Source organism: Acipenser ruthenus, chromosome 5 (genome assembly GCF_902713425.1).
Source record: "Acipenser ruthenus chromosome 5, fAciRut3.2 maternal haplotype, whole genome shotgun sequence".
NCBI lineage: Eukaryota > Metazoa > Chordata > Actinopteri > Acipenseriformes > Acipenseridae > Acipenser > Acipenser ruthenus.
The window spans coordinates 56,731,321-56,803,409 of NC_081193.1; the positions used below are offsets into that span (position 1 = coordinate 56,731,321).

Sequence of the window (72,089 nt, forward strand, 5' to 3'; positions counted from 1 at the left end):
GGACAGTATTGAAAGTGTAAACATTGTACTCTTATAGTTGCATCAGTGATGAAAACTATGTCTATTTTGGTAGGTATTGATATATTGATATTTATGTAGGTATAAAACTACAATATTATGAATGGTTAAAAAAGGTACATATGCATGTCAGTGCTAAAGGGTAGTATACTAACACATTTGAATGCAGGAAAAAAACATTATTCTCCTTGATATAGTGGTATTATGAACTTAGGCTGATTTTAGGCATTTGTAAAGCATTAGATGTCTTCATAAAAGGCCATATACATGTCCTTTGCATTTCTTGGCCATGGTTTGACTTCAATAAGTGCATCATTTGCATGCACTCATTTTCCAGTAGCACCCACAGCAAGACCAGATACTTAGTGTCCTGAAGTAACACCCTGTCCTTGGTGTATGAAATGGAAGCTAATTGGTAATTCCTGTTGTCCACAGTAATTGTGCTCTTCTGCACAGCAGTAAACTTAGCATCGTGTCACTTTGTAACAGTCCCATCTGGTTTGGTTTCCCAAAGCATAAGTTGGACTGCAATCATTCTTCCTGCTGATTGAATAAGTTCACCTTTCACGATTGGAGAAGTTTTGCATTGCCTACATTTGCTACCAGGAATCATTGCCCATTTGTCATTTCTACAAATTAGTTCTTCCAAACACATGGACTCTGTACCAGCAGGTACATGTAGAGCAGCGGTTTTCAAACTGAGGTACGCGTACCCCTGGGGGTACTCGAGTGCTCATCGGGGGGTACGCGAGAAAAATCCTGTAATGGCGGATAACGGATTATTTATTTTTTTACCACATTGTAGTACTTTGCGACTTGCCAATCGAATTAACAATGTTGAATCTCCTTTCAAATAAAACCACGGCCGTACTGGTGTACGTTTCCTTTCTGTTGGGCGAGGTTAACTGTAAATACCCAACCGGCTGCTGACAGTGAGTGAGCATTGAGCGCACATGGCTAAATTACATATTTAATAGCAGGGCGGTGGTTCTGCAGTCTGTAGGCTAAAAAGAAAAATAAATAATTGTATGATGCTGCTTCTTTTAAAAATGTGTAGTATTTACTAGGTATGTTTACTTTCTTGAGTTCAAATGTTCAGTGTTTGTAGTTTAATCTGTTCAGTGTGTTTTATCTAAGTGTATGTTTTTAAATAACAGTATTATTGAGTTGAGCAGGCAGCTGTGCCGCCCTACTTAGACAGTGAAATCACTGCGCTGGAGCGTACATGACTGTGTTATCTTTACTTGCAATGCTTTATGTGTTTTTTCACTATGGCTAATTCGTTGAACTCCTTTGTAGGGTGATAGCATCAGCCTGCACATGTACGCCGCTAATTATTAGGCTAATAAAAGAAAAAGCACTGTATTATTATTAATACAAAAATGGAATCCCAGGATTTAAAAAAAATAAAAAATCACTCCCCAACTCCTGGGATTGGGAAGTGTCTGGAATTGGGTTCCCTACTCCAGACCTATTGAGTGTGTTCATATCATATAGCGAGTGCCCATCAACAAGCTGTCTGGCAGCTGATTAACATGAACAGATGACTGCACTAAACACTAACATGTAAGCATTTTGCTAAAAGTCATTTTTGACTGCATGATATAAATGTCACCTTTCTACTTTCATCAAATTTAGCTTTTGGAAATATTCACTTCAAAACAATGTACTTATTCTGGCTGGATTCGATACTGCACAAGACACACATAGCATTTTAAATGTCCAGCTCAAGTGTTAAACGATAACATTCGAGTTACATAAATTAAAAAAAAAACACACACACATATTCAAATGTGTTATTCAATATTCACACAGTTCTGCATGCTACCTGATTTTTTTTTTTTAAATGCCTGTATTTGTAAATTTTAAATTGTCTTTATGCAAAATGCCCCACCTGTTTTCTCTCTATACTTACGCATTTGTTGGAATAAATGCGCGACTTTTGTTGAATTGCTTTCTGATTTTATTTTAAATTAGAGCCCTAGGTTTTGTTTTTCAAAAGCATAACCTGTTTTTGGACTCGTTTTGCCATACTTATTGGTCTGGATTTTGAAATCATTTTACATAGCATTTTTAGTTTTCATTTTATTTTATTAGTTTAACAGCTGTTTTCCATTAACAGTAATTGGCTGAACTCTAGCCCCTCCTCCTTCCCTGTGTGCCTTATGAGCCAGCAAATTGAGGCTTGTTTATTTATTTTTTTAATGACCCGCTTAAATTTTTTTGTAACTTTGGAAGTCTTATTCATTTATTTTAAAAATACAGAATAACATACCCTTGTGTATGGGCTGCATTGTTTACTAATCAGGGTGTAGTTTTACTGAAATATGTGAGAAAAAGCAGGCACATCCATCACATTGGTAGGTAAGCATTTTTTTTTTTAATATTCAGTTAACATCAGCAAATACTTAAGCCTGGTAATTTAGAAAATACAATTTTTTCTGTTTTCATAGGTATATTATGACCCTATCTCAGATGGGGGTATGCGTTAGACTAGATTTTTTGGAAAGGGGTATGGAGCATTAAAAAGTCTGAAAACCACTGATGAGCAATAGTTACAGCTAGGACATAGAATGTCATGACTTATTGTGACTGAAACCATGCGAGATACTTCAGGACACATTTCAGACAATTTGGTGAGAAACTCTGCAACATCTTGCTGCTCACCTCTATTGAAAGGTTCTCCTAGAAGTGACAAATATCCACAGTAGTTGGAGATGCAGTGGATGGCAAGTGATCATATTTGTGAACAAAGCTCCTGATAGCCTCTTGTTTACTGTGTTTTAATGAATCCCTCAGGTTGCAAGTGAAGAAGGCACTGCAATGTTGCATTGGCATAGCATGAGGTGAAATTGGGGTTGCTCAAGTCTGAATGGATGTGTAACTGCAAGTGTTCTCTTAGAAGATTGAGGCTTTTGCTGTTCCTGAACATTGATGATGGCTTGGTGAATGAAATGCACACAATCTTTTACCTTGTGTCCCTTGTGCGTGTTAGTCTCCTTCAAGCTTATCAACTTAAGACAATAAATCCCTCTGAGCCGATGGTACTCTTCAACTGCAGTTTGACATGTGTAAAGTTGATAAGGTGGATACCGCTTAAGGAGTAACTCTGGAAAGTGCAACAAAACTTTGTCCATAGGAGAAAATTGAGTTACCAAGATCCATCATAACTGTTTTTAGAGTCATACCCTGGCATTTGTGAATGGTGATTGCATGAGCACAATGACTGGGAACTGCTCTCGAACAATGTAGACTCTATCCATGATTTCAAACTTTGAGCGTAAACGTTGAAAGGTAAGGGTGACTCCATTGTTAAATTTGATGGTTATGGTTTTGACCATGCTTGTGTTCTCCAGATAGTAGGAAACAGCTTGAAGCTATTGCCCCATTGATGAGACCAGTGGCAATGCCAATGTTCTTGCGAATTTGCTTAATACAAATGCAAAGGTGATACATTTACTACCAAACTAAATGCAAATATGTGACAAATACTAAATGGACTTCAAATACTTTCCCATATAACAAATGTTAATTTATTAACATGAATTTGGCAGAGGCCTTTATCCTATGTGACATACAAGGAAAACAGTTTATATAATAACAACATAAACACAGCAATCACGTAGTTCATAATAATTAACAGGAAGCAAGTTACATAAAACAGTGTTTCCCAATTTTGAACCTGAGGACCTAGTGTTTGCTCCAACTGAGCTTTAAATTACTGAATTGAAAATTGAATGAACAATTTGTCTAATCAGAGCATTTGAATTATTTGTAGCTCTAAATGGCTGACTGCACAGGCCTCAATTAGCACTAATCTAGGACTACCTAATGTTAACTCAGGTAAGGTAGTTCAAGATTAGTGCTGATCAGGGTTTGTGAAAGCAGCCAAAAGAGTTGGATATTTCAAGTTATTTCTAACATTGCATTAAGTCACTAATTGTTAGTTCAATTGGGGGATCAATTTAATAATTGAACTCATTTGGAACTCAAACAGCAGACACAGTGGGCCTGTAGGACCAGGTTTGTGAAAAACTGACAAATGATGAGATATATGTATATATTTATATATGTGTGCATTGCACAATTATTCTTTTTACTTGTTTTGATTGTTACTGTATGTTTAATAAACATGAAGTTCTCAAAAGTGTCCTTTAGTTTGCATCTTTCACGTTGATCAACTTTACTAGCAATACTGAAAAGTCTCTCTACTTTATTATGAGCATTATAATTGAAAAGTATTTAACCCTTTTCGGTCCTAAGTCGGACCCTGTCCGACATCATCAAAAAGACGCAAAAAACAGGTCTCTAGTCGTTTTTTCTCCGGAAAACCATTCAATGGCCGAGTGAGACCGATAGGAGCCGAGAGAAGCCGGAAAAAAGGGCGTATCTCATTAATACTGATAGACCCGACACCACATAGATAACACGGACATAAACAAACAAGATAGCTGCTTCCGCATCCAGCGCTCAAAAAACATCACAGACATTTGTAGAGCTTTTTTTAGATGTTATGTAATAAAATAACGACTTTGATCGCGTGTCACAAAGACGGCCGGAGTGGGTGGCGTCAGACCAGAAACAGGAACACAACAAACAGAGATTTGGGTTTAAGCTGGGCGCGTGATTGCGCTCAGCATTTAATACAGAAAATAAAAAGGTTATAACAAAAACACGGGACACGGCACTATACGCCAAAATAAAGAGACAAACAAAACAGACTAAACAGTGAACAGACAAACGGACAAACACGGTGAGTGAAAACACTAATTACTTTGCTTTGCTTTGCTTTCTTTTCTCCTCTCTCTCCCGTTCTCCACTCACCGAACACCAACCACCAGTGAGTGAAAACATGCAGCTTTTATGCAGTTGTACCGAGATTCGATTGCTAGTCAATCATTCAATTGGAATCTCGGTACAACTGCGACGTGAATTAATTAAAAGTGCAATTCCCCGTGCTCACATACTATTACCTTTTTACTTGCACGTGATGTGATGTGCCATCCCCGTGCCTAACTACAAATATACAATTTACCACACACGTGAAACACAGACCGCTTATATCCCGTGTACCAATGCCTATACACCCAACATTTACACACAACACGTAACATATAACATACACAGGGGGGGGGGCACTTTGCCACATATACCCCCCCTTGTGCAACGCACACATGGCCTCAATGGCCACCTCCCCCCCTCAGTCCCAAAGTCCCGGCAGAGGGGGAAGCAAGTTGTTTCTGGGGTGTGGCCATGGTGGAATGTCTGGCACCCCCCAATTCTTCGTGGCTGGCAGCTCCCTCTTCCGGGGCTTCAGCACACACTATCTGCTGCCAGCGAAAGTGCAGCTGGGGGAGCTGGTCTCCTGACCTCCCCCCCCTTCCTTGTCGGCCGCCAGCTCCCCTCCGTGGGGCTCCGGCCACCGTGTTTCCTGCCACGGAAATGCGGCTGGGGAAGCTGGTCTCCTGACCTACCCCTCTTTCTTTATGGCCGGCAGCTCCCCTTCATGGAGCTCCGGCCACAGTGTAGCGACCCGAGGCAAAGCAGAGGCCCCGGCGACCCCAGGCGAAGCAGGACCCTCGACGACCTCAGGCGAGAAGCAGGATCCCTGGCGACCCCAGGCGAAGCAGGATCCCTGGCGACCCCAGGCGACGGCTAGCAGCAGCGGACCCTCGGATCGGTGGAGGCAGAGGCAGCTCCTGCTCCTCTCCCTCGGTGGTGGTGGAGGCAGAGGCAGCTCCTGCTCCTCTCCCTCGAGGTGGTGGAGGCAGAGGCAGCTCCTGCTCCTCTCCCTCAGAGTGGTGGAGGCAGAGGCAGCTCCTGCTCCTCTCCCTCAGGGTGGTGCGAGGCAGAGGCAGCTCCTGCTCCTCTCCCTCAGGTGGTGGAGGCAGAGGCAGCTCCTGCTCCTCTCCCTCAGGTGTGTGGAGGCAGAGGCAGCTCCTGCTCCTCTCCCTCAGGTGGTGGAGGCAGAGGCAGCTCCTGCTCCTCTCCCTCAGGTGGTGGAGGCAGATGCAGCTCCTGCTCCTCTCCCTCAGTGTGGTGGAGGCAGAGGCAGCTCCTGCTCCTCTCCCTCAGGTGGTGAGAGGCAGAGGCAGCTCCTGCTCCTCTCCCTCAGGTTGGTGGAGGCAGAGGCAGCTCCTGCTCCTCTCCCTCAGGTGGTGGAGGCAGAGGCAGCTCCTGCTCCTTTCCCTCAGGTGGTGGAGGCAGAGGCAGCTCCTGCTCCTCTCCCTCGGGTGGTGCTGGTGGCGCTGCCGGCTCCTCCGACAGCGGGGGTAGGGCTGGTGGTGCTGCCGGCTCCTCCGACAGCGGGGGTAGGGCTGGTGGCGGGCGTCTCCGCTGGGCTCCCTTCAGCAGCAAAAACAGCGGCTGCTGTGGAGCCTGAGCTTCACCGCCCTCGTCCTCTCCCAAAAAAAAAATAGGGGTTTGGGCCTTCAGCTCCTCCCCTCCGGACCCAGGACGCCCCGACTACCTCCCTCTCGGGCCGTGGACGCCCCGACTACCTCCCTCTCGGGCCGTGGACGCCCCGACTCCTCCCTCTCGGGCCGTGGACGCACCGACTCCTCCCTCTCGGAGCCGTGGACGCACCGACTCCTCCCTCTCGAGCCGTGGACGCACCGACTCCTCCCTCTCGGGCCGTGGACGCACCGACTCCTCCCTCTCGGGCCGTAGGACGCACCGACTCCTCCCTCTCGGGCCGTGGACGCACCGACTCCTCCCACTCGGGCTGTGGACGCACCGACTCCTCCCACTCGGGCTGTGGACGTTCGGGGCTCCTCCCACTACGGGCTGTGGACACGTTCGGTAGCTCCTCCACACTCGGGCTGTGGACGTTCGGGCTCCCTCCCACTCGGGCTGTGATGTTCGGGCTCCTCCCACTCGGGCTGTGGACGTTCAGGCTCCTCCCGCTCAGGCATAGGACGTGGCAGCAAGGGCTCCTCTTCTTCATCCTGCATGGGGCATAGGGCCAACGTGTGCCCATATGCCCCACAGCCAGGGCACCACTCCCCCCATCCCAGTCTTTGGGCCATTGCCTGTAGGGTCCTGTGGACGGAGCAGGGTATGGTGGTGTGGCTAGTTTGGCCACAGTCAAAACACCACAGCCCTGCTTCCGCCTTTCTCCCTTTGCCCTCCTGTGCTCTTCTCCAGCCTCTTCTCCCCATTTCTTCTCCTTTGGTTTTTTTTTTTTTTTTCCCCAAAAAAACTGCGGTTCCCGCTCTGGCCTGAGCCCTGGAGGCGCTGTTATCCCACTTCTGACACCACGTGTCACAAAGACGGCCGGAGTGGGTGGCGTCAGACCAGAAACAGGAACACAACAAACAGAGATTTGGGTTTAAGCTGGGCGCGTGATTGCGCTCAGCATTTAATACAGAAAATAAAAAGGTTGTAACAAAAACACGGGACACGGCACTATACGCCAAAATAAAGAGACAAACAAAACAGACTAAACAGTGAACAGACAAACGGACAAACACGGTGAGTGAAAACACTAATTACTTTGCTTTGCTTTGCTTTCTTTTCTCCTCTCTCTCCCGTTCTCCACTCACCGAACACCAACCACCAGTGAGTGAAAACATGCAGCTTTTATGCAGTTGTACCGAGATTCGATTGCTAGTCAATCATTCAATTGGAATCTCGGTACAACTGCACGTGAATTAATTAAAGTGCAATTCCCCGTGCTCACATACTATTACCTTTTTACTTGCACGTGATGTGATGTGCCATCCCCGTGCCTAACTACAAATATACAATTTACACACACGTGAAACACAGACCGCTTATATCCCGTGTACCAATGCCTATACACCAACATTTACACACAACACGTAACATATAACATACACAGGGGGGGGGGGCACTTTGCCACATCGCATTATTGGAGTTTGGTGATAAAACGAGTGATGAAGAGATGATTTATCGGTATGTACTATTATTAAGAGGCATTTGAAAAATATAGTGAACAAGGGGTGGGGGTGAAAATAAATTGGAATAAATTGGACATGACAATCTTTTTGAAGCTTTCCCATGATTTTAAATTCAAATGCATATTCTTATATTTCAGAATATACAACTACCAAGTCAAATGCAGATTGCATTTAAATTATTACACCCTTATCCAGGGCAACTTATAATTGTCAGAATTACATCACATTATGTTTACATACAATTACCCATTTATCCAGTTGTTTATACTGAATCTAGGTAAAATACCTTGCTTAACGGTAGTTCCTCGTACAAGTTAGAAAAACGTGTTTGAAACTACCGAGAGTCTCTATACAGTCAAAGAGTTTTGCTGTTTTCACCATGTTGCAGCAGCAAAACTAAATCACTTAGAATTATCATCTGTACCAGTACCAAAGTCTAAAACTTTCTTGCATCAAATGTGAAAAAAACGTAAATACCTCTTATACACAATGAGATATAAGTCATCAAACTAATCTAACATTGTTATTCTCCTCCTTCTTCTTCTCCTTCTTCTTCTTCTTCTTCTTCTTCTTCTTCTTCTTCTTCTTCTTCTTCTTCTTCTTCTTCCATCTACTTTTTAAGGGTGTGTAGCGACTTTTCAAACAGAAAAGCTAAATAACTGGACATCTACCAATCATGTGATTCCATATGTTGGTCAACGTCAATATAAACCAGGGAACGCAAGCAGTTTGATATCCACACCATTTATATTAAACAATGTATTTATGTTTTAAAATGGCACATATCACACAAAAAAAAATTATAATTTGACCGTTGTTTGAACTTGCAACATGCCATCCTTGAAAAGCACTCTGCCATAGCCCGCTGCGCCACTGGGCTGTTGTTGAAATGCGTTTATTTTTTAAGCTTACATCCCATGCCTAACCAGCTTTCACTGAAAACCTGAAGGTTCTGCTCAATTCTAGAAATGTTCTATTTCCTGTTTGAAAATATCCAGTTTCCTGTTTGTTTTAAGGCAGATACTGTAATATGGCACGGGGTAGGATAATTGATGGCCGCTATGTATCTTCACCTTTCCTGTCATTTGGTATTCAGCACTAACAAGCTCAACAAGAGACAGGTGCCACGGATCAACGCACCTGTATAAAATACACTCTGACCGGCAAACTGTGTCTGCGTATAGTGGAGGAGAAAAGGACCTGGAGGACGGCAGACGTACAGTGAGTGAGTGAGTGAGTGAGTGAGTGAGTGAGTGAGTGAGTGAGTGAGTGAGTGAGTGAGTGAGTGAGTGAGCGAGAGAAAGAAGGACAAAGAAACCAACAAACCAAAAAAGGATTACTTGGCTACAACTTTAGAACGGAATTGGACCTCGAGTAATGGATTGGACTATTGGACTGAATGAGTACCCGAACCTGGTAAAGACGACCCTTTTCTGTACCTGAACCACAAGACTGCCAATGATTGTTTGTTTTTGGTTACTTAAACGAGTTAAAGATTATTTTCGTTTTGTTTTATATTCTTTTCATTTAAAAAGAAATATAATCTGCTGCCTTATTGGAAGGCTATATACTGTGGAAAATAATTAAATATACAGACACCATGCTGTTGAAATCGTATTACAATCTCTCTGTGTCTGGTGTTTTGCATCTTACCACCTGTCTATCACAATCTATAATTACCCCAACCCTGCACAATATTACAATACCATAGAATGGAATTGTACACAAGAGTGGCATGTAGCTTCCTTGTCTAAATCTCTGATCTCTGATAAATTGTAGTTCCTTGTTTAATTAAAAATAAAGGAATAATTTATTTGGTAGAAATAAATAAATGATTTAAACAAATGCATAGATGAATAAATACATTTAGAAATAAATAATTTTAAATAAATAAATGTAGAAATGAATACTTGTTTATATTATAAATGTATAAATAAATTAATAAATAGCAAGCTAGAAAACTACATGTCATATTAATTGAATTGGCTGATGCGTTTAACCACAGAAATTGACATTTATATACCTTATAAAAAATACAAGTTTCATGTAAATAAATAATATCCGTGTCTGGTTGGTACTTGCATGGGAGACTGCCTGGCAATACCAGGTACTTCAAACTTTTATTTGAAGTTTTACTTGTTTGCAATAACAAATAGTAGATTAAACAGCAAAAATGAGCTGATTTTACTTTTAATTTATTGATGCCAGCTCGCTGCACTCGTCTTAAATAATTCCCACCTCACTTTGCTCACCTTAAAAAAAAAAAAAAAAAAAGATACCCGGGTCGCTGGGCTCGCCAGCTCCTCACTACTATTCTCTCCTAACAGAACTTTTCATCCCTGATTCCATTACAGCACACCATGCCGGTGCGGCGTGCTGCTCTTTCACTTTTCTATAAGGCATGAGATGCACCGTTATGACTTATTTTATTAATCGCTACTGAAATAACTGCATAAGAGAAGTTATAAATATATTTATTTCATGCCTCCCACCTGCTGTTTTAATTGCATTTGGATCATTCCAGACACCACCTGATACGTGAGCGCAACAAACTCAGCAATGCATTGATCATTAATACATTTTAAAAACAAAACATCAAAGTCACAGCATGCATTATATTCGGGCCGGGACATTTCAATTTGATGAGAATAAGCAGAGTGTGACATTAACAGAAGTGACATTAAATTTGACTGCATTATGGCTACATCTGTCTTCTTTTCATACATTTACTGTAAAACCACAGACGTGTGAAACGTTTGTATGTAAATGGCATGTGTGTATAGTAAAAAAAAATATGTCATTAGGTGTAACACTCGTGATTAGACGTTTGGAACTCTAAATAATTGTTAAATGTTATGTGTTTAATCTGTGCCATTTTTGCTGTTTAATGTTTAGATTTTAAAAACCAGCCCTGTTATAAATGCGAATGAATGTTTAAAAAGTGTTACAAATCATAAACACGTCCAAGAGTTTATAACATAAGAACGTTTACAAACAAGAGGAGGCCATTTGGCCCATCTTGCTCGTTTGGTTGTTAGTAGCTTATTGATCCCAGAATCTCATCAAGCAGCTTCTTGAAGGATCCCAGGGTGTCAGCTTCAACAACATTACTGGGGAGTTGGTTCCCAACCCTCACAATTCTCTGTGTAAAAAAGTGCCTCCTATTTTCTGTTCTGAATGCCCCTTTATCTAATCTCCATTTGTGACCCCTGGTCCTTGTTTCTTTTTCAGGTCAAGAAAGTCCCCTGGGTCGACATTGTCTATACCTTTTAGGATTTTGAATGTTTGAATCAGATCACTGCGTAGTCTTCTTTGTTCAAGACTGAATAGATTCAATTCTATTAGCCTGTCTGCATACGACATGCCTTTTAAACCCGGGATAATTCTGGTTGCTCTTCTTTGAACTCTTTCTAGAGCAGCAATATCCTTTTTGTAATGAGGTGACCAGAACTGAACACAATATTCTAACATTACTTCCCTTGATTTAAATTCAACACTTCTCACAATATATCCGAGCATCTTGTTTTTTATAGCCTCCCCACATTGTCTAGATGAAGACATTTCTGAGTCAACATAAACTCCTAGGTCTTTTTCATAGTTCCCTTCTTCAATTTCAGTATCTCCCATATTTATAATGCACATATTTTTATTGCCTGCATGCAATACTTTACACTTTTCTCTATTAAATGTCATTTGCCATGTGTCTGCCCAGTTCTGAATGCTGTCTAGATCATTTTGAATGACCTTTGCTGCTGCAACAGTGTTTGCCACTCCTCCTATTTTTGTGTTGTCTGCAAATTTAACAAGTTTGCTTACTTTGCCAGAATCTAAATCATTAATGTAGATTAGGAATAGCAGAGGACCTAATACTGATCCCTGTGGTACACCACTGGTTACCTTGCTCCATTTTGAGGTTTCTCCTCTAATCAGTACTTTCTGTTTTCTAGATGTTAACCACTCCCTAATCCATGTGAATGCATTTCCTTGAATCCCTACTGCGTTCAGTTTGAGAATTAATCTTTGTATCCTTTTTTTGTATCCTCAAAAAAGTCAAACAGGTTAGTTAGACACGATCTCCCTTTCCTAAAACCATGCGGACTGTCTCCCAGGATATTGTTACCATATAGGTAATTTTCCATTTTGGATCTTATTATAGTTTCCATAAGTTTACATATAATAGAAGTCAGGCTTATTGGTCTGTAGTTACCTGGTTCGGTTTTGTCTCCCTTTTTGTGGATCGGTATTATGTTTGCAATTTTCCAGTCTATCGGTACAACCCCTGTGTCAAGAGACTGTTGCATGATCTTGGTTAGCGGTTTGTAAATAACTTCTTTCATTTCTTTGAGTACTATTGGGAGGATCTCATCCGGCCCAGGGGATTTGTTTATTTTAAGAGCTCCTAGTCCCTTTAACACTTCTGCCTCTGTTATGCTAAAGTTATTTAAAATTGGATAGGAACAGGTCGACACGTGGGGCATGTTGTCCGTGTCCTCCTTTGTAAAAACCTGTGAAAAGTAATCATTTAATATATTTGTTATTTTTTTTCTTCATCTATGATTTTGCCATTTGTGTCTCTTAGACATTTAACCTCCTCTTTGAATGTTCTCTTGCTGTTATAATATTGGAAAAACATTTTGGAATTGGTTTTAGCCCCCTTAGTAGAGATACGGGAGATATTTGAAAAGACTAAATCAAGGCATACCTCCCCTCTAGTCGGTGCCTTGACAAATTGCGTTTGGAAGCAGTCATTTGTCATTATTTCCACCATTTCAATTTCATCCGTCGTGCTCCCCACCGGGTTTTCCCATTTTATATGGGGGAAGTTGAAATACCCCATTAGTATGGCTGCTTCTTTGCTACACGCATTTCTAATGTCATTGTATAACAGATTATTTTGCTCGGTGTCTGTATTTGGCGGTCTATAGTATGCTCCTGTTATTATGCCCTTTGAATTTTTGTCCATTATTCTGACCCATATTGATTCTGCATTGTTTTCTTTGTCCTGATTTAACACCTGGGCTTGAAGACTATTTCTTATGTATAGCGCTACCCCTCCGCCTCTTCTGTCCTGCCTGTCTTTCCTATACAGTGTGTACCCACTAACATTATATTCGTCTCCATCACTCTCAGACAACCAAGTTTCTGTAACACCTATCACATCGTAGTTACTTGTTAGTGCAGTAGCTTCAAGTTCTAACATTTTGTTTCTGAGACTTCTAGCATTAAGATAAATACATTTAATAGTTGTTTTACCTGAGTTGTTGCTCATGTTTTGATGTGGTCTGCCTTTTTTTTTTTGTTTGTTTTCTCCCCCCTTCCTTTCTAGTTTAAATGCTTCTGGACCTCCTCAAGGATCCTTTGTCCGAGTAGATTGGTTCCCTTTCTGTTTAAGTGCAGTCCGTCCATTACACACTAAAGACCACATTGCTTCGCCCAGGAGAGCAACCGCCAAGAAAAGGTGTTAAAACCAAGCCTCGCCCAGGACAACTGGACGCTGCTAAAGATTGGAAAATGCTGGCAGATGTTGGTCAACGGCTTATTTTTCCACCTGAGATTGCCACCACTAACCTTTGACCAGATATTGTCTTGTGGTCTGGATCAGCACACCTTGTTCACCTGGTAGATTTAACGGTGCCATGGGAGGATGCTGTAGATGCGGCGTACGAGAGGAAGAAACTTTGGTACGCTCAACTAGCCATTGAAGCGGAACAGCGAGGATGGAGAGTCCGGGTTTACCCAGTGGAGGTGGGTTGTCGAGGATTTGTGGCACACTCTACAACCAAGTTTCTCAGAGACGTCGGATTCAGTGGCTAAGAGTTGCATCACACATTGAAGAACTTATCTGAAGCAGCAGAGAGGAGCAGAAACTGGCTGTGGTTGAGACTGAAAAATTCTGGTTGGGGATCTCAAGCACAATAGAAAGAAAGAAATGCTGATGTACGGGTAAGTAAGCTGGGTTGAGTTGAGTGGGGAATGGAGGGGGGTGATGCCGGGATGCCAGAATATGGGCTAGTCAACAAAAGAGAGGATGAAATGTGCCCACTTGAAGACCCCAGAGATGTACCCTACTTCACTCATTTCAGACGGTTGTCATTATTATTTATTTCTTAGCAGGCGCCCTTATCCAGGGCGACTTACAATTGTTACAAGATATCACATTATTTTTACATACAATTACCCATTTATACAGTTGGGCTTTTACTGGAGCAATTTAGGTAAAGTACCTTGCTCAAGGGTACAGCAGCAGTGTCCCCTACCAGGGATTGAACCCACAACCCACAACCCACAACCCTCCGGTCAAGAGTCCAGAGCCCTAACCACTACTCCACACATGCTGATGTGCTGAGGAGATCGCACTGTGGTTCATCTCATCATTAAAATATCTTCAAAAAACATTATTATAAACATTATTTATAACTAACTATTTTAACATATCTTAAAATAAAATGTGTGATATCGCTAAATGATAATCTGGCTTGCTATATCAGAGAGCTGAATACTGTTCACTGTCAACATTGCTAAATTATTTGTTTTCTTTTTTTCTTGTTATGTTTTTAATTAATCTATGTCCTCTTGTTGCCATCTGTGTAGGCTTTTGTCAAGACATTCCTCATTACCAATGTAATGATGCACAAAAACGGGTAATGATTTAAAATATATATATTGTAGCAGCCGTGCATGTGGGTTCCCAGCGGGTGTAGAATGAAAGACACTGTAGGCATATTTCAAGTTGAAGGTGGTTAGAACCACTGTTTATTTTCAGCTAGGATCTCTAACTCTTGGGAAAATGAATACTAGTTCTCACATTCACACTCTCATTCACACAGTGCGGGATTGGTGTGCTGCGCTCTCTCTCTCTCTCTCTCGGGTCAGAAGGTCGCTCTTTCTCTGGATAGGTGTGTAGACAGCCGTCTATATGCAGTCAGCGGCAGTTGTGGTGGGTGGCAGCTCACTGTCTCTGGAGGCAGTGTAGGGCTCTGTGCTCTCTCTCTCTCTCTCTCTCTCTGGGACTTGTTCTTTGCTCGTGATACCAGCCGCTCTCTGTCTCTCTGTGATGCTGCAGCTCGTACAGCACAACTCTCTCTGATAGCAGGGTTGCCCTTCCTTTTATAGGAGGGTTGTCCGCCAGATCATAGGGGACCAATCAGCACACAGGTTCAAATTCTCATATCTATTTGCTGGCTTCTGTCAGGGGCGGCGTCCCGCTCTGACATCAGCCCGTCACACATTCACAGCAGAACAGGTTACAAGCTGCACGTAACACATAAAACAACACAATACAATGCAAGAATCAACTATTTACAAGTCTCTCAATAGTCCCAGTCCCCTTGATAGTCCCGAAATCAGTCCCGATAGTTCCAAGGCTCGCGCCCGTTTGCCCCAGCATTACAAAATATATATATATTTGCACTGCTTACACAATGTACTGTACTTGTTCCTGCTCTCACTACATTAGATCAGTGTGCTAGGGCACATTTGTGCATAGTATAATGTATAGCCCTTTCTGTTCTCTAAGTAATATCTGTATTGGATCACACAGATACTCTGTAGGTTCCATCATATTCCACTGCACTGTCAAAGGGTGTGTTCTTATAGAGCATCCTCTCAGCAGATCTATGCAGTTCTTAAAATAGAATATCTGCTTTGAATGAACAAGAAGGCACCCAAAGCTTGCTCCAAATAAAAGCAGGCCAAACCCACTAACTCTCCGATTGGCAGCAGCAGGACTCCTTTTAATGTGACCATCTGGAAGACATTTGAAAGAAAGTTCTAGCAATGTCATTCAATGCACTAGTGGCTTCATAAAAACAGGGCTGTGTTTAAAATGTAATGCACAAAGGCCCTGTTGTTACTGCTTTATCATGTTATGGGTGTAAAAAATTCTAAAGTGACAGGCTGTAATTCAATAAAGAGCTGTGACAGATTCAGCATCTGTTCACTGGGATTGGTAATCAGGAAGTTCCTCTAGTGCTCAAGGGCTGTACTTATTCATTTCCATCTCGTTTGCAGTGTAATTTACTACTGAAGTGATGTGCCTGTTTATTTTAAGCGTTATGGCAGTTTGAAGAAATTGTGAACTAACTGCAGATTTATTGAAAGGAATAGTATTTGAGTCGGTCTCTTCTTCAGGGAATTGCTCTTCGGGAAGTTTTGTTGTAATAAAGACCTACATTGTTTTGGTTCAAACTCTAGATTGATGCAACCCCTATGTATGTTGCTAGACTGGCAGAAACTATTGTGACTCATAGCACATGCGAGTACAGGCGTCAGGTTTATACTTGGGGTTTGGAGAAAACATTGAAAGTAATCTCTTTAAAAGACTTGCTTTTACACAACAAAATGTTGTGTATTTTCTGTATTCAATGTGGATTCGTCATTTATTCTAATTAGCATTTAATAATAAAAACAATAAGATACAGAGTAGATTTAATTATGTTCTATTTTCATACAGTTTAGAATATTAAAACAAATACATATGCTCTGCTTCTTATGCGAGGCTCCAAACGGTTTCCAGGTAAACTATGAAAGTTCTCTATGTGGCTGCTGGCTGTGAACACATAAACAAGGTGGGTCAATTGCAGCACACCAGTGATTTAGTCCACATGAAGTGGACTAGAAAATCTTGCAAATCTGTACTGTTAATCCTGATTGATCCCGGTAATTGGTTTAACTGATCGGAACAAGTGGAACAAGTTAGACTGATAATGAGGACTAACCTACAGCTATGGCCAAAAGTTTTGCATCACCCTGTATAATTAACACATTTTGCTTCATAAAGCCACATGAAACCTGCTGAATAATGTTACATTAATATGTTAAAGAACTTAATAACATAAGAAAGTTTACAAACGAGAGGAGGCCATTCAGCCCATCTTGCTCGTTTGGTTGTTAGTAGCTTATTGATCCCAGAATCTCATCAAGCAGTTTCTTGAAGGATCCCGGGTGTCAGGTTCAACAACATTACTGGGGAGTTGGTTCCAGACCCTCACAATTCTCTGTGTAAAAGTGTCTCCTGATTTCTGTTCTGAATGCGCCTTTATCTGATCTCCATTTGTGACCCCTGGTCCTTGTTTCTTTTTTTAGGTGAAAAAAGTCCCCTGGGTCGACATTGTCTATACCATGATTCGGGGGTCCAAAATCAACCACATTTTGGTGTTTGGTGTTTGGTGTAAATCGGAGATGGTAGGGTGTTAAATACATTGTTTTTTGGATGATTTGTCATGGAATGACCCCATACTGAACAAATGGCTTTATAATCTATAATGGCTAGCTTCACCTTTGAAACCTTGTCAGTTTACTATCTTCCCTTACCAGTAGAAGGATCGTAGAAGTGGACGTCGTTCACCAAGACCTTATCGAAAAGGATTGTTCCAGCATCCACCTGTGGGTATGTCAGAGCTGCTGAAAATGAAACCTTTGGTAGCGATGCATCTAAACCAGGAAGACCTGGGGACAATCAAATAAATGAAGAAAAAGAACCATGAAAAATACAGGTACAGTAATATTGTTGTAGGAGAACATCCGTCTTAACATTGAATTCAGACCACCCAATATATGGTAGGAGACTACTTTAATTCAGAACCAATGGTTTGACTGTGACAGATTTAGCATAGTTTGGGAATCACATACAAGCACTGTTTTGGCAAGATGGCAATGGAATACAGGTATGACCTATACAAATCTGTCATGCGCAGACTAAATTCGAGAGTAACTGAAATGTGTGCTGCATGTTTCTTTTGTTTTAAGACCTTACACATTATTAAGAACATAAGAAGAACATAAAGTACAAACGAGAGGAGGCTATTCAGACCATCTTGCTCGTTTGGTTGTTAGTAGCTTATTGATCCCAGAATCTCATCAAGCAGCTTCTTGAAGGATTCCAGGGTATCAGCTTCAACAACATTACTGGGAAGTTGGTTCCAGACCCTCACAATTCTCTGTGTAAAAAAGTGCCTCTATTTTCTGTTCTGAATGTCACTTTATCTAATCTCCATTTGTGACCCCTGGTCCTTGTTTCTTTTTTCAGGTCAAAAAAGTCCCCTGGGTCGACATTGTCTATACCTTTTAGGATTTTGAATACTTGAATCAGATCACCGCGTAGTCTCCTTTGTTCAAGACTGAATAGATTCAATTCTTTTAGCCTGTCTGCATACGACATGCCTTTCAAACCCGGATAACTCTGGTTGCTCTTCTTTGCACTCTTTCTAGAGCAGCAATATCCTTTTTGTAACAGGGTGACTAGAACTGAACACAATATTCTAGGTGAGGTCTTACTAATGCATTGTAAAGTTTTAACATTTCTTCCCTTGATTTAAATTCAACACTTCTCACAATATATCCGAGCATTTTATTGGCCTTTTTTATAGATTCCCCACATTGTCTAGATGAAGACATTTCTGAGTCAACATAAACTCCAAGGTCTTTTTCATAGATTCCTTCTTCAATTTCAGAATCCCCCATATGATATTTATAATGCACATTTTTATTGCCTGCGTGCAATACTTTACACTTTTCTCTATTAAATGTCATTTGCCATGTGTCTGCCCAGTTCTGAATGCTGTCTAGATCATTTTGAATGACCTTTGCTGCTTCAACAGTGTTTGCCACTCCTCCTATTTTTGTGTCGTCTGCAAATTTAACAAGTTTGCTTACTATACCAGAATCTAAGTCATGAATGTAGATTAGGAATAGCAGAGGACCTAATACTGTTCCCTGTGGTACACCACTGGTTACCTCGCTCCATTTTGAGGTTTCTCCTCTAATTAGTACTTTCTGTTTTCTACATGTTAACCACTTCCTAATCCATGTGCATGCATTTCCTTGAATCCCTACTGCGTTCAGTTTGAGAATTAATCTTTTATGTGGGACTTTGTCAAAAGCTTTCTGGAAATCTAAATAAACCATGTTGTATGCTTTGCAATTATCCATTGTCAATGTTGCATCCTCAAAGTGAAAAATAAAATCTCCAAATTGTTCTAAATTTATTACAAATACAAAACAGAAAATAATTGATTGCATAAGTATTCACCCCCTTGAGTCAATATTTGGTAGAGGCAGCTTTGGCAGCAATTACAGCCATGAGTCTATTTGGATAAGTCTCTACCAGCTTTGCACATCTGGACACTGCAATTTTTGCCCATTCTTTGCAAAATTGCTCAAGCTCCGTGAAGTTGGATGGAGACCTTTGGTGAACAGCAATTTTCAACTCTTTCCACATATTCTCAATTGGATTGAGGTCCGGGCTTTGACTGGGCCACTCCATGACATTGACCTTTTTGTTATTAAGCCACCCCAGTGTGGCTTTGGCTGTATGTTTGGGGTCATTGTCCTGCTGGAAGATGAATCTTCTCCCAAACCCAGGTCTCTTGCAGACTTCAGCAGGTTTTCCTCCAGGGTTTCTCTGTACTTTGCTGCATCCATTTTGCCCTCTATCTTCATGAGCTTTCCAGGCCCTGACGCAGAGAAGCATCCCCATAGCATGATGCTGCCACCACCATGCTTCATGGTAGGGATGGTGTTCTCAGGATGATGTGCGGTGTTAGGCTTGCGCCAAACATAGCGCTTAGCGTTGAGGCCAAAAAGCTCTATTTTGGTCTCATCAGACCATAGAATCTTCTTCCACTTGGTCTCAGAGTCTCCCACATGCCTTCTGGCAAACTCTAGCCGAGATTTGATGTGAGTTTTTTTCAACAATGGCTTTCTTTTTGCCACTCTCCCATAAAGGCCAGTTTTGTGAAGCACCCGGGCTATTGTTGCCGTATGCACAGTGTCTCCCAGCTCAGCCGTGGAAGACTGTAACTCATTTAGGGTTGCCATAGGCCTCTTGGTGGCCTCCCTGACTAGTGCCCTCGCCCGGATACTTTTTTGAGGACGGTCTGTTCTAGACAGATTCACAGTTGTGCCATATTCTCTCCATTTCTTAATAATGGACTTTACTGTGCTCCGGGGGCTATTCAATGCCTTGGAAATGTTCTTATATCCTACCCCTGATTGGTGCTTTTGAAGAACCTTATTCCGGATTTGCTTTGAATGTTCCTTCGTCTTCATGATGTTGTTTTTGTTAGGAAATGTACTAACCAACTGTGGGACCTCCCAGAGACAGGTGTATTTAACCTGAAATCATGTGAAATGCCTTAATTGAACACAGGTGGACTCCATTCAACTAATTATGTGACTTCTAAAGACCACTGGTTGCACCAGAGCTTAGGTGTGTCATAGCAAAGGGGGGTGAATACTTATGCATTCAATTATTTTCTGTTTTATATTTGTAATTAATTTGGAACAATTTGTAGATTTTATTTTTCACTTTGACATTATGGACTTTTTTTGTGTTGATCAGTGGCAGAAACTCCTAATTAAATCCATTTTGATTTCATGTTGTAACACAATAAAATGTGGAAAAGTCCAAGGGGGGTGAATACTTTTGAGAGCCACTGTAATAGAAGTCAGGCTTATTGGTCTGTAGTTTCCTGTTTCGGTTTTGTCTCCCTTTTTGTGGATCGGTATTACATTTGCAATTTTCCAGTCTGTCGGTACAACCCCTGTGTCAAGAGACTGTTGCATGATCTTGGTTAGCGGTTTGTAAATAACTTCTTTCATTTCTTTGAGTACTATTGGGAGGATCTCATCCGGCCCAGGATGAGATCCTGTATTCCACTGCCAGCAATATTACAATTGCCCCATTCAACTAAAGTTTATAGACTCATATCTTGTACATTGATGGAAAAATATAGTAGGACCTTTATCTGAATAAATGCTTCGGAAAGACTAGGCAATAATAACGATCGTTGGACAAAACATACCTTGTTCGCCTCTGATACCTGAAAGAATACAACAATTAAGTTATTTTAATACACAACATAGCTATCCATCCATGTAATATTTCATAATCAATACTTGAAAATATAGTAGCCATCTGGTATGTCTTTAATATACCATTTACCAATATACATTACCAATCTGTAGTACCAAAGATATCACACAGTGCTTTCTCATTATTAATTCACAAAATCAGGTAAATCATTGTTAGGCCATGTTGACTGTGTAATTATACATGTACTATACAGTAAATGGGTTATTTAAAAAAAAAATAAAGCTTTGAAAATATGGCACAGTACAGTGCTCCCTCGAAGGGCAGTTAATTGGTAAACTGTCCTTACAAAGTAAAGGTATAGTACTGTACATACAAATGAAAGCTTTGTACATAGGCCCACAGCTTAGTGAACATAGGACAATCACTCAGCATTGGTGACGGTACATTGAATATTGGGGAAAGCGTAAGATTATTATTATTATTTTTTTTTAAATCATGATGTATACATTTTAGATCTGATCAGTTGTAAATGTAATGCTGAAGACATACATACTGATTCAAATAAACTTAACCCTAATAATCTTGTGTATCTTTATGTCCCTTTGTGAGGCAATTTGAAGTATTATGTGCACTCTCATTTGATTTTAAATCTACTTAAACTGCCATTGAGAAATGTAAACACATTATTTATACAGTGTCCATTTTAGGACATCCTCAGACATCACTCCTTCCTGTGTCAGGAATCAGCCCTGCTCGAGTCAGGTATCAGGCATCAGGTCTCCTTGAGTCAGTTGTCAGGCATTGACTCGAGGAGGGGCGATTCCTGACATGGGAAGGAGTAATGGCTGAGGATGTCCTAAAATGGACCGTATATTTAGATTACCTGGGGGTCCCATTGGTCCTTGTTCTCCTGGTCTGCCTGTGGCTCCATCCCTGCCTGGGGGCCCTTGTGGTCCAGGGGGTCCTTGGAAACCTCTCTCTCCCTGGGGGCCTAATGGACCTGGAAGTCCTACACCATGACACAACAATGTCAATAAAAAATAGAATGCTCTGTAGCTGTATGCACAGATAACCAGGTCAGAGCAAATGTGTTCAGAGATCACCTGTCTAGCCGTACCACCTGATGTTTGCAGAGAACGACTTGGACTGTTACCTGTCTAGATTGCATCTAGCCATGATAGCAATCTAGTTTCCATCTTCTCAATTATGAACTATTTAATTGTTAATCATAAACTGCTCTTGTTCAGCAGACTCAACACAGACAAATACATAATTAACTTAGAACATTTTAAACAAAATAAATGTTTCAAAATAGCTGCATGCTTCCTTTAAAAGAGACCATTACTTATATTGATCAATTCAATTTTACAGTTTTGCTGTTATAAATGAACCCATGTAAAAGACTCTCATTAATCCAGAACCTGGTCATCTGAATTGATCTTTAATCCAAACAATGATACTATAATGAAATTCATGTTGATACAAAAAAACATATGCTTGTATTTTCCAAAGGTGTATTAAAAACATAACTACAAAGCATTTTTTCAATGATTTTAAGATTTTGATCTGTAATCAACAAACCAGTAATTTGAATAACAAATGGGCCAGATTACTAAGTCTCTACTCTAGTATATTTAGCTCTTGTATAAAAAATGCTTTTCTGTAAAATTCACTGAAGTTGGTTAGTGATGCTTGAGTCATATTAAATTAAATATGATTTTCTTAGGGTACTGTGATAGGGGAGACCTGTGTTGGCGCATTCATGATTCTGCAGGGGGTGGTCGGGAGTCCTGTGGGATCCGCCTGCCAATTATGGCAATGACACAGAGATTGGGTGAGAGTGTGTCAGGTCTCTCTCTCTCTCTCTCTCTCGCTCTCTCTCGCTCTCTCTCTCTCTCTGTGGTTGGGAGGTTGATCTTGGGGGGTCGATTGACCAATAGAAATGACGCTTTGCTATTCCTTCACTTTTGCCCTTTAAGAGACATGACATTGGGAACTGGGTTCATAAACCTGGAGTAAACAAAACAAGAACACCAGTGTCTGGAACGAGAAAAGGGCAAGCAATCCCGGCTGAGGAAGGCAGCCGCTATAAAGAATTTAAGAATTTATTATGTACCCGAGTGGGGCGTTGGCAGTATAGTTGGGGAAGTCTGGGCAACCCTGTGAGTGACAGTGAGGGAATAACAAAGTGTCATGGAAACTCAAACTGCACCGGATAGCGGAGGCTGTAGGATTCAGCACCTTTTATTTGTAGTTTTGTATTGTGTTTTATTTTCCTTTTTTCTTTTGCCTTCTGTTTTGAACCTTATTTTCAGCACCCGTGTGTGTGTGTGTGTGTGTGTGTGTATGATAATCTGTCTTGGAAAAGAAACTTACCATTGTTGGTATTTTTCCTCTACGGTACAAGGGTAAACAAAAATTGAATATCGGTGAAGTGGTATCAAAGAAACTTTCTAACTCCCGTGTGTTCAGTGAACCCCCACACCTAACTGAAATGCTCTGAATATCAAGCCTAATAATAGATATGATGCAGATTAAACTTTATTGGGAAATAAAAATAAAAATCTCTACCTCACCAAATTGATCAAACCTAACCTAACCTAAAAAGTGCCCACCCAGTATAAGATTATATATGTATATACTCTTGTATTCAAATGGTGTCTCCATATTCCTGAAACTGCAAATCAGTACTAATTCTATGCTAAAATTGTAAGTGCAAACATTTTACTGAATGTCAGGAACTATGCAGTCTTTCCTTTGGGGGCAAAGTGCTGTATAGATAATGGACTGGGGCAAAGTCATTAGGATATAATGGATGGACTGGATTGATACGACTATACATACCCATAACGTCCTGAAGGGTAAAGTCCTGGAACTCCTTGAATAAGGTGAGCATAGAGGAGTTCAAGAAGTTTAGTCGTTGATTAATTCCATCCAGCTGTGTGTTCTGAATGGTGTCCAAGTAGCCACTGTGGGTAATCACTGTGCTATTCAACCTATGCACACAGTTCCAGAGGCTGGACACATGCTTGTTCAGGCCATCCTTAATTCTTTCCAAGCTGCCTGATACTGTGTCAAACTTTCCGCAAAGGTTCTCCATCTTGGAAATCCTCTTTTCCAGTCCATCAGATGAGTGTTTACACTCACCCATTTCTACCATGAAGTTGTTACCAAACCGATGGATCTCCCTACTGACATGGTCGAACCTGCCTTTGCTGTCCTCAATGTGCTCATTCACCTCCTGCTGGATTTTGTTGATTTCAGAGATGATTTTGTCCTTAGTGGTGCCCAGGTCATGGATAACACTAATGTGCTTCTGCACTGTATGTTCAAGGCCCTTGAGTGTGTCATTAATGGAGTTGAATGTCAGAATGACCTCTGAAAGCTCTCCTTGAATAGACTTCAAGTTGACGCTGGATGTCCCGCCGATAACACTGTGTCCATCTAAAGGTTTCTGCTGGTTTAGATCATCCCCTCCTACCTGGCCTCCCTCTGGCCTCTTCAAGACTACCTTACATTGTCCGCTGCATTTTTCTACTTCTTCCTTTAGTTTCCCGACTTCTTCCTGTAGGTTTGAGCATATTTGGGCACAAGTTGTGTCCCCAGAATCCACTCTGGTACGTATGTTATTCAGATCCATAGCCAGCTTATCTAAGTAGTCTTCTGTCTCATTCCGCAGAGAAACTAGTTGGTTTTTCACAGAGCTGTAAATGGTAAGACTTGTTAAGGTATTGTAATCTAGTTCTTTCTCAAGGTTCTCTATGTTAGTAACAATCCTATTGAAATGTTCACCATTGTGTCCTATCAAGGTCTTCAGTTTCTGTACATCATGGCCAATATCTACCACTGTGTTCTTCAGTAAATCGCCAGAGATTGAGAGGTTCTTTATCTTGTTTCCAAAGTTTTTAATCTCTTCTTCATTTACAATGACCTTCCACTCCAATTTATTCACTACATCTGACATTTTAGAGTCATCAACTTCTGGATGTGGAGGACCACTGCTGACACAGATTTTAGCACAACTGTTAACTGCTGAAGTCAATTGATTCTCCATGTCAGATGTAAGGATGAAGACTTTGTCAAGGCCTTTGCCATGGTCAACAATTCTGTCCTTTAAGCTGTTCACATTTTGAACTATGTTAGATATTTTGGCTCCATTTTCATCAAACCTATCATTAAACTCATTTCTCAAGTCATTTATCTCCTTATGGAAATAACCCTTTAGCTCGGTTTGGACAAAGAGACAATGCTCTTCTGTATTCCTCTCTGTGATGTTTAGACGACTTTCCAAGTCTTCCAGAAGGGCACTTGTTTTCTCTTCTCTATTCAAAATGTCCTCCTTCTCAATCTCGGCCAACTCATTGTCTAGCCGCCCATTCAAAACATTGTAAGCCTCAGAGACAGAATATAGCTTCCTCTCAATGTCACTGACTTTATGTTCAATTTGGTCCACTTGGGCACAGCAGTCCCTTGAAGGCTGGTTGGATGAACTTGACACATGTTTCTGCACAATCTCCATCACCTGCTTGTTCCGCTGGTCCACAGAGTTAATGAGTTTCTCTAGCCCCCGGATCCTGTCTCTGTCTTCCTCCTGCTGCTTCCTCAAGTCCTCCACTTGCAATTGGCAGCCAGAGCAATACTGCTGGAGCCTTTTTTCCAAGTCTCTCACAATTTCTTCCTTCAGGTCGGTGAGTTTTTGGTTCATTTTAGTGTCTGAATGTTCAATGAAGTTTTCACCCCCTTCACCATGAGATTTGTTGTTCAGGTAGTTCAGCTCTTTATCATGGACCTGGATACGGTTGTCAAGATGCTGTATCATTTTCTGAATGTCACTGAGGGTTTCCTTCATCTCTGGGTGTGCAGCGTCAGCTGGCTGCTTGCCATTGAGGGCTGTCACTAGGGTCTTGCGGATCTCCTCATGAAACTTTTCATTCATCCCTCGCAGGGTGGACTGGAGATCATGAAGTTCTTTGGTCAGACTCTGGACATTGCCTTCTAAGTGTTTCACCTTGTCGGAGTCATGCCTTCCTGTAAAGAAGTACAGTTTTTTTATTTAAAGCACTAAGAGTTTTTTGCCAATGTTTTTTGTTTATGTTCATCATTAACTGTCTTTGAGAAAGTACACTGTAACAAACTCAACTCAAAATAATTTAATTACCTGATCACAATTATATTCCCACCTGCAATAAGCCATATATTAAAAGGTAAGATAGTAATCCTTACAATAAATATGCAATGAGCCAAAGTAATAGAAATACTGGATAACAATAAAACTGGTAGAGCAATAAGATAGATAAGTGAAAAAATATAAATCACATCCCACAATTTCAGAAAGTTGGCCCAAAAAGTAACAATCCAGTTTGAGTCCTTGATTGCCAAATGGACCAATTGATCAGTACCAAAAAAAAAAAGAAACCAAACTGTCCAAAAATGTCCCCTGGCTTAAACTGTTCATTCACAGGGCATAATAAAAAAAATAAACCAATAAACTGGGGCTTCTGTCTAGTTGAACCCTAATGAAATAAAAAAAAAGCTATTTGACCAGATCACAAAGGTATATAACCAATCCGGGTGATTAAGGAAAAAAACACAAAAAGAAAATATATAAAGTTGTTTTTCAAAAAAAGTAATCCAGCTGCAGAAAGAGAGTAAATTGGTTAGATCTCACCCAGTGTTCAGGAAATGATACAGCAGCAAAATCACCCTGGTTTGGAAATGTCCATCCAACAAACAATTTCCCAATGGAGATGTAGCTTGGACGAATAATCCTTGTAAATCCCAGGGTAAAATAGGAACGGCTTGATGAGACAATTAACCCATAACCCCACATCTCATAGATAACCCACTCTCATGCCTCCAATTCTATATAAATGTTCATTTAAAGTTCAATGTCCTATAAACAGCCTTATTAGGTTAACTTCCTCCTGTTTATCCCCTCCATACCATCCTTCCCACAAACTGACTTTACTTTGTGATTTATATAATTTACGCCCTTTTTTCCCTACTCTACATATTCTGCCATTCATCCACTATGTTTTCTATTATTTATAATACTCCCTTAACCCATAATGAACATCCATACCCACATTGACTTTCTTCACTGCCATTTTTGCTAACCCATCTGCCCTCTCATTCCCCTCTATTCCTATATGCACTGGAATCCACACAAAAACCACATACAATCCTAAATACACACATTCTGACACTAGATACATTACTTCCTGTACTAAATCCCTTCTATCCCCCTTTCCTTCATTCTTAATTGCCTGTAGCCCTGATAACGAATCTGAAAAAGTTACTGCTCTCTCTACCTTAACCTCTATAATCCATTGTAATGCCAAAATAATCTGTATTACTTCAGCCATCATAATAGACACATTATCTGTAATACGTACACATTTTCCTACCTCAAACTCTGGAATGTAATAAGCTGCTCCAACCCTACCATTATCTGTATTTTTAGACCCATGTGTAAAAATCTTACAGTAATTTTCCCATACATGGTTTACCCATTTCCCTGCCAGTTTACAGAAAACCCATCTCTCCTCCTTTTCTTTAACATTTAATAAATACAGATCACTCACTGGATTTTTAAAACATTGACTGATGACAGAGTTTATATTTTTTAGTCTCACCCTTCAACATCTTTCAACGTTACCTGCTCCTCAATATCTTAATTCTTACTCCTAAACTTTTATCACACTCATTCCTTTTCCTCATCAATACCTCATACTCCCAACAGGACTGAAAAATCCTTTGAACATGATTTCCATCTCCTCCATTCATTATCTTAGCCCAATACCTAATTCTTCCTTCTTAAAAAGAGAGGCATTTCCCTAGCAACTACTTGCAATGCCGCAACTGGTGATGAACATAGCGCTCCACTGCATACTCTCAGAGCCCTAGCTTGTACCACATCCACTTTTCCCAGCTCCTTACTAGCTGCTTCCTCATATACCATACATCCATAATCCAGTATAGGCCTGATCAGCGCTCTGTAGATCATTGACAGAGTGTTCATACTTGCTCCCCATGAGTTCCCCTCAATTATTTTGTCTATCTGCTGAGTCCATTTCAACTTCTCATCCAACAACACCCCCAGAAATTTAAACACTGGTACTACCTTTAACATCATCCCATCAAACTAAATTCTAATGTCTTCTGTTTTCTCCTTACAAGCGAAAATTACCCCTTCTGTTTTTGATTTTGAAAACTTTCCCCCCCATTTTTTGCCCATAAATGTATTTTCTTCAATTTCCCATTGAGCACTTTAATCCCACTTTTTAAATTCCTGTGTCTACTCCAAACCACACAGTCATCTGCATACATTAAAATGTCCTTATCTTCAACAGATTTTCGCAAGTCATTTATCATAATATTAAAAATAAGCGGACTCAACACTTCCTTGAGGAACTCCATTCTCAATCTCTACTACTTCTGATAGACAATTTCCTATTTTAACCCGCATTTTCCTATTTTTCCCCAAAACGTTTTTTAAACCACCTAAACATTTTCCCTACTATCACTAAATTATAGCTGACACCCTGGGATCCTTCAAGAAGCTGCATGATGAGATTCTGGGATCAATAAGCTACTAACAACCAAACGAGCAAGATGGGCTGAATGGCCTCCTCTCATTTGTAAACGTTGTTATGTTCTTATGTTCTTAAAAATGTGCATTATAAATATCATATACTGAAATTGAAGAAGGAATCTATGAAAATGACCTAGGAGTTTATGTTGACTCAGCAATGTCTTAATCTAGACAATGTGGGGAAGCTATAAAAAAGACCAACAAGATGCTCGGGTATATTGTGAGGTGTTGAATTTAAATCAAGGGAAGTAATGTTAAAACTTTACAATGCATTAGTAAGACCTCACCTAGAATATTGTGTTCAGTTCTGGTCACCTCGTTACAAAAAAGGATATTGCTGCTCTAGAGAGTGCAAAGAAGAGCAACCAGAATTATCCCGGGTTTAAAAGGCATGTCGTATGCAGACAGGCTAAAAGAATTGAATCTATTCAGTCTTGAACAAAGAAGAGTACCCAGTGATCTGATTAAGCTACTAACAAACAAACGAGCAAGATGGGCTGAACGGCTTCCTCTCATTTCTTATGTTCTTATAAAACTTGAGATGTACTTTCTTTTGCATGTTCCAATAAAATTAATTTACTCATCTTAAATTTAGTGTGTAGTTAAAAGTTATAAATGGGACTATTTTATTGGCATAAGGATATTTAATAAAAAAAACTAATATTTTTTGCCATAAACATGATTTATGCTTTTTTCTTCAAATCCACTGTTTGACCTGGATTATAAATGCAACAAGGCCCTTCAGTAGAAGGAATTTTGGCTGTGTTTTTTTTGAGAGGTTTTGTCGTGTTCTCTTTGAGTTCTGGATTGCATTATTGTGTATGACCCTGGACTGTTTGGATATCCCTGTTGGCTGTTTTGACCCTATTTTGGATGACTACCTGATTGTTTACGAACTCTGGATTAACATTATGACTCTGATTATTGGACTTCCCTTGAAAATAAACACGCAGGTAACATCCTGTTTAAAATAAACTTACACTTGTTGTGTCTATTGTGTTGTCCCATATATATATATATATATATATATATATATATATATATATATATATATATATGTTTGTGTGACTGAGCTGTTGAGTGGCATGTGGGTGGTGACGTCACGGACCAGGAGCAGAAACCAAAGCAATGAATGTCGGGTGAAACTGCAGTGCTACGGCGCTCAGTGTTTTATTAAATAATAAACAAACAAAAGATTTAAACAAAACAAACACCACAAACAAAAGGGGACGTTGGCCAAACAAACAGAAATAGCAGTTGTTTAGGTTTTAAATCTCTCTCCTTGCTCGCTCTCCCATACTCTCCTCTGTACACTCTCCTCGAGCGCAGATAGCTGCAGGCTTTTATATTCTGGCGAAGGGGTTAACTAGCTGTTAATTATCTTATTACCCCTTGGCCATAGTCTGCACGAGTTTAATAAGGATGCGTGACGGTCATCTAGTTAAATAATCAGTAGCTGATCAGTCATGCATCGTCACAAGGTTTTTAAAATACAAAACAATAACAAATAACAAATCGGCTTTTGCAGTAATATAAACATAAATCATAATATAAAATAAATAATAAACAAAGGGGCGGGACACTCCGCCACAGTATATACAGTACTGTGCAAAAGTTTTAGGCAGGTGTGAAAAATGCTGTAAAGTAAGAATGCTTTCAAAAATAGACATGTTAATAGATTATATTTATCAATTAACTAAATGCAAAGTGAGTGAACAGAAGAAAAATCTAAATCAAATCCATATTTGGTGTGACCACCCTTTGCCTTCAAAACAGCATCAATTCTTCTAGGTACACTTGCACAAAGTCAGGGATTTTGTAGGCATATAGTCAGGTGTATGATTAAACAATTATACCAAACAGGTGCTAATGATCATCAATTCAATATGTAGGTTGAAACACAATCATTAACTGAAACAGAAACAGCTGTGTAGGAGGAATAAAACTGGGTGAGGAACAGCCAAACCCAGCTAACAAGGTGAGGTTGCTGAAGACAGTTTACTGTCAAAAGTCATACACCATGGCAAGACTGAGCACAGCAACAAGACACAAGGTAGTTATACTGCATCAGCAAGGTCTCTCCCAGGCAGAAATTTCAAGGCAGACAGGGGTTTCCAGATGTGCTGTCCAAGCTCTTTTGAGGAAGCACAAAGAAACGGGCAACGTTGAGGACCGTAGACGCAGTGGTCGGCCAAGGAAACTTACTGCAGCAGATGAAAGACACATCATGCTTACTTCCCTTCGCAATCGGAAGATGTCCAGCAGTGCCATCAGCTCAGAATTGGCAGAAAACAGTGGGACCCTGGTACACCCATCTACTGTCCGGAGAAGTCTGGTCAGAAGTGGCCTTCATGGAAGACTTGCGGCCAAAAAGCCATACCTCCGACGTGGAAACAAGGCCAAGCGACTCAACTATGCACGAAAACACAGGAACTGGGGTGCAGAAAAATGGCAGCAGGTGCTCTGGACTGATGAGTCAAAATGTGAAATATTTGGCTGTAGCAGAAGGCAGTTTGTTCGCCGAAGGGCTGGAGAGCGGTACACGAATGAGTGTCTGCAGGCAACAGTGAAGCATGGTGGAGGTTCCTTGCAAGTTTGGGGCTGCATTTCTGCAAATGGAGTTGGGGATTTGGTCAGAATTAATGGTCTCCTCAATGCTGAGAAGTACAGGAGATACTTATCCATCATGCAGTACCATCAGGGAGGCATCTGATTGGCCCCGAATTTATTCTGCAGCATGACAACGACCCCAAACATACAGCGAAAGTCATTAAGAACTATCTTCAGCGTAAAGAAGAACAAGGAGTCCTGGAAGTGATGGTATGGCCCCCACAGAGCCCTGATCTCAACATCATCGAGTCTGTCTGGGATTACATGAAGAGAGAGAAGCAACTGAGGCTGCCTAAATCCACAGAAGAACTGTGGTTAGTTCTCCAAGATGTTTGGGCCAACCTACCTGCCGAGTTCCTTCAAAAACTGTGTGCAAGTGTACCTAGAAGAATTGATGCTGTTTTGAAGGCAAAGGGTGGTGTAACAGGGGAGATCTGTGCTGACTCGTCTGGCGTGTTCATAGTGCTGCAGGGAGAGGGCAGCAGCTCGTCAATATCCGCCTGTCAGGCATGGCGGTGACACGGAGAGGGGGGAGAGTGGGTGTGCGAACTTTCCTTCTCTCCGAGTGGCTGGGAGGCGGGTCTTGGGAGAATTGCTGACCCTATAAGTTTTATTCTGCTGTTCCCTCAGGTCTGCCCACGGAGATGTAACCGGCGTGCGGAAGCGCTGGAGGACAATTAGCCGGGAGGAAAAATCCCAGCAAGAAAGAGAAATAATAAAAGACAGAAACCAAAGCACTAGCGGCAGCGGGGAGAACTCTTGGGCAGACCCCGATAAAGTGTATAGCAGGCTGAGGGAGCTGCTAGAGTAGGACGGAGACCCGGACCGTGCGGGTAGCGACGGTCGGGGTGAAGCTGCCGAGCGCAGCACTCTTTATTTTGTAGTTTTGTTTACTGTGTTTTGTTTTCCCTGTTCCTTTCGCCTTTTGATTAGTGTTTTGTTTTGTGTTAACTTCTGTACCCTGTACCGCTCTGGTATAGTTGTGGCTCTGTCGCTACCATAGCTGGTACGGCAAGCCACAGACAACAGCGCCCTCTGCGGGCTGAACCAAAAATCAGCTTCTAATAAAACTGGGCACCTGTGCGGTGTTTTCAGACTCATCTCTCTGTGTCCTGTGTCAGTGAATTACCCACCACCCTTCCACACGTGGTGTCAGAAGTGGGATTCACTGGCACTGCCCCCTTCAAGCAGTGCGCAACAGCATGGACGCCTCCCAGTTTGCGGAGATGATGAATCTCCTGCGCCAGACCCTGACGGCAGCGGTGCAAGGGGCGGCTAGACCGGCGGGACCTGACCCCCGGTTGATGAGACCCACCAAGATGACGGCAGAGGATCGACCCGAAGCCTACCTGGAGGTGTTCGAGGCGCTGGCGACCTCTGCCGGGTGGGATCAGGCCCAATGGGCCAGTTACCTCTTGCCCCAGTTAACGGGGGAGGCGCAGGCAGCAGCGAGGACGCTGTCGCCCGACCGGATGATGGACTACCCCACACTAAAAGCTACCATCCTGAATCGCGTGGGGGCCACACCGGAGGGCTATCGGAGGAGGTTTCGAGAGGAGCGCTTCCCGCCCGAGGAGCACCCCAGAACCATTGCCCATCGCCTGAACGAGTACGCCATGGGGTGGTTGAGGCCGGATGCGACCACGAAAGCCAGGCTGGTGGAGGTGATTGTGGTGGAGCGCTTTCTGGAGTGTCTAGCTCCGGAACCACGGCTGTGGGTACAGCGGCAGGCACCCGCCACCCTGGATCAGGCGGTCGCACTGGCAGAGCAGTACCGGGCAGCCGAACCAACGCCAGCCAGGCTGCCGGGGAGAAGCACTGCGGCATCATCTGCCCCACCGGCCCCGGATAGGGCGAAGGGACTGGGGGGAAGGGGTGTACAAGGTTTTGGACGGGGGGGGGGGCTGTGCGAGCTCCCGGCCCGGGGACCGGGGCAGCGTGGGGTTCCCCGCGGGCTGCTGCGGGGTCGGACCGGGGTCTCGCACGGTTTCCTTACCGTCGAGCCCCTTTGATGGCTCCGGTGTTTCCACCTCTTGCCGAGGCTCCAGGGCGAGAAACTAGCCCACTGCGGTGTTGGACGTGCCGGGAGGTGGGACACCTCGCGCGGGATTGCCCCGTGATGGAGTGTGACCTCAGCCGACCAGGTAAGCCTGTTCAATTACCTCAGTCACTTCAGCAGACGGGTTTTGTTATTCCTGTGACAGTGGATGGTACAAAAACCCAGGCGCTCCTGGATTCAGGGTGTGGTCAGTCCCTAATACAGGATAGCCTAATCTCACTGGGGCATAAACGATTATTGGGACAGGTGCATATTAAATGTATTCATGGGGATGTACGCTCCTACCCTAAAATAAGTGTGAATATAACGATTGGCCAGCAGGGGACGCAGGTGCATGTAGGGTTATGTCCTCGATTGCCAGTACCAGTAGTTCTGGGGCGGGACTGTGGGCAGTTTAAGGATTGGTTAGCTGCTCTGACAGCCCCGCCCACCCTATTGGCCAAGAAGGAGGAAGTAATTGGAGAGATCTTCCCCTTCTGTGACCCGAATTTGTTTTGCCATAGATTTAGACCCCGAAAAACTAAACGGGAACGTCGGGCCGCTAAGAATGAGGGCTGGCGATGGAAGGAGTCCGAGAGGTTTCAGGTGGGGGCGGTTGGTGAAGAGTCGGGGGGGGAGGCTGCGGAGCCAGCACGGGGGTCTGGCTCGGCTGCCTCCGCTCCGGACCGACCCGACCCCGAGCTGGAAGCCATGGGAGCTGATTTTTTAGCTCGTTCCCGTGACTTCCGACTCGAGCAAGGGCGTGACAACGTGCTGGGCAGGCTCTTTGACCAAGCAGCGGTGGTTAATGGTCGGGTGGTCGAGCCCAGACGCGCCGCCACGTACCCTCACTTTGAAATTAATCGAGACCTGCTGTACCGTGTTGACAAATTACCCCAGACGGGGGAGGTGCGTCATCAGTTGCTCATTCCTCAACCCTTTAAGGAGGATTTGTTGCAGCTTGCTCACGCTATTCCCCTGTCTGGTCACTTAGGTAGGGACAAAACCAAAGCGAGGCTTGTGACACGGTTCTATTGGCTGGGGCTGGATGGTGACGTCAGACGGTTTTGTGAACGGTGTGGGGAGTGTCAGAAAGCTAGCCCTAGAGCCATCCCACGAGCACCACTGGTGCCGTTGCCCCTAGTGGAAGCTCCGTTTGAGCGTATTGGGATGGACATAGTCGGGCCATTGGAAAGGAGTGCGGCGGGATACACACACCTATTGGTCATTTTGGATTACGCGACGCGTTATCCAGAGGCCATTCCCCTCCGATCTATGTCCGCTAAGTCTGTTGCCAACAAGCTCGTGAAGGTTTTCTCCCGGGTGGGGATCCCCAGGGAGATACTGACCGACCAAGGCACCAACTTTATGTCCCGGCTAATCCGCGGAACATGTAAGCTTTTGGGGATTAAGACCATTAGGACCTCGGTGTTTCATCCTCAGACCGATGGTCTTGTGGAGCGCTTTAATAAGACCCTTAAGAGCATGTTGCGCAGATTTATTAGCAGTGATGTGCGTTACTGGGACCAGCTGATTCCTCCCCTTCTCTTTGCGATCAGAGAGGTACCCCAGGCTTCCACGGGATTTTCGCCATTCGAGCTGCTGTATGGGCGAAGACCCCGGGGTGTGCTCGATCTGGTCAGAGAGATGTGGGAGGAACAGCAGGATAATTCGACTAATGCAGTCCGGTATGTGTTGGACCTGCGCAAACGTCTGGAATCTGTTGGGAAATGGGCGCAGGATAATTTGCAGCAGGCACAACACAGACAGGAGACCCAATACAATAGAGGAGCCCGGTTGCGCACATTTCAGCCGGGGGATAAAGTGCTTCTATTATTACCCAGTTCTGAGTCAAAACTCCTGGCTAAGTGGCAAGGACCCTTTGAGGTTACACGCCGGGTTGGGGCGGTGGATTATGAGATCTGCCAGCCGGAGCGACGGAGAGAGAAACACATTTATCATGTTAACCTCCTGAAGCCCTGGCTGCAACCGGAGGCATTGGTAGTGGCGCAGGCAGATGACGTCACCGACCTGGGACCTGATCTTTCTGTGTTGGCGAAAACAGGGTCGGTACAGATTGCAGAGAATCTGACACCTACACAGAAATGTCAGGCTCGGGCGCTGGTGACGGAATTTCCTGATGTGTTTTCTCCCGTCCCGGGGCAGACTCGGGTAGCCCATCATCACATTGAAGTTGAGCCGGGGGCGCTAGTTCGCCAGAGGCCATACCGTGTACCTGAACGTAAAAGACAGGTAATAAAAACAGAGATTGATGAAATGCTGAGACTGGGGGTAATAGAAGAGTCCCAAAGTGACTGGAATAGTCCAATTGTTTTAGTGGATAAGCCGGACGGGTCAACTCGATTTTGCATTGACTTCAGGCGAGTTAATGAAAAATCGAAGTTTGACGCTTATCCCATGCCCCGGGTAGATGAATTGCTGGAGCGTCTAGGCACGGCTCATTTTATGACGACACTGGATTTAACGAAGGGGTACTGGCAGATACCCCTGACCCCGGAATCCAGAGAGAGGACGGCGTTTTCGACTCCCTTCGGATTATACCAATTTAGGACCATGCCCTTTGGGTTGCACGGAGCACCAGCCACTTTCCAGCGGATGATGGATCGCATTTTGCGGCCCCATCAGCAGTACGCCGCTGCTTACATAGATGACGTGGTTATCCACAGTGAGGATTGGCCGAGTCATCTGTGTAAGGTAGCGGCAGTATTGCAATCCTTGCGGGAGGCTGGGCTCACTGCTAACCCAAAGAAATGTGCCATTGGGAAGAGTGAGTCGGAGTATTTGGGGTATCGAGTAGGGGGTGGCCAGATCAGACCGCTGATTGCTAAGGTGAAAGCCTTGGCTGACTGGCCGGTCCCTACAACCAAAACCCAGGTGCGCTCTTTCTTGGGACTAGCGGGCTATTATAGGAAGTTCATCCCGAGCTTCGCCACGCTCGCTGCTCCCTTGACAGACCTCACCCGGAAGGCTGCCCCAAATACGGTTCAGTGGACGGAGCCGTGCCAGAGGGCCTTTCTCGCTTTGAAGCGGAGGTTGTGTAGCAAGCCAGTGCTATGCAGCCCGGATTTCGGTAAGAGGTTTACCCTGCAGACGGATGCGTCAGAGACAGGTCTCGGGGCAGTGTTGTCCCAGGAGGTGCGGGGAAGCGAGCACCCGGTCCTGTATATCAGCAGGAAACTCCTTCCCCGCGAAAAGAACTATAGTACCATCGAGAAGGAGTGTCTCGCGGTAAAATGGGCAGTCGAGTCACTCCGGTACTACCTCCTGGGGCGACACTTCACCCTGGTTACAGATCATGCCCCCTTGGCATGGCTTCACCGGATGAAGGATAACAACGCCAGCATCACGCGGTGGTACTTGGCCCTGCAGCCCTATGTCTTCAGGGTTGTCCACCGAGCAGGAAAGCTGCATCAAAACGCAGATTTTTTCTCTCGGGAAGGCATGGGGGTGTAGGATTTTCGAATGGACCGGTGGTGCCATTCTAAGGGGGAGGATATGTAACAGGGGAGATCTGTGCTGACTCGTCTGGCGTGTTCATAGTGCTGCAGGGAGAGGGCAGCAGCTCGTCAATATCCGCCTGTCAGGCATGGCGGTGACACGGAGAGGGGGGAGAGTGGGTGTGCGAACTTTCCTTCTCTCCGAGTGGCTGGGAGGCGGGTCTTGGGAGAATTGCTGACCCTATAAGTTTTATTCTGCTGTTCCCTCAGGTCTGCCCACGGAGATGTAACCGGCGTGCGGAAGCGCTGGAGGACAATTAGCCGGGAGGAAAAATCCCAGCAAGAAAGAGAAATAATAAAAGACAGAAACCAAAGCACTAGCGGCAGCGGGGAGAACTCTTGGGCAGACCCCGATAAAGTGTATAGCAGGCTGAGGGAGCTGCTAGAGTAGGACGGAGACCCGGACCGTGCGGGTAGCGACGGTCGGGGTGAAGCTGCCGAGCGCAGCACTCTTTATTTTGTAGTTTTGTTTACTGTGTTTTGTTTTCCCTGTTCCTTTCGCCTTTTGATTAGTGTTTTGTTTTGTGTTAACTTCTGTACCCTGTACCGCTCTGGTATAGTTGTGGCTCTGTCGCTACCATAGCTGGTACGGCAAGCCACAGACAACAGCGCCCTCTGCGGGCTGAACCAAAAATCAGCTTCTAATAAAACTGGGCACCTGTGCGGTGTTTTCAGACTCATCTCTCTGTGTCCTGTGTCAGTGAATTACCCACCACCCTTCCACAGGTGGACACACCAAATATGGATTTGATGTAGATTTTTCTTCTGTTCACTCACTTTGCATTTTGTTAATTGATAAATATAAACTATTAACATGTCTATTTTTGAAAGCATTCTTACTTTACAGCATTTTTTCACACCTGCCTAAAACTTTTGCACAGTACTGTATATATATATATATATATATATATATATATATATATATATATATATATATATATATATAATAACTCTAGCTTTATACCTAACTTCTCTACATAGTTTACTATAATATCAAATGCACATTGAAAATAAATACTCCCTTCTATCTGATAATACACCTCTACCTGGGCACAGCTTGAAATATATTACCTTCTCCTTCCATCTGTACATTCCCAGAGTTGGAGCCCGTCTGTCCTGGACGTATTGGTTTGGGTCGGGGCCTAACTGTGGAGATTTGGGTCCCTTGTGACTGGCCTTCTGTGGGTCCTTCAGCGCAGTCATCTCCTGAGTAGCCATGACAACACTTCCACTCCATCTCCGTAACCATCTTGTAAGCTACTTTGTACCTAGGTCTCATATATGTTCGGTACCTGGTAAGAGAAAGATATGGAAATTTAGAGGCTGATCAGTGTGAGAAGGTACTGTATCATATTTCCTGTCAGACAGAAAGCACCCTCCTTTATTTTATTGCTTGGAGAAGAATCTTAAATGGAGACTGAAGTTTTAGTCATGAAAAAATCCTCATAAAAAGTTACGTATCACAATGGGTTTTTCCTTGTAAAATATAATTATATATGATAAACATGATATAATTAAATATCTGGCTTTGTAATCAAGATTTTTTTTTTTTTAATCTATTAATGTATACCAATACAACTAGAACAAAATCCTGTTTTGTCAAAGCCCATTAAGACAGGCCAGCTGAGACAATGGGCCCGAAAGGGGGTTCATTTTCAGTGGAAACGGCAAAATCTGCAGAATTGTTCCTGTGGTTCTAAATGAATAAGGAGGCTATGTGGTCCAGTGGTTAAAGAAAAGGGCTTGTCCCCGCTTCAGATCCCACCTCAGCCACTGACTCATTGTGTGACCCTGAGCAAGTCACTTAAACTCCTTGTGCTCCGTCTTTCGGGTGAGACGTAGTTGTAAGTGACTCTGCAGCTGATGCACAGTTCACACACCCTAGTCTCTGTAAGTCACCTTGGATAAAGGCGTCTACTAAATAAACAAATAATAATAACTAGCGTTGCGAGCAACTTTACGGCTTCCAAGCAGTTATCGTGAAATTTAAGCGCATTGGTTATTATAAATGAAGCGTTATCATCACAACTGGCTAACTGTGTCAATTTTGGCCCACATATTGGAATTATTGGTTAGTAGGCTATTTAAATTGTATTTGGATGCACACAAAATTCTAAATAGTATGCAGTCATATAGACTTTAAAAATAATGCATTTAAGAGGCTAACATTGTTCTAAATTCTCGATCACTCTTTGTTTGAGTTTGTGTGTGTGTGTGTGTGTGTGAGCGTGTGTGAGCATGTGGTGCCCTATTCTTCATTTTGCAATATAAAATAAAGTCTACAGCATGTATTGGTTTTTGTATATTTTAATGCCACTATCATTTAATGTGCATTTTTTTTAAAGCAATAGAAAGTGATAATAGTGTAACGATTGGCTATCAGGGGTGCCTGGCAAATACGAAATTCACCATATTTAATTGTGACCGAATGGCTACTAGGACATTACATGTGCACGATTTATGAGTAACACCCCTCGAATCCTATGCCGAGGAATTATAAACAGGATAGGGGAGAGAAGAAGCTGGAACAGAACCCAGAGAGACAGTACTGGTTCTTGTATATTTTAATGCCACTATCATTTAATGTGCATTCGTAAAGCAACAGAAAGTGATAATAGTGTAACGATTGGCTATCTGGGGTGCCTGGCTTCATTGCCACATATTCAGAATTTGCGATTGTTGTTTTATCAGTTTAGTCTTAATAATTATAACTATCACTGTAGTTATGAAATAAAAAAAAAACAGACGCCATATCAGTAAAAGGAGTAGTGCATTTTTTTTTTTTTTTTTTTTGGCTTCTGTTCAGCTACGACAGCGTTGTAAAAAAAAATGTGATTACAGAACATTTTTGTACTGCCCGAGAAGACGGTAATTTTTTTCAAATTCTTTGTGTGTATCAGTATTGCCTGCATGTCCATGAGGTTATAAGTAAACAAACAGCATTACGGCTGAGAAGCTGGTAAGCTCGAATTATAATAAAATGTCCGCTTTTTGGGGGGATTCTCCATGAATAACTATGCGATCTTTACAGTTACAATGCTATTTTATTGTGCAAGCGATTGTGAAGCGTTCTGTCTATACATTTGATTACCAAAAATAAATATTTCAAAGAAAGATATGGCCCCAACGTCTCCCCCCCTCCCTTCCCACACGCATCTGTTAAATGGATTACACACGCGGTTTCGTTTCAACAGATTCAGGATTTATGACTGTGTTTGACCACAGTTCAGTCGTAAAAAATAATTATATAACGATTTTTAAGCAAATTATATTCATGTGACTTGTAAAGCTGATGTTTTATGCATTTAATTGATTAGATTGTGTTAGTTTAAAAAGCATAGTGCAGGGTTTTTTTTCGCATGGATGCAGTTGCAACAGTTCTTAAAAAAAATGTTTACTTAGTTTACAGTATGTTTCTGTATACTGTATTATGTATACGTCTAAATATAATCCTTTCCACTGTAGTTACTGTTTTTAAGTTACATGTGTTAGTAAAACTGTACCAGCGAAAAATGGCTGCTTTAGGAATTTTTTTTCTTACCTTACTGAGTTTCCATGTAAACAGCTGCCCCTAGTGGTGGGAATGTGCCATTTCAGGGTAAAATTTGGGCAAACTGGCATGTCACCCATATTGATTGGCTCATGGCGGTCATGTTTGTTGATGTCAGAACTTTTCCTGACTAATTTTTTTAGCGGACAGTAGAAAGATAACGTAGTGTGGACTAGTGGTTAGGGCTCTGGACTCTTGACCTAAGGGTCGTGGGTTCAACCCCAGGTGGTGGACACTGCTGTTGTACCCTTGAGCAAGGTACTTTACCTAGATTGCTCCAGTAAAAACCCAACTGAATAAATGGGTAATTGTATGTAAAAATAATGTGTAAAAAATAATGTAATTGTATGTAAAAATAATATGATATATTGTAACAATTGTAAGTCGCCCTGGATAAGGGCGTCTGCTAAGAAATTAATAACCAAGATTCACATCAGTCGGCAAAAGGGCTCATGAGAAGTTGTTGTTTAAGCGTTTCACGCAAAATCCAACATAGCTGCCACACCATGTGACTGATCAATTTTTCCTTAAGTAGAATCAATCGTGGACATTTGCGCACTATGTACAAACTTTTTCACAGCTGTACTATTTACCGTTCATGAGAAGAAGACTTTTGAATATTGTCCAAACTTTTCATTAAATACAAGATGGCTGCCACATCATGTGACCAAAGGCCGCCATATTGACTACGACACAACATCACATAGTTCTCAACATCTGTGTCAAATTTTGTGCGTTTTGGTGCAGCCGATAAGAAGTTATAAGCAGTTTTATAGCCAGTTGCGTATGTTGATGATGTCATGCAGCGTGGACGCCATGATTTTCACAGTAGCAACTTCCCTTGAACAAGCGTAACAGATGACCATACTGAGATGTTTTATTCCAATTTTTGTTTCAATCGGATAAGCGGTTTCAGAGAAGATGATGTTTGAATTTTGATGATTTTATATTTTTATGGTAATTTTATGTCATTAATCAATGTGGTTGCCAAACCACAGAACCAATCAGCTTCATATTAACAACAGTTAATCATGGACTATCCCTCAACACGTATAGCAATTTTCAGAACTCTGCAGTAAGCGGTTTCTGATACATAGGCGTTTTAACAAATTCCGCAAAATCCAATATGGCTGCCGAGCCATGTGACTTGTACAAACTTGCTGAATATCACCGACTATCATCCATAGGCATCTACCAGTGTACCAAATTCCGTGAGTTTTTGAGCATGTTTTGGTAGAAAAAAATAATAATAATAACTGGAGTTGTTAGCAACTATAAAGGCTTCCAAGCAGTTATCGTGAAAGTTAAGCGCATTGGTTAGCACACTATGTACAACATTTTTCACAGCTGTGGTATTTACCGTTCATGAGAAGAAGACTTTTGAAAATTGCTCAATTTTCATTCAATCCAAGATGGCTGCCACACCATGTGACCAAAGGCCGCCATATTGACTACGACACAACATCACATAGTCCTCAACATCTGTGTCAAATTTTGTGCATTTTGGAGCAGCCGATAAGAAGTTATAAGCAGTTTTATAGCCAGTTGCGTATGTTGATGATGTCATGCAGCATGGACACCACGATTTTCACAGTAGCAACTTCCTTTGAACAAGCGGAATAGAGGACCATACTGAGATGTTTTATTCCAATTTTTGTTTCAATCGGATAAGCGGTTTCAGAGAAGAAGATGTTTGAATTTTGATGATTTTATATTTTTATGATAATTTTGTCATTAATCAATGTGGTTGCCAAACCACAGAACCAATCAGCTTCATATTAACAACCAATCCTCAGAGTTGGGGAACATTGTCAGAGCAGAAGGAAGCAAGTTTTCTTCCAGGACAACCTTGTACTTGGCTTGATTCATGCCAAAGCTGCCCGATTCCAGCCTTGCTGAAGCACCCCCAGATCATCACCGATCCTCCACCACATTTCACAGTGTGTGCGAGACACTGTGGCTTGTAGGCCTCTCCAGGTCTCCGTCTAACCATTAGACGACCAGGTGTTGGGCAAAGCTGAAAATTGGACTCATCTGGGGGTGCTTCAGCAAGGCTGGAATCGGGCAGATTTGTCTTTGTGAAGGACGTATGAATCAAGCCAAGTACAAGGTTGTCCTGGAAGAAAACTTGCTTCCTTCTGCTCTGACAATGTTCCCCAACTCTGAGGATTGGTTTTTCCAGCAGGACAATGCTCCATGCCACACAGCCAGGTCAATCAAGGTGTGATGGAGGACCACCAGATCAAGACCCTGTCATGGTCAGCCCAATCTCCAGACCTGAACCCCACTGAAAACCTCTGGAATGTGATCAAGAGGAAGATGGATGGTCTCAAGCCATCAACAAAGCCGAGCTGCTTGAATTTTTGCGCCAGGAGTGGCATAAAGTCACCCAACATCAATGTGAAAGACTGGTGGAGAGCATGCCAAGACGCATGAAAGCTGTGCTTGAAAATCAGGGTTATTCCACCAAATATTGATTTCTGAACTCTTCCTAAGTTAAAACATTAGTATTGTGTTGTTTAAAAATGAATATGAACTTATTTTCTTTGCATTATTCGAGGTCTGACAACACTGCATCTTTTTTGTTATTTTGACCAGTTGTCATTTTCTGCAAATAAATGCTCTAAATGACAATATTTTTATTTGGAATTTGGGAGAAATGTTGTCAGTAGTTTATAGAATAAAACAAAAATGTTCATTTTACCCAAACACATACCTATAAATAGTAAAACCACAGAAACTGATAATTTTGCAGTGGTCTCTTATTTTTTTCCAGAGCTGTATATATATATATATATATATATATATATATATATATATATATATATATATATATAGATATATATATAGTAAGATAGCAGGGAGGGGGTTAATATCCTCCCTGCATGAAATCCATGTGAAAATGCACACTGATTGAATGTAATTGTTTAATTATATTTGTTTGATTAGTAATTATCCCCTGCACCTGGCTATCATTGTAAATTAGAGCCAGGTGCAGGGTATTTAAACGAAGCAGCCAGTCTGTTCTGGGCTGCTGTGTGGAGAGCTCGCTTGTTAGTGTGCACAAGTGTATGAGAAGAAAGGTAGTGCAAAGCCTTTTTGTGTTTGTTTAAAAACAGTGTGTTTTGTTTTGGTTTGATTTTTGTTTTAACAGGTAAACCGTTTAGCTGTCCTGTTTGTTAGTTTAGGTTCCTGTGCTGTGCTTTAGTTAAGTGCTCAAGAAAAGAGCTAGCTGTTTATTTTGTTTTGTGTTTAATAGCTGATCTATTTTTTAAATCTGGCTTTTTGTACATTTAACATTATGAGATGACACTATAAGGAAAATACGTAGTTGTTATCATCTGCAATAATGAGCAGTAATTTCTGCTTTTCGTAAACCTGCGGTGAAATTACGGTAGTTCACGAGAAAGAGCTGCTTAGTACATTGCACGCAGAAATTCTACGAAGGACGTAGGCTACGAATTCGTAGTATTTACGAGCATGTAAGTCATATTAGAACAGAGTCCTGAATCTCAAAGCAATGTGTGCATATAGTAATTTTCAGCTGTGTATAATGGTATTTAAAACAGGATTCATTCATCCGACTTTTTACATATAATTACCGTATATAAGAATTTTGGTGTAGATTTTATTTTGGCTTTATTGGTGGTTTTGATTGGATCGCCAATAATACTTCCACCAATCAGACGGTTACATACAGTACTTGTAGCAATCCTGCCCTCTGGCAGACTAGTATGCAGAACAGGTTAAATGGTAAGGGTAAAGGCACTGGTCACGTGTAATAATGTGTCGGATGTCAAAGTGGATATGAGAATGACCGTGATGAAGCCAATTTGCATGAACATTAAAAGTAGACCAGACATTTCCATCAAAGGATTTAAAAAATCTGGAATTGATCTGATGTGATAAGAAACCCAGAGGCACTGTAAACTGCGTCTGCTACTGTACTGTTATGTTTTATGTTAAGCCTTTTTGTGTTTTTTTTTTTAACAACCAAAATTGTTTATACCAGACTTGTTAGAAAGTCTGTAATAAAATGTTTGATTGTTATTGTCTATGTTGTAGATACTACTATTACTGGAGACACCCATTGTGCAGGTATCACAAAGTTCAAAACAAAATGTTCAAATAAATTAGTGAGCTAATTTTACCAGTGCTTAAGCAGTTTTAAATTATTTTGAAGCAAATTAAAGCATTTTTGTTTCAGCTTTATAGTGTTAATTTTTTAAAATGGAGAGATATGAAATACCTTGTGGTAGAAGTTTACCAGTACCTTAAAAATTAAGGGCCATATAAGAACGATAAATACTGTAACTGATTAGAAGGCCTTCTTTGTTGTTCTCCAAGTTGCTGCAGTTACATTGTAGGTGCTATAATGAGTTACTGTAAATGATTCTGTTTAGCAGACAGATTTCATTAAGTAAACATTTATTTGAATGTTTTTGGAATAAAAAAATAAATGCAAAACTACGTTGCATTTCTTTGTGAACGGCAATTCAAAAACTGTCAATCCACCAAGGTAGCAAATCCGCCGAATTTAATACCAGCCAAAAAGTCTCATTATATTGTATGTTCCACCCCTACAACATTTTTGATTGACATTTACGGGTAGATGTACTAAGATGGGCCAGTCGCAGCGCAAACACACAGCAATTTGCATTTTCGTTGCGACAATTCGCAAAGTATACATTTTATCGTCTGTACGAAGAGAAAATGTTAATGAAGAGAGCTGCAATATACTAATTAAATTTTTTGTTGCTTCATCTTTGCGAGATCTAGCATTGCTGCAGGAGTCGTGAAACATTTTTTTTCAAATAATAAAACTCAGTTGATTCCCATCAGATTCTATAGTGGGCCCCCACCTTCAGCCCCAAATAAATGTGTTTCTATCAAAAAGCTTCTCAAACACTGTGACGGAGTACACCCCGCCCCTGTATTATTATTTGTATATATATATGTTTTATTATTGTATTTGTAGGCGGGCGGACAAAGCTGTCCGTCCTAATCATTGTTATGTGCGGGCGGTCGAGCACCGTCCGTCTTTTATTATTTACTGTTTGAGACCGGCGAGAGAGCCGGTCTTGTAATGTGTAGTCGTGGGGATGGGGTTAAAACCCCTTCCCTACAATTCTCGTGGGAACGTGGCTGGAGCCTTAATAAGGTAATTTATTAATAGGTAATTAAGGCTACAGCCACGAACATAAAAGTCCCACTCTCGGCTCAGAGAGGTGGTTGGATGTTCAGAGGCGGAACAAGAGCGAAAAAATAAACAAAACGTACAGGCTCAGTGAAGGCATTTGCCCAGCCTGACCTGTATTGGCTGTTCGATTTTTGTGTTTGTGGTTTTGTTTTGTTTAAATATTTATTTTGCTCTGTGAGCAGTGTTTTGTGTTTAAACTTTTTATTTTGTTTTTGTATTTAATTAAACGACGCGCTGCGTCTTTTTGCACAGCACTACTGCCTGTGTTTTCCTTCCAGTTCCTGAACCTGACAGGTCCACCCACACGCCACACAAAGCCATCTGTGACAATCACACAGTAGCCCCTCGCTAAACCGTTGTTTGTCTGGCATAAAGAGGTGACAGGTTTTTAAAAAATACAATAAAAATCACACACACACACATCTATAGTGCTCAGTGTATTTTAAATATATAAATCATTGTGCTGAAATAACACTATACAGTATTCAGTACAGTCCTAAAATCAAATGAAACCTAGAGCACTTTCTTTTTACTTTAGCCTGCTGTAGGCTACCAGTAACACAAAATAAACCATGCTGCTGCACTGTCCACATTGGTGTACAATGCGAAAAGATTATTTTAATTTGAAACTAAATGATTTTTTTTTTTTTTTTAATTATTACTTTTAGCCCAGACAATTAACAAAATAGATCTTGGTGCCACATTGACAAGTTATGATACTTACAGGACAGTCAATTCAGGACCAGCAACAAATTTTGCATTATACCACTAATTCATATTATGATTAGCCTATAAGCCAAATGTATATTATCAGTTTTTATTTGTTAGTCAGTGGTGCAGTGCTATATTGTGCTCAATTACAAACCACCTGCACATTAATCGAATTGGTGTTTTTCCTGTTCTTATACAGATGCCCAGAATGAGCTGGAGGGGTTAGCGGCACATGTCCATTGCTCCCAACACCTTGGGGAAACCAGATATATCACAGGAATGACATGCATATATACGTTGTGCTATAATACCAGTATGTTCTGTATTCTCCAGTGCTTTAGGACTATGTTGGCAGATAGCACACATATGCTATCTGTATGTTGTTCGTCTTAACTGATGATGGCTGTCTGTGGTTGTTTGTGTTGCCTTGCCCCTTCCACTGCTTGTAAGTGGGTGGGGGGAATGCAGAGTTAGGGTTAAAAACCCTAACATCGCATTTGCCTACTTTTGCCATTTTAACATCAACCCTAACTGATGCATTAATGAAGTTTTTTGCAAAGAATTTCCTTCTGAGAATATATTTATAGCTAGAAAGCCTGTATATTCTATTATAGAGCACAGAAATAAAACTATTTGTAAACTTGATTAAACATGTCACTGACACAGGTTTATATATATAATACACGATTAGTTTTTCTTCACCTATTCACACAAAGTGTTTACCGATCTTAGTCCCACCCCCACCCCATGCCAGTGCCGTGATTTACTGGGCTTTGGTGCAAGACAACCTAAAGAAAATCTTTTTGAAAATAAATACATCAACAGGAAAATCTGAAATCGGTCAAAAACGTATTATTTTTCAACGAAGCATATTCTAACATTATTTTAAGATGACTGAAAAAGACAGTAATCAATCAAGTAACAGTATAGCCAAACATTTTTAATAAATCAATTGTGTAACAAGATGAATTAATTTGATTAATAACTCGATTTAGTTAACATTGAAACATATTAATAGGCAGGGTGGGGGTGGGGCTTGGGTGAGCTGAAGCTACCCCAAAGTTTACCTTAGCCCCCCCTGTAGCCCCGCCACCGAAAAATTAAAAAGGGATATCTCAAATTTCTGAATTATCGATGTGACTTAAAGTTGTGGAAGACTTTCCAGAGACTTCATGTGGGTTTCAACAATCAAAAACCATTCCAGGTATCGTCTTCAACAAGGCGACTTTAAAATCAGGGACCAACAATATAACCTATAAATGTTCCAGTTGTTTGTCCACTTCGTGACTGCTTATTTTATTACAGTGTAACGGGCAGTGTTGTGTGATACACTGCTGTTGCAGATCCTGCCCTGTGTCGGTGAGATGAGATGAGATGACTGCAAACAAGTGGCTCTTGCATTGTGGTTTACTGGGGACAGGCTGGCTGTAGTGGTGACATCAGACCAGGAACAGAAACACAGAGTGCTGAGTGGATTGTGAATTGTGCTGTTGCGCCGGTATATTGCAAAGCAGAAAAGGTGAACAAAACAAATAGACAGACACACAAATGGTGGACAAATCCAAAAACAAGTATCGTGCAAGTCCTCCACACGAGTAGCATTTGTTTTTGCTTTTTAGTTTTATTTTCTCCTTCTCTCTCCTGTTCTCCACTCCCGAACACACAACCCAGAATGAGTGAAACGTGCATCTTTATATACACAGTTGTGCCAGGATTTAATTACTAATTAATCATTCACTTGAATCCCACCACGTAAACTAATTTGTGTACTCCCCGTGTTCACATACTATTACATGCTGTATCTGCACGTGAAGTGATTGTGCAATCCCTGTGCTTAAATACATACTACAACACTCGTGTTACATAGCCCAATTTATATCCCGTGCACCAATACATATACACCAACATTAACACACAACACAACACACAAAATACACACAGGGACAGTGGCACCACGCAACATTTACCCTCCATTCAAACGGGGGCATCGAATGCCCAATTGATTTTTATGCTGTACTATATTTTTCGATGTGTAGATAACAGCAAATAACAATGAAGTTTGGGGATGTGCGACATAAGTTGGCAGTAAAAGTGATACAACAGAGACAGTTCAAAAGGTAACGTGCTTTTCAATACTAGAGAAAAAAGATACTCGATCAATGTATTTGTTACAACAACGTTTCCCCTGTCCAGTGAAATGTCAATGTTTGTAAATGCCCCTTTATCTAATCTCCATTTGTGACCCCTGGTCCTTGTTTCTTTTTTCAGGTCAAAGAAGTCCCCTGGGTCGACATTGTCTATACATTTTAGGATTTTGAATGTTTGAATCGGATCGCCGCCTAGTCTTCTTTGTTCAAGACCTGAATAGATTCAATTCTTTTAGCCTGTCTGCATACGACATGCCTTTTTAAACCTGGGATAATTCTGATTGCTCTTCTTCTTCTTTGCACTCTTTCTAGAGCAGCAATATCCTTTTTGTAACGAGGTGACCAGAACTGAACACAATATTCTTGGTGAGGTCTTACTAATGCATTGTAAAGTTTTACATTACTTCCCTTGATTTAAATTCAACACTTCTCACAATATATCCGAGCACCTTGTTGGCCTTTTTTATAGCTTCCCCACATTGTCTAGATGAAGACATTTCTGAGTCAACATAAACTCCTAGGTCTTTTTCATAGTTCCCTTCTTCAATTTTAGTATCTCCCATATGATATTTATAATGCACATTTTTGTTGCCTGCATGCAATACTTTACACTTTTCTCTATTAAATTTAATTTGCCATGTGTCTGCCCAGTTCTGAATGCTGTCTAGATCATTTTGAATGACCTTTGCTGCTGCAACAGTGTTTGCCACTCCTCCTATTTTTGTGTCGTCTGCAAATCTAACAAGTTTGCTTACTATACCAGAATCTAAATCATTAATGTAGATTAGGAATAGCAGAGAACCTAATACTGATCCCTGTGGTACACCACTGGTTACCTCGCTCCATTTTGAGGTTTCTCCTCTAATTAGTACTTTCTGTTTTCTACATGTTAACCACTCCCTAATCCATGTGCATGCATTTCCTTGAAACCTAAAACCATGCTGACTGTCTCCCAGGATATTGTTACCATATAGGTAATTTTCCATTTTGGATCTTATTATAGTTTCCATAAGTTTACATATAATAGAAGTCAGGCTTATTGGTCTGTAGTTACCTGGTTCGGTTTTGTCTCCCTTTTTGTGGATCAGTATTAAGTTTGCTATTTTCCAGTCTGTCGGTACAACCCCTGTGTCAAGAGACTGTTGCATGATTTTGGTTAGCGGTTTGTAAATAACTTCTTTCATTTCTTTGAGTACTATTGGGAGGATCTCATCCGGCCCAGGGGATTTGTTTATTTTAAGAGCTCCTAGTCCCTTTTGGTAGGTATTGATATTTACGTAGGTACAAAACTACAAAATTATGAATGGTTCGAAAGGTACATACAGTGCCTTGCGAAAGTATTCGGCCCCCTTGAACTTTGCGACCTTTTGCCACATTTCAGGCTTCAAACATAAAGATATGAAACTGTAATTTTTTGTGAAGAATCAACAACAAGTGGGACACAATCATGAAGTGGAACGAAATTTATTGGATATTTCAAACTTTTTTAACAAATAAAAAACTGAAAAATTGGGCGTGCAAAATTATTCAGCCCCCTTAAGTTAATACTTTGTAGCGCCACCTTTTGCTGCGATTACAGCTGTAAGTCGCTTGGGGTATGTCTCTATCAGTTTTGCACATCGAGAGACTGACATTTTTGCCCATTCCTCCTTGCAAAACAGCTCGAGCTCAGTGAGGTTGGATGGAGAGCATTTGTGAACAGCAGTTTTCAGTTCTTTCCACAGATTCTCGATTGGATTCAGGTCTGGACTTTGACTTGGCCATTCTAACACCTGGATATGTTTATTTGTGAACCATTCCATTGTAGATTTTGCTTTATGTTTTGGATCATTGTCTTGTTGGAAGACAAATCTCCGTCCCAGTCTCAGGTCTTTTGCAGACTCCATCAGGTTTTCTTCCAGAATGGTCCTGTATTTGGCTCCATCCATCTTCCCATCAATTTTAACCATCTTCCCTGTCCCTGCTGAAGAAAAGCAGGCCCAAACCATGATGCTGCCACCACCATGTTTGACAGTGGGGATGGTGTGTTCAGGGTGATGAGCTGTGTTGCTTTTACGCCAAACATAACGTTTTGCATTGTTGCCAAAAAGTTAGATTTTGGTTTCATCTGACCAGAGCACCTTCTTCCACATGTTTGGTGTGTCTCCCAGGTGGCTTGTGGCAAACTGTAAACGACACTTTTTATGGATATCTTTAAGAAATGGCTTTCTTCTTGCCACTCTTCCATAAAGGCCAGATTTGTGCAGTATACGACTGATTGTTGTCCTATGGACAGAGTCTCCCACCTCAGCTGTAGATCTCTGCAGTTCATCCAGAGTGATCATGGGCCTCTTGGCTGCATCTCTGATCAGTCTTCTCCTTGTATGAGCTGAAAGTTTAGAGGGACGGCCAGGTCTTGGTAGATTTGCAGTGGTCTGATACTCATTCCATTTCAATATTATCGCTTGCACAGTGCTCCTTGGGATGTTTAAAGCTTGGGAAATCTTTTTGTATCCAAATCCGGCTTTAAACTTCTCCACAACAGTATCTCGGACCTGCCTGGTGTGTTCCTTGTTCTTCATGATGCTCTCTGCGCTTTAAACGGACCTCTGAGACTATCACAGTGCAGGTGCATTTATACGGAGACTTGATTACACACAGGTGGATTCTATTTATCATCATTAGTCATTTAGGTCAACATTGGATCATTCAGAGATCCTCACTGAACTTCTGGAGAGAGTTTGCTGCACTGAAAGTAAAGGGGCGGAATAATTTTGCACGCCCAATTTTTCAGTTTTTTATTTGTTAAAAAAGTTTGAAATATCCAATAAATTTCGTTCCACTTCATGATTGTGTCCCACTTGTTGTTGATTCTTCACAAAAAATTACAGTTTCATATCTTTATGTTTGAAGCCTGAAATGTGGCAAAAGGTCGCAAAGTTCAAGGGGGCCGAATACTTTCGCAAGGCACTGTATATATATATATATATATATATATATATATATATATATATAGAGATAGATAGATAGTAGTGTAGATTAATTAAGCAATAGATAGAGTATTGGGATATATTTTTTTATATTATTATTGACTCCACCAATCGAGAGACAACCATTTTTAAAGGTAAGGATATTTTAAATTTAAGGATATTATAGTAAGGATTTTATAGTATTTATAGTATAGTATCTTTTGTAACTGCAAACTATTAGTGTAAGCTCAATAAAATGTTAACTATTATCCTTGGAAACTTTTGTGTCCCTGTGTTTTACAAGGTTTATCTATACAATTATGTGTTCATTGTATGTAAATATATTTATGACCCAAATACTGACATTTCTTGACTAATCATCACACTACATTTATGTATGTATTTCTAGAGATGAAATTTAGTCTCTCCCTTTTGATCACCTCAGGTACTTAACATTCCAAGACGTTTAGAGATGCTCACGTTTTAAACTTACCTCAGAGGCTAAACATTCTAGCCGCAAAAACTGATTGCTCGAGCCTCTTGATCACCTCAGGTACTTAACGTTCCAAGACCCTCGCGTTTTAAATTTACCCCAAAGGCTAGCTGCAAAACTGGGTGCTCACCTTTGTGTACCACAGGTACTTAGATTGGTTTGTATTTACCCCCTCCCCTCTTTAATCGCTTTTACTAATTAATAGGTATCAATAAAATATATGGATCACTTAGGGGAATTGTCTAGCTATTATTATTATTATTATTATTATTATTATTATGATGGACCAAGTAAACTGATTTTATGATTTTCCGCATCTGCAGTGACAGTAGTCACTTCCTATTATTGCTTAAGGCTTAATTATGTTTTTTTTTTGCATTTAATCATATTTATTATTTTTGGTATTGTGGTTATACTTAAGCCTTTGTAGTAAATATAAAATGAACAAATGTTAAATGTTTAATTGATACAAAAATTAAATTGTATTTATAAGGTATTTACATTTCTCATGTAACGTTAGATAGTTGACGTTTTAAAATATTTTACATTACGTGTTTTTCGAATTCTGCATGCTGGTTTGCTGTTAAGGGCTTTTATTTAACCTAGTAGCATGGCGGATTAGTATAGTTTTTATTAATGCTCTTGTGCTTTATTACTTTTTTTCTTGATCATTTTCGCTAATAACAGTAATATACTGGGTGTATTATTCAAAGGAGGCTTTATACATGCAACCCTGCGATGCTCGCATATTAGGCTTCTACAAAGTGGACAAAAATAACTACACAATAAAAATATACAAAGCAAAATTACTGACCAATAAATGTGTGATGATAGACCAGGGCAACAGCATTATATTTCTTCCACTTCTTCAGAACTACTAAGGTATATACCAAAACCTGTAACCTGTGCTCAATTTGCATACTGAACACAGGTTACAGGTTAATAGGAGCATGCTATAGACTGCCAAATTCAGACACCAAGCAAAATAATCTGTTATACAATGATATTAGAAAATGTGTGTAGAAAAGGAGAAGCCATACTAATGGGGGATTTCAACTTCCCCCGTGTAAAATGGGAAAACCCGGTGGGGAGCACGACGAACGAAATTGAAATGGTGGAAATGACAAATGACTGCTTCCTAACACAATTTGTCAATGCACCGACTAGAGGGGAGGCATGCCTTGATTTAGTCTTTTCAGATAATGAAAACAGAATAACTAAAAACAGAGGTCAGAGAGCCATTAGCAAACTCAGACCACAACATGGTCTCATTTTAAGTGATTTTCAAAACCCAAAAAGTAATGACTTAAAGTTAAGGTTTACAATTTTAGAAAATCAAACTATGAAGGTATGAAACAGAGACTAACAGAAGTAGATTGGAGTAAAATAGAGAAAACATCCACAGAAAAAGGATGGCTGATTTTTAAAAAAGTAGTACTAGAGCCGCAAAACAATTACATCCCAAATGTAGACAAATCTAAATCTAAAACAAAATGGCCAAAATGGTTTAATAGATCCATTAAAAAAAATATTCCGCGAAAGAAGGCACTTTACAAAGCGTTTAAAAAGGACCAAAAACAAAAAGATTTCAGTTTTTTATTTTTCTTAAAAATATTTCCCAACATAAAACCAATGTCACCTTACAATAATTGATTTTGAGTTTCAGTGTTTTAAAATAAAATATCAAACAGAACTAAATTTCAATGTACCATTTGTAATTCAGTAATATGAGAGAACTGGTCAGGGGTCTGAATACTTTTGCAAGGCACTGTATGTATGCACAAGACATGTTTTTTTTGTAGAAGTTTGCAAAATTGCCATTTAAAATTCCCACTTGAAACAACGTGATCGCAGCATTTGTCAACATTTGCACATATGCTGAGACAAACGCGCTTTACAGCAAAGTTTTACTAGCAGCCCTATCCAGAGTTTATGATTTTCCCTGTGGTTGCCTAGTCGTCTTTTAAAATGACCTGACAGCACCAAAAATGTGTTTTTGTTTCTTAATTAAAATGGAGAAATGTGTGAACTGTGACAGGAGTTAAATTAGATGGAATCTTATTATATATTTTCATTTTAAACGTGATTCAAATGCGTTTGTGTGTTGACTGATGTATGAACTGTGGGAACGCTAATCAGAAGATTTTTTTAAATGGGATATAAACAGCAAAATTGTGTCATGCAAGATACAGCATGAGAGAGACAAAAATAAAAAAAAATAAAAAAAATAAAAAAAAATAAAAAAAAATAAAAAAATAACGTTAATCAGACTGGGCCGCTGCCTATCATAAGACAGTTGAACTTGTACCAGTGGACTCGCAATGGCATGCTGTATAGCAGGTTGTTGTACACCGCTAGTTCGAGACTCAACTAATGATTGAACGAGTCTTGTTAGGCTGCTGACCCCATCAACAAGACTCTGTATCGAAGACCTGGCGATAAACACACAACCAGCAGCATCAGCCATAGTTACTGTCTGTCTGGAATAAAATTACGTATATTTCCATAGAAAAGCATGCGCGCCACAAAGCAGTGTGCATATTGGGCATGGTGATGTCACAAATAGAAAGTCATGTGACCCACAAAAGTGCATTTTGTCCAACAAAATGTGATTTTTTCCCACAGAATGAGTATTCTGTGCCACAAAATTGTATTTTGTGCACAGAATTAGCATTTTGTCCCTCAACAGTGCATGTTGTCCCACAAAATGGGATTTTGTCCCACAGAATGAGTATTCTGTGCCACAAAATTGTATTTTGTGCACAGAATTAGCATTTTGTCCGACATAATGAGTATTTTGTGCACATAATTATCATTTTGTCTCACAAAATGTGTATTTCGTCCCACAAAATTGTATTTTGTGGACAGAATTAGCACTGTGTGCTACAAAATGTGCATTTTGTTCCACAGAATGTGTATTTTGTCCCATAAAATGTTGTTTTGTGCACAGAATTTGCATTTTGTGCTACACAATGTGTATTTCGTCCCACAAAATTAGTTTTAGCCCCACAAAATATGCATTTTGTCCCACAAAATGATAATTGTATGTTAAATGATTTTGTGGACGAAACTGAAAACATAATTTTCTTTTGTGGACAGAATGTATACTTGACTGTTCATTATGTCAAACAAAATGATCTAAGAAAAAGTGTATTTTGTGCACAAAATGAAAACATTCAACAACATTACTGGGGAGTTGGTTCCAGACCCTCACAATTCTCTGTGTAAAAAAATGCCTCCTATTTTCTGTTCTGAATGCACCTTTATCTCCATTTGTGACCCCTGGTCTTTGTTTTTTTCAGGTCAAAAAAGTCCTTTCGGTCGACATTGTCAATACCTTTAAGAACACAGTTATTTTAGCCTGTCTGCATATGACACGCCTTTTAAACCCAGAATAATTCTGGTCACTCTTCTTTGCACTCTTTTTAGAGCAGCAATATCCTTTTTGTAGTGAGGTGACCAGAACTGAACACAATATTCTAGATGAGGTCTTATTAATGCATTGTAAAGTTTTAACATTACTTCCTTTGATTTAAATTCAACACTTTTCACTGTATATACAAGCATTGTGTTGGCCTTTGTTATGCTTCCCCACATTGTCTAGATGAAGACATTTCTGAGTCAACATAAACTCCTAGGTCTTTTTCATAGTTCCCTTCTTCAATTTCATTATCTCCCATGTGGTATTTATAATGCACATTTGTATTGCTTGTGTACAGTACCTTTCATTTTTCTCTATTAAATATAATTTGCCATGTGTCTGCCCAGTTCTGAATGCTGTCTAGATCATTTTGAATGACCTTTGCTGCTGCAACAGTGTTTGCCACTCCTCCTATTTTTGTGTCGCCTCCAAATTTAACAAGTTTGCTTACTATACCAGAATCTAAATCATTAATGTAGATTAGGAATAGCAGAGGACCTAATACTGATCCCTGTGGTACACCACTGGTTACCTCGCTCCACTTTGAGGTTTCTCCTCTAATCAGTACTTTCTGTTTTCCACATGTTAACCACTCCCTAATCCATGTGCATGCATTTCCTTGAATCCCTACTGCATTCAGTTTGGGAATTAATCTTTTATGCGGGACTTTGTCAAAAACTTACTGGAAATATAAAACCATGTCTTATGCTTTGAAAAGACTCAATCAAGGCATGCCTCCCCTCTAGTCGGTTCCTTGACAAATTGTGTTAGGAAGCAGTCGTTTGTCATTTCTACCATTTCATTTTCGTCTGTCGTGCTCCCCACTGGGTTTTCCCATTCTGTAAGGGGAATGTTGAAATCCCCCATTAACATGGCTTCTCCTTTGCTGCCCGCATTTCTCATTGTATGGCAGATTATTTTGCTCTGTGCCTGAATTTGGCGGTCTACAGCATGCCCCTATTATTATGCCTTTTGTATTTTTGTCCATTATTCTGACCCATATTGATTCTGCATTGTTTTTTTCTTCCAGATTTAACACCTGGCCTTCAAGACTATTTTTGATGTATAGCGCTACCCCTCCACCTCTTTTGTCCTGCCTTTCACGCTGTTGTAGTAAGGGTTGCAGACTGCACAATGATCTTGCTGTGTTTTTCAATATGGAGTCCCCAACAGTCATGACTTACCTTCTATTTGCTGCCATGTTGTTCCTTTCGTTCTCAATGTTGGTTTTATCAACTACATTTTGAAGTGGGCCAAATTTGTTTGACGTTTTGATTTCTCGTGGTTGTGTTTGACTAAGTTTCTTTTTTTCCCTGCCTCTGCCTTCTTGAAACCAGCTGTTTTGACCCTCTATCTCCCTGGTGGCTTTCTGTCTGTTAAGGGTGCAAACTACCAAGAATTTCGGGTGTGCCAGCTCCTTGAACTCCTGTTGCTCGCTCATATCCTGCAGCTCCCTTTCTAGCTTACTTACTCGTTGAAGCAGGTCCTGGATCTTGCAGCACTTTACGCACACTTGGTTTAGCTCTGATGGGTTTTCTTGGATTTCCCACATCATGCAGGTGTCACAGGTTACTGGCTTGAAGGCCATGTTAATTTTTTTGTAAGTTAAAGTTTAGTTTCTGCAGCTGTCAACCTGCTTCTAAACTGCGGTGTACTTTTCCACGACTGTACTTCTCCACGACTGTACTTCTCCAATGCTGCCGCTTCTTGCTGTCGCTGTATGAACTGCCTAGTTGCTGTATGAACTGCCTTGTTATAGTAGAGCTTTGTTACAAAATACAGCACAGGACTGCACAGTATATATTATACACAGTATAAGTGAAGTTTACATGTGTGTTGCATAGAAAACTGCACATTGTTTTGTCACTCAGGACATTTTTACAGTGTAAATAAGTGTAAAAAAAGTTTTAAACAGCTTTCAGGTTTGCCCCTCGCCCACTTCTGGTTTGATGAATACATACCCGAATTCATAAACAAGTAATATCAATATCAATAATAATAATAATAATATCAGTAAAAGTTTTCACTCTTTGGCATACTAGGCAAACATGCTAACCTCTGCACTGTAGGCTCCAGCTTCATGCCCTCCCCTTATTATTAGCCAAGGGCCCGCCGCCGTTAACCCTTTCAGGACTAAGAATCTTTCAGTGGGATACTCCCCCAGGACCAGGTGTTTTTTGGCTGTAGTTGACTCTCTTCCTATAACAATTCACTAAAAATCTATTTTTTTACAGTAACATCCTGGAGATGGTGTCCTTTTTTTCAGAACATTCCGGGGAACATTATAAAGTACTGCAGAAACCATACAAACTTTGCTTCCCCCCCCCACAACATTTTATTTTTATTTTTTAAAGTTAAATATTTTTTATTATGTATTCTGCTTAGAGATACATGTATAAAAATGCGTTATTCTATGACCCGAGGGACTTACAATACTTTCTGAAAGTTTTGTTGAAAAATATTGATGTTTGGGCAAATTACAAGACACTGTTTCACCTGACTGATTGCAATTACATAATACACGTTTATTCTCAGGGTCTTTATAAACAATAAATGGACTCGATTTACTCTCGATTTATTTTCTCAAAATAAATATTTATAAAGTAAAATAAGTTATTCATTTAATTATTATCAGTAATAAGGAAAAGAAAACATACCTGATATATTTTAGTTCATTAAATAGTACCTGCTTATATCCACTCGTTTCTTGATATTTATAAATGTTGTAAAAACCATTTAAAAATATTAATTTAAAATACATGACAGAATAAATGTTCTAATACAATTATAAGTCAAATACAACGTTCTAATATAATTATAAGTCAAATAAGTAACGATCTTAAAGGTTTAATAAAATCGCCGGAATCCCCCCTAGCGGGGTTTGTAGTCATGTCTTTTATGCACACATACAATGTGTCTATTCGGCCAGTAGGGGTCATTCATTACACAGTGACAACAAAAATAAATGTAGATTTCTTTAAAGTGAAACACAATAAACGAAAACAAAGCTTAGTGAAAACAGCCTAGTGATGCTCGTTTGGGCAAACACAGCAGGGACACAGAATCAGTACGCCACACAGCATTGCCCAAAATCAGCAGAACGAAAAGTTCTATCTACGGAGCAACACCAGCAGTGTCTCGAATCAGGTAGTGTTTGAATATAGTTCGACAAAACGGTCAGTTTATGTAACTCACCCAAATTGTCAATAAAACAATCAGTCAATAATAATAAAAGAACAGAAATTAAGAATAGGGAAGCCAATGTGTTTACAGACAGGATTCCCCTGGGTCTTACAATCCTCCTGGTTACAGTCCACCTGCTACAAAAACAAACAAAAAAAATAAGTAAAGAATGTTCCCAAAAAAAGTCCATATCCAAAGTAATTTCCAGGTTAAGAGCCCACAAAATATACACAGCCAAATCCATTGAAAAATCATATGCAGCTCAAATTTAAGTCATTAATCCAAGCAAACAATTAATAAATAGAAAAACTGGCCTGATCTCACCCGTTCTTCAGGAACTTCAGAGACAATCCAAAGCTGATATTGGATAGTGTTGCAATCTGTGACAAATAAACACAAACAGTCCAAGGAAATCCAAAAAATTCCAATACTCAAAAAGAGAACAAAATACAGATAAAACTTACAAAAAAGAAAAGAGACCATCCAAAAAGGAAACAAAAAAGTATCAAATAAGATAAAATGCTAGGTAATATAAATGACTTAAAACTATTATTAAGCCTACAAAAATGACTCCAAAGATTAGTGCTAGTGAAATAAATAGTTTAGAACTAAACTAATTTTAGTAAAGTTTCTAATAGTAACCTGGAAAAACCTGGATAACATTCATACTTTTTAGCAAGGCATAAAACCATCCCCCTCCCTCACATGCTATCTCCTCTGAACTTGGGGTTTCCCCTTAACAAACCCAGGGGCAGCTGATTAGAACACCTGCTACCAAACAGCCCCAGGTTATCAAAGAAAACATAATCAACTCCCTAACTGATTCTGAACATTAGGGGAAAAAAGTAGTTTAATTCAACTGAATAGCTTCTTTTAAGGAAATTAATCAAAATACTAACATTTTGATGTATGTAACAATGTTACAACAACAGTGTTTCTCCTTTTTTTATAAGCTCTAAGCAAGTTCCTGTTATGTTTTGTTTCTGCTTTTGTATCTGCCGGGCTGCTGTAAACTGACTCTGCCCTTTAGACACTAAATGCCCTTCTCAATGATGTCACACGAAAAAAAAATATATATCAGGGAGTGAATGTCAGTCCCTCCCTGTGGCAAAGTGGTAAGTGGAACGTGCAGGTGCAGGGGTAATGCAGTGCAGTAATGAAACACAGTTTGAAACAGTTTTTAATTATATCCAGGTCTGGTGACCAAATAATAATCCCCGGCAATACACAACACTGTAGTGACTGAGACACTGAGAGACACACACACACACGCTGAGACACACTGAGACATACACACACACAGTACAACACACACAGTCTCAGTGTGTGAGTGTGTGTCTCAGTCACTTCAAGTCATACAAAGAGCATTTCAAGTGGAGCGATAAAGTGGAGCGATAAAGTGGAGCGAAGCGATCAAAAAAAGGCACCAAGTTAGATGCAAGAATTGTGTGAATGTTGGGCCCCAGCACCTTTCCAATTGTGCCTATTTGCTTGATGCGTAACAAGATTGGCCTAATTGCTTCTCCTAACTTGGACTTTTGTGTTTGATACCACCCCTTTAAACGGCTGTTACGTTTTTCTAACTTGTTTTTTTACATTGACAATGTTTTTGTTATAGATATCACTTCTTTTTTTACTTCATCAAATAATGAATAAAGCGAGGGAAAGATATTCGAAAATGTGTATGGTAAATAGACAGATAGACAAGATGAGAGTAATAAGTAGAGTAATATAAGAGAAATGAGAAGATTTGAAAGTAAAATAATGGTAGAAGGGACTTTGGACAGTAATGAAAGTGTAAACATTGTATTCTTATAGTTGCATCAGTGGTGAAAACAATATGTCTATTTTGGTAGGTATTGATATATTGATATCACTATGTAACACAATTTTTGTTCCTGGGTAGTAAGTGTTATTTCCTAATTGCTTATGCCTCAAAAGTATAGAAAATGGCTATTATTCCCCACAAACTTTGCTTTTGTGACCAGGACAGTGATATTTTGAAATTTACCTATTTCCAATGAGAAAATGGGCGAATTTGTGTCTTTTCGTTCACGTAAAGTCAGACAAAAACAACATACATTTTTTTACATTGACAATGTTTTTGTCATGGGATATCACTTCTTTTTTTACTTCAACAAATAATGAATAATGTGAGGGAAAGAGATTAGAGAATGTGTATGGTAGACAGACAGACAGACAGACAGGCAAGCAAAGAGAGTAATAAGTCAAGTAAAATAACATTAATGAGAAAAGATTTGAAAGTAAGCCAGTGGTATATAAGGGACTTTGACTGTGTTGAAAGTGTAAAGATTTTATTATTTTGGTTGCAAATGTACATCCATCAGTGGTAAAAACAATATGTATATTTTGGTAACTTTTACACAGGTACAAAAGTAAAATGTTATGAATGGTTAAAAATGTACATATGAATATCAGTGCTAAAGGGCAGTATACTAAGAGATTATAATGCTTGAAACAAAACAGTATTCTCCTTGATATACTGGAGTTATGAACTTAGCGCAATAGAAGTCATTTGTAAAGCATTCGATCTCTTCATAAAAGGCCATATACATGTCCTTTGCATTTTTTGGCCATGGTTTGACTTCAATTTGCATACACCCATTTTCCAGTAGTACCCACTGCAAGAACAGACACATATGTCCTGAATCATCACCCTGTCCCTGGTGTATGATAATGAAAGATAATTGGTCATTCCTGTTGTCCACAGTAATTGTGCTCTTCTGCACAGCAGTAAACTTAGCATCGTGTCACTTTGTAACGGTCCCATCTGGTTTGGTTTCCCAAAGCATAAGTTGGACTGCAATCATTGTTCCTGCTGATTGAATAAGTTGATGTTTCATGATTGGAGAAGTGTTGCATTACTTACATTTGCTACCAGGAATGGTTGCCCATTTGTCATTTCTATATGACATTGGCCTTTTTCATCAATGGAAATTCATGATAGAACAGTAGTATATGTGGCTTCCCAAAAGTAGGCCTCAGTGTGAGGTGTGTGTTGACTTGGGCCACATATCATCTCTGCTTGTTGGGAGACATTGTCCTGTGCGAGAATTTGTTTAAGAAAGACACATGTGCTGCTTTGTAGTGCAGTAAACAGATGTTGTAGGTTGTTCTGCATTTTCAAAGAGATCTTGATGGAAAGGTCAACAAGATATGTTGCTTTCATGAGTTTTGAAGCATGACTCCTGTCTTAAGTTTTTCACTAGTCATGTGAAATAGTATTGTTTTTGGCGATGGAGTCTTAAAATGTTTTTCCTTTTGTATGTGTTTACTAATGGTTTCACTTTCTAGCAAATGTTGTAGTTGTGTCTTCTTTTAGCTCTTACAAGGATATATTTGTCAGCATAATATAGGCTGTTTGGGTTCTGATGGTATTGTCTTTTCTTTGCAGTTGTTTGTAAAGCAGGATTTGCAGCATGCTTTGTCTTTTCACTGTTTCTTTTTGGTTCTGTGTGGTGTTTGTAGGTTTCACGCTCCCGAAGTTGCTTTGCTGCTGCGTTTTGTTGGTAACTTTCCCGCTGTTGAAGTTGCTTTGCCTCTAGTTTTGTTGGTAATGTTCCTGCTGTTGAAGTTGCTTTGCCTCTAGTTTTGTTGGTAATGTTCCCGCTGTTGAAGTCGCTTTGCCTCCAAGTTTTGTTGGTAACGTTCCCGCTGTTAAAGTCACTTTGCCTCTAAGTTTTTATGGTATCTTTCGCGCTCCCGAAGTCTCTTTGCCTCTGATAGTAGCTGTTCTTAGAACATAAGAACATAAGAAAGTTTACCCCTTTCTTATGTTTACCCCTTTCTTAAGTTTACCCCTTTCTTATGGTAAACTACCCCTTTTTTCAGGTCAAAAAAGTCCCCTGAGTCGACATTGTCTATACCTTTTAGGATTTTGAATGCTTGAATCAGATCACCGCGTAGTCTTCTTTGTGTTTGGATATGAGGGTCCTGATGATTGGGAGGTAATTGTTTTCTTTGTTTTGGTTCTGGGTTATTTCGGCAGAGTTCCTGCAGTTGTTGTTTTCAGTCTGGTTGTGGTTTGTAAATTCCTTGCTGTTCTGTTTTAAACTTTGGGGCATGACTAGTGTAGTGTTGTATTGGGGGCATGATTGGTGTTGTGCTAGAATAGAAAGTTCTGCGGCTCTGGTTCTTGATAAAGTTGTACTTTCTGCTGTTGTGTTTTGTGCTGTGTCTCCAAATAATACTAATCTGGCTGTTTGTGTTGTTGAGTTTGTCTGTTTAGTTGTTGGTCCCAATGACGTTATTCCTGCTGCTGTTGGGCTCTGGCCTGTGGTTCATTGCGATGCTGATCCTGCTGGAATGTGTTACAGACAGTTGTGCGATGATATTCCTGAATGTGCTGTGTTCGCTCTGGAGATCTTACTTGAATAGTTGTGCGATGGTACTCCTGAATGGGCGGATTCCATTCTGAATATGTTACATTGACAGTTCTGCGATAATAACTCTCAACGGGCTGTGACTGGCCAGGAGATGCTACATGGACAGTTGCGCGATAGTAACTCTCAACATGCTGTGATCGCTCTGGAGATTGTTTCTCAATCTTGGTCCTGGGGTCCAACTGTCTGCTTGTTTTTGATCCAGCTGAGCTCTGAATTACTTCACTGAACCCTCAATTGAAATAATTGTCTAATCAGAGCTTTTGAATGATTTTCAGCTTTTAAATGGCTAGTTGCACAGGCCCCAATTAGCACTAATCATGGACTACTTAATGTTAACTCAGGTAAGGTAGTCCTAGATTAGTCCTGATCAGGGTCTGTGGACCAACAAAAAGAGTTGGATATTTCAAGTTATGTCTAACATTGCATGAAGTAACTAATTGTTAATTCAATTGGGGGATGAATGTAATAATTGAGATCTCAGTTTGAACAATAACAGCAGACACTGTAATGATTGTGATGTTTAATAAACATGAAGTTGTGTAAAGTGGAGTCCTTTAGTTTGCATCTTTCAGGTTGATAAACTTTACCAGCAATACTGAAAAGATTATTTTTCTCACTTTCTTATCTGCATTATTATAGAAAAGTATTTAAAATTGAAATTGTTTGAAGCTTCTCCATGATATAAAAATACAAATGAAAATGCTTCTATTTCAGAATATACAAATACCAAATCAAATGCAAATAGTGCACATTATAAAGAAAAAACGACTTCAAGAATCCAAGAAAACAGAGATATTGTTGAAAGTACAGTAGATAAGAGTGTAAGCAAGCAATCAGTAAAAGCAGGTGTGTGACCTTCATGCATTTGGGTAAAATGTTGTGTATGTGAAATAATAGAACCGAAAATAGATAGAAAAAAACAACATTAACTATAGCAAATAAACGAACAAATATGGCACAGATTAAACACATAACGTTTAAGAATTATGTAGAATTTCAAATGCCTAAACACCATTGTTCTGCCTAATGACGTATCAACACTGCTGTTTAGGAATAGAACACTTCTATTTTACAATATACACGTACCTAGATATTAAATCTGTCACAAATGATTTGGTTTTACAGACTAAATGTATGAAAAGAAGACAGATGTATCCATAATACAGTCAAATTTAAGAGAGCATTTCCCAGTCATTGGTGCTCATGCAATCACCATTCACAAATGCCAGGGTATGACTCTAAAAACAGTTATGATGGATCGTGGTAACTCAATTTTCTCCTATGGACAAAGTTTCGTTGCACTTTCCAGAGTTACTTCCTTAAGTGGTATCCACCTTATCAACTTTGACCCCACCTGCATTTACACATGTCAAACTGCAGTTGAAGAGTACCATCGGCTCAGAGGGATTTATTGTCCTAAGTTGATAAGCTTGAAGGAGACTAACATGCACAAGGGACACGAGGTAAAAGATCGTGTGCATTTCATTCACTGAGCCATCATTAATGTTCAAGAACAGCAAAAGCCTCAATCTTCTAAGAGAACGCTTGCAGTTACACATCCATTCAGAGGCTTCAGCAACCCCAATTTCACCTCATGCTATGCAAATGCAACATTACAGTGCCTTCTTCACTTGCTTCATTAAAGCACAGTCAACAAGAGGCTATCAAGAGCTTTGTTCACAAATATGATCACATGCCATGCACTGCGTCTCTAACTAATGTGGATATTTGTCACTTCTTAGGAGAACCTTTCAATAGAGGTGAGCAACAAGATGTTGCAGAGCTTCTCACCAAATTGTTTGAAATTTGTCCTGAAGTATCTTGCATGGTTTCAGTCACAATAAGTCATGACATTCTATGTACTAGATGTAACTACTGCTCATCAAACCGAGAGGTGTTGCATGTTTATCCTCTACATGTACCTGGAAGAACTCATTTATAGAAATGACAAATGGACAATGATTCCTGGTAGCAAATGTAGGCAATGCAAAACTTCTCCAAAATTTTCTGCATACAAGCGAGCAGGCACCGGTCCCGTACTGAGGGAACGATAATTTTCTGCATACAACCGAGCAGGCACTGGTCCCGTACTGAGGGAACGATTGAGACAGAGACAAGTTGGAGCAACTCACACTTTATTAGTCTGCAGACTGGAGCATTCAACAGAGTGTCACAGACTCTGCAAGCAACCGCAAAGAAAGCTCAAAATACACTAAGTCAAACAGTTCCTTATATAATCAGTTTTTGCACAGAGTTCATGACTTGTGGTAATTCTTATCTCCCTTAGTCAGCTCAAACCAACCTTGTGGTACTCTTGATACTGTTGTCTACCGACTTTTCTGATTGGTTGATTTTTCTAGTTGCTAGGGAGAGAGTGTCTGTCAGGTCCCACAAAGTTGATTCTCGCAATACAAGAATATTAGCTAAGTGACTGGGGAGAAAAGAGGAATTGTCGCGGTCTCAAAATATTATCATTTGAGACAGTGTCCTATTCTCATGTCGCTGACTCATGCACTTCTCTGAAAACAGGGCTGCTGACCCTTGGCCACATTCCAGTGTGTTAGTTCAACATTGTAAATCTAATACTTTGTTAACATCAAACTTCATATAATATCATAATTCAGGTTATACAAATCACAGAGATCACCCAAACACATTAGATTAGAACTCTTCGTGCGATTATTCTATCATTCTTCTATCACAGACCGTTACAAAGTGACACAATGCTAAGTTTACTGCTATGCAGAAGAGCACAATTACTGTGGTCAACAGGAATTGCCAATTAGCTTCTTATGATACACCAAGGACAGGGTGTTACTTCAGGACACTATGTGTCTGTTCTTGCTGTGGGTGCTACTGAAGTCAAACCGTGGCCAAGAAATGCAAACAACATGTATAGGGCTGTGGCGGAGTGTCCCGCCCCTATATATTTATTATTATTTCTATTTTTGTTTGAGGCACAGATCAAAGCACCGCGTATTTGTTGTTTGTTTTTATAATTTAAAAACCCAGTGAGGATGCGTGGCTGATCAGCTACTGATTACACTATGTAACACAATTTTTGTTCCTGGGTAGTGTTATTTCCGAATTGCTTATGCCTCAAAAGTATAGAAAATGGCTATTATTCCCACAAACTTTGCTTTTGTGACCAGGACAGTGATATTTAGAAATGTACCTATTTCCAATGAGAAAACGGGCGAATTTGTGTCTTTTCGTTCACATAAAGTCAGAAAAAAACAACATATGAATCCAAATTAACATGTATTTATACTAAAGTAATACAAAAATGACTACAAAAGATTTAGAAGTGAGTAGTTTTTCGAGATTTACGATTATACTGTAAATCACTTTCACGAATCAGCCCCCAAATGTAGTCTCCCATCATGTTCTCGTTATACTGTCCTTGGTAGCGGCGTTCAAAGTCCAGTATATCCTGATGGAAGCGCTCGCCTTGCTCCTCCGAGTACGCTCCCATGTTCTCCTTGAATTTATCAAGATGAGCATCAAGGATATGGACTTTGAGGGACATCCTACAGCCCATTGTGCCGTAGTTCTTCACCAGAGTCTCAACCAGCTCCACATAGTTTTCGGCCTTGTGATTGCCCAGGAAGCCCCGAACCACTGCGACAAAGCTGTTCCAAGCCGCTTTCTCCTTACTAGTGAACTTCTTGGGGAATTCATTGCACTCCAGGATCTTCTTTATCTGTGGTCCGACGAAGACACCGGCTTTGACCTTTGCCTCAGACAACTTAGGGAAGAAGTCTTGAAGGTACTTGAAGGCTGCCGACTCCTTATCTAGAGCTCTGACAAATTGTTTCTTAAGGCCCAATTTGATGTGCAGTGGTGACATCAGTACCTTCCAGGGGGCCACCAGTGGCTCCCACTTGACGTTGTTCCTCCCCACAGAGAACTCGGTCCGCTTGGAAGGGTCCACCATGCAGAAGTAGCAGTTGCTTGAGTGGTCAGTGGGTTCCCGCCAAATTCTTGGGATAGCGAACTTCATGGCTCTCTTTTCCCCTCTGTACCATCCTACAAAAATACATTTATTTCACCCATGACTAATGTGTAAGAGATTCTCGCAACATTTTTCATATATGATATATTTTTTCAATAACATTGAAAATTGTAAAACATTTAAAATTAAAAACTTTTACAATTTTATAACATAAAATTCCGAGCAACAATTGTCCATCTTACCTTCCAGAGTTTTTTTGCAGCGCTCGCAGGTGAAATGAGTTGCCCAGGGTTTGTCTTGATCCCGATAGGCATGCCGAAATATGCCTTGTAGGCCTCACACATCTTAGCAGATGCTTCCACGGAGTACTTTTTCGCTCTTGTCTTGATAAATTGGCCGCAGACATAGCAAAATGCGTCTGCCGGATGCTTGCAGCCTCTTGATGCCATCTCAGAAAAATGCAGATATGCATCCACTTAGGCAGCTGGAACTAAACTGAACTGGTGGGCTTAAGGCCCCTGCATTTATACTACTATTTATATTACTGGAAAGTTCTAGAAAGTTCTAGAAGTTACTCCAGAAGTTTACTCAGCACTGAATCTATCTGGAATGTTCTGGAAAATAGGTATATTTCAAAATATCACTGTCCTGGTCACAAAAGCAAAGTTTGTGGGGAATAATAGCCATTTTCTATACTTTTGAGGCATAAGCAATTAGGAAATAACACTTACTACCCAGGAACCAAAAAAAAAAAATTGTTACACAGTGTTATTTAACTAGCTGACAGTCACGCATCCTTACTAAACTCGTGCAGACTGTGGCCGAGGGGTAATAAGATAATTAACAGCTAGTTAACCCCTCAGCCAGAGTATAAGAACCTGCAGCTGTCCATGCTGCGGGGGGAAGAGTGTACAGAGGAGAGTACGGGAGAGTGGAAAACGAGAGCGGAAAACAATTGCTATATTTAAAAGATACTTGTTTCTGTTTATTTGTTTGGCCATTGCGCCTTTTTGTTTGGTGTTTTTTTTGTTTTGTTTAAATATTTTGTTTTGTTTTATTATTTAATAAAACGCTGAGCGCCGTTGCATTCAGCTTCACCATCGCCATCCATTGCCTGTGTTTACTGGTACTTCCTGGTCCGTGATGTCACCACACATGCCACTCAACAGCTGCTCGGGCACAAGGGCCTTTTATGAGGACATCTAATGCTTTACAAATGCCTTAGCCTAAGTTCATAATACCACTGTATAGAGAATAGGAGAATAATGATTTTTTTCCAGCATTAAAATGTGTTAGTATACTACCCTTTAGCACTGACATGCATATGTACCTTTTGAACCATTCATAATATTGTAGTTTTGTACCTATGTAAATATATCAATACCTACCAAAATAGACATATTGTTTTCACCACTGATGCAACTATAAGAATACAATGTTTACACTTTCATTACTGTCCAAAAGTCCCTTCTACCATTATTTTACTTTCAAATCTTTTCTCATTTCTCTTATATTACTCTACTTATTACTCTCGTCTTGTCTATCTGTCTACCATACACATTCTCGAATATCTTTCCCTCGCTTTATTCATTATTTGATGAAGTAAAAAAAGAAGTGATATCTATAACAAAAACATTGGCAATGTAAAAAAACAAGTTAGAAAAACTCAACAGTCGTTTCAAGTGGTGATATCAAACACAAAAGCCCAAGTTAGGAGAAGCAATTGGGTCAACCTTGTCAAGCATCAAGCAAATAGGCACAATTGGAAAGGTGCTGGGGCCCAACATTCACACAATTGCTGCTTCTAACTTGGCTTCTTTTTTTGATCACTCCACTTCACATTGAAATGCTCTTTGTACAACTTCAAGGGCATTGTGACCATTCTCTTATCAGCTCAAAAGTCACATCTGCAACAAAAAGAGAAAACATCTGTTTTCTCTTTAGCTCTTTCAGTAAGAGGGATTTGCCAATAGCCTTTAGTGAGGTCTAGGGCAGTTAGGTATCTGGCCTTTCCCAACCTCTCGATCAGGTTGTCCACCCTTGGCATAGGGTAGGCATCGAACTTTGAAAATTCATTTAATTTTCAGAAGTCATTACAGAACCTCCAGGTACTATCTGGCTTTGAGACAAGCACTATCAGGCTAGTCCAATCACTATTTGACTCATCTAGGAGCATTTTTTCACTTCTGCTTTGACTTCCTCTTTTTGTGCTTCTGGAACCCTATATGACTGGACCTTGACTTTTACACCCAATTCTGTCACTATATCATGTTTTATCAAAGTTGTTTTACCTGGTAGCTCTGAAAACATGTCCCGGTTCCTATTCACCATGTCCCTGACCTCTTGCCACTGCACTTCATTTAGGGTCTTCCCTATCTTAATTTTAATGACTGGAGGCTTAGCCTTCTAACCTCACTATGGGGGTGATCTTTTCTATCCTGTTGGTCATTTACATTATATGTTCTATCATTGTTTTTCTGTCTCTGTTTGCCCCTCCCAGATCTCTTTGGCTATGTCCAGAATTCCACGGGGTTGTCTCCCATATAGCGTTCAAATGGCGAAAACCCTGTGGAGGACTGCAGAACTTCTTATTGCAGGAGTTGCATTAGGTAGGGAAGCAATAAATCCCAGTTCTGTCCATCCTTTACAATAACCTTCCTTAACATACCCCGCTAGGGTACCAAGATCATAATAAGCCTTTTGGGTGTCTCCAATAAGGAATGGAGCCAAGTTCCCAGCCCATTGGCTCTTAGGCCACCCTTCTCTCAAAAGCCAGCAGGTAGGCTTCCACATCATCCTGCTGGGTCATCTTTGACAAGAGGTGACTGGGTCTTATTGGATTAGTCATGGGCCAACTTGCCTTTGCTGCGGCGAGGCATTGGCCCAATTCCTGTCACTTCTGCTGTCCTTTTACCAGATGGGATAACAGCTGCTGCGTGACTTCTTGTTGGGCCGCAACTGTTGCTGTTGCTGCTGGTATTGTTGCTGTGCCCGGGTTGCATCCTGTTGTGCAGCTGTTTGTGCCACCAGCTGCTGCTGTAACACCAATGTGGCTTTTACAAGTTCTTCCACATTCATCATTTAAATTTAAGTTTTCCTGCTATTTCTCCTCCAAACCTGTAGCTGTGGAGAGGTGACGCTGGGTGTGGGAGTTATTGCAGTAAATAAGCAGAAACTTGAAGTTTGGTACAATTACCTTCATGGGGTTCTTTATTTTTTTAATATGCAATAAAAATAAACAAACAACAACAACAAAAAACTTCACAAGCCCTAACTAACCACAGGATGGCTAAGCCGTTTTCCTGCAAGACAAATAGTTGTAGTGTTTTAGGTATACAATTTATTTAAAAATAAATAAGTCTATAGTCGCTCACCGGGGACGTCAAAGAAATTATATATATACACCTTATGAGTTCAGCATTATGTAGAACCCGAATTCCCTTGACAATAAATCGACATTCACACAACATGTTATAAATATAAAACAAGATTTTATTTAAGAATAAAAAGGGTGCTAATCTAATAGTACAGAAAGGAAATGCTATTGGTTAGAGATATTCATAAACAGTATATAGCTCATTGATTCCTTAGTCAAATGATTACAACATTATTATTATACATGGCTAAGATACTAATATTATGGTTAATCACACAAAATGTTCTACTTTGCATTAGTATTTGCAATACTCGTTTTTATCAATCATATTTCATATCAAAATGCACGAGAACTTAGGTCATTTAACAGAGACGGATAACATTGAGCATTTCATAGGGACTTTTGAAAGAATGGCATTAACCTGTAGATGGCCGAAAGAACAGTGGGCAGTACGGTTGGCTGGAGTCATAACTGGCAAAGCACGGCAGGCGTTCATTCACATGAATGTGGAGGATTGCCAAGACTTTTATAAGGTGAAAGCCGCAATATTTGAGAAATATGAAATAAATGTGGAGGCCTACAGGCGGCGATTTCGGGAAGTGGCAGTTCAACTGGGGGCCAACTCCAAAATAAGATTTTACAAAACTTAAAGAGCTGTGTTGGAATTATTATTTTATTATTTGTTTATTTAGCAGACGGCTTTATCCAAGGCAACTTACAGTGAGTAAAACTTATATACATTAAAATACAGGGGTTGTTTGTTTTCAGTGTGGGAAGAAGGGGCATAAGGCTACACAGTGTTATCATAGGAAACCAAATAGCAACTTTTGTTACATTCCTAGAGAGAGTTTACCTTCAATGCAGTGTTAAAAACCTGTGTGTGAAGTGCAGTTAAATGGCAAACCATGCTATGCATTGATTGATACAGGCAGTAGCCAGACACTGGTTTGTGGTGACTTAGTAACAGCAGCTAAGGTTAGGTTACGCTTGTACATGGGGATGAGCATGAATACGGAATGGCAAAAATATTTTTAAATGTGGGCAGACAAAAGTATTGGATGAATGTGGGGGTGTCACACGGCTGGCTAAGTGGTGACGTCAGAACCAAAAGATGAATAACAGACAGGAAAGATGAGATGAAATGATGAAGGCACTTGCTTGCGCCGGTTTATTATAAATAAAAAGGTTTTAACAAAAACACAGGACACGGCACTTTAGCCAAAATAAACAGACAAACAAAACGAACAGACACTAACACATAGGGACGAACACTAAACAAACAAGTACCGTGCTGGACCTCCTGCACGACATAGCAATTGATTATATAATTTATCTCCTCACTCTCTCCCATTCTTTCGCCCTGAACACACAACCCTGAGTGAGTGAAACGTGCATCTATATATACTGTTGTGCCGGGATTCAATTACTAATTAATTATTCACTTGAATCCCAGCACGTGAATTAATTATGTGCAACCTCGTGCTCACATATTAAATACTTTAAATGCAAGTGAAGTGAAGTGCAATCCTCGTGCCTGAATACAATTATACATTTTAAATAACTCGTGCTGCACACACCCATTTATATCCCGTGCAGCCATATCTATACACCAACATTAACACACCACACGCAACATATAACACAGAAATGCACACAGGGGTGGGACATATTGCCACAGGGGGTAGTAAATGACATGAATTATGAAGTAATTTTAGGCCATGATTTTCCTGATTTAGAAGAGCTTACTAGCATGGCGATTCCAAGACTTGCAATTTCTCAAGTAGTGACTAGACAGCAAGCTCGCACTGTACAAGGAGAACTGGAGGAGGGCTTATACGAGTTGCCGTTTGCAGACACTGATTTGTGTGTTGAGCCCGGCAAAACACGTAAGACCAAAAGATAAAGGAGGAGAGAGAAATATGCAGGCAGTATAGAATAGCTGACAGGGAGTTTAGACAGTCACTTGGCATTATCTATTTCAAAAACTGATTTTGCTGAAATGCAGAAAAATGACAGTAGTTTAAAGTTGTTATTTGATAAGCACACAGGGAAAGAGCAAAAGTGTAAATGGGGAAAAATATTTAATTTCTGACAATTTACTGTACAAAGAGGAGTGAGCACTGATAGTTCCTACTGTTTTGAGGGAGAAAGTGTTGGCGGTAGGGCACTCAATTCCTGTGTCAGG

At 40.5% G+C, this 72,089-nt stretch overlaps 1 protein-coding gene across 1 annotated transcript; it reads right to left on the minus strand.

Moving 5' to 3' along the window:
• Positions 1–16,387: 16,387 nt before the first annotated feature.
• Positions 16,388–40,099, minus strand: LOC117403139 (EMILIN-1-A-like; the record flags this gene model as incomplete). Its single annotated transcript, XM_059024784.1, has 7 exons — positions 16,388–16,488; positions 17,253–17,387; positions 20,744–20,761; positions 21,638–21,763; positions 23,599–25,782; positions 37,586–37,806; positions 40,056–40,099. Coding segments are annotated over 7 exons (2,823 nt in total), but the record flags the coding sequence as incomplete, so codon positions are not given.
• Between the last annotated feature and the right edge of the window lie 31,990 nt (positions 40,100–72,089).